Below are 72,089 nucleotides of genomic sequence, written 5' to 3' on the forward strand. Positions count from 1 at the left end.
TAATCCCTGAACAGCAAATCTGACCCTGATTCAAAACCATATGCACCAAACAACCCCCCAGGCCCCACTGATCCATATATTCAAAAGTTTTTACCAAAAAAAAAAAAAAAAAAAAAAAAAAAATCATTCTGCTGCTTATATGCCACAAAACTTTGGTGAATTTTGTGTATTTTTTAGCCACAGCTGAGCCAGACAACACTGGAAGGATCAGAACCAGAACAGTGGGCAGAGATTAAATGTGTAAGCAGGGGGATGGCAGAGCAAGGGGCAGGGGCACATCCACTGTGTGACACCAGGTGGGAGCAGAAATTTGGGAGCTGGGTGCCCCAGAAGTGGAAGATGCTGCTGGGATCACCCTGCCCAGGGGCCAGAGCTGCTTTGGGCAGCAGAAAAAGCCTCAGCTCCACCTCAGGATGGATGAAACCAGGCCATCTGGAGAGGCAGCACACGGGTTTTTAGCAGAAATTGTGATTTTAAATGAGACTCCAAATCTGGGGAGGGCATCTGAGAGCTGATATCCTGCCTGACCAGAACCAGAGGGGCAGACATGGGATTATGTGGCACCTTGGGAGACAGGCTGGCTTTTCCACCCCAGAAATTCATGTGTGTCAAATATGAACCTCATTTTTATCCTCTCCCACTGTCCAGAGATGTCAGAAATCAGTATAATTGCACAGACTGGCAAGACTCCCTGGGAATTATGTGTATTTTCTCTCTTTCTCTCTCATACAGAATCCATCTCTCCTCTGAATAATTACTGCCAGAGCTGAATCAGAGCCTGCCAACATTACAGAAAAGAATCCAACCCTTTTCTACAAACTTTCAAAACAAATATGACTTCACTTTGCTGATTTTTTTTTCTTAATTTTTGTAGATTCACTGTCATTTGGTTCTCTTTGAATAACTTGAATGAGTTTAGGGAAGGCGTGGTGCACAAGGGATCTTTGGGCAGACCCTCAGCTGGAGCACAATTGGCTTCAGAGAAAGCCCTGCTCAGTTACATCCTGAAGATGCCTCCCAGTGAATTTGAAAAGCTCTCTTGGAGATTATTCACCTCATGTGAATGCCACTGCTCCCACCAGCTCTGTCATTTTAGGGATTTCAGCTGTTAAGTCAGAGGGCAGACAATAGGATGGGACAGAGCCCAGGTAATTAACTCTTCACTTGGTTTTATTACTGAATCCTGAGCTGGACTCCCACAGGGAACCTGTTAACACATTAGTCAAAGGAAAAAGGGCAAAACTTTAAATAATTAAAGGTTTGGAAGATGAAATTAAACAGCAGCGCACAGGAACTTGAAGAAAAACCCAACGAAACCAAATAAAACCCAAAAGGACATTAATTGAAACCTTTAATCCCAACAAAGTATTCATCCTGAGGTAATTAGTGCCATAAAAGCCTCTGACACTGACAGGAGAGCTGTCTTCAAAAGCTGCACACGTAAGCAGCCTGGAACTGGGAGAGGAGCTGGCAAGGATGGAATCCTGCAGAGATGTGAAAAGGAGGGAAGATTTTGGAGGGAGCTGAGCCTTGCAGTGTTCAGTCATTTCTCTGTGAAAACATGTTTTCATCCACCAGAGACTGGAAGAGGAAAAGGATGGGGGAGGTTTGCCAGCAGAAAGGCAGTTCCTCCTGTAAGTAAGAAACCAGTGGGTTAAAAAGAAAATTAGCAGCAACAAACTGAACCTTGAAATGGATTTGGGACAAATGTCAGCAATATGAGGTGGTTAAAACTGGAATCACACAATTCCTAACTCATGGTGCATGAAGTGCTGAAATCTAAAAATCTCCTGCTGGTGTTCCTCTGCTATTCCCAATTACAGACTTTTCTGAGATGTACAAAATTAAGGTTTTCTCTGTCCTGCTCATTTTGGCACTTCCCCAAAGATGACAGTGACTCTTGGAGCCCAAAAGGGGGGGTCTCACTTGGATCAGTTCTGCTCCATTTGCACCTTGCAGTTCATTGTTCCATTCCAGCTTTAGCCCCTGCAGTCCCACCCTGCTTGTTTTTCTCTCTGCAGCCCACGGGGTTTGTGCTCCTGGGCTGAGATTTGGGTCATTTGTCCTTGGTGCCCAGCTGGAGCAGGAATTGTTTTGTCTCCCTGCTCTGTGCACAGAGCTCACCATCCCCTCATGTGAGCCCAGACCCACACACTAAAGCAGCACAGAATGGGAAACAGAGAAAAGCCAAACCTGAGACATCATCAGCACAGAAATAAACTGAACCAGACTTGACCACACCAACTTCTGAAGCAAACCCCACCTTTCCAGCATTAGGTGCAACATAAAGCTTTAAATCACACCCATTAATGCCTTGCCAAGCATTTCCTTTTTGCCAAATCAGAACAGATTTCAAGTGAGGTGCGACTTTGTGTTTAATGATGACCTGAGCTCCTGCTTTTATAGGAAAACTGGACACTCTCAGTGCCCTCCTTTCCTTCCCTGTAGCTATTTATAGCTGATGCTCAAATCCATATCTGAGCTCATTCCTGCTCGGTGGTACCGGGGAGCTGCCAATCCTCCAGGACTGAAAACAGGGAAAGAAAACCCCGGTCCCTCTGGCTGAGGCTGTTCCAACCCTCTCCATTCGCTGATCTCTGCTGCCCTCTCCTGCAGCAGCTGCGAACTCCCAGGAATTCAGGGAAATAATTCTGTATTTAAGCTGCTGTGGTGAGGTGTTTAACCTCCACGGGGATGGGGCAGGAGTTTTAGGAGTAGGGAAAATTTAAGCTGAAAAGGGAAAGTGGTCGTGGCAGTGTATTGAGCACAGCAAGGGGCAAAATAATGATAATTATATTAATGCTAAAATGATAATGATAATAGTGATAATAATTGTAATAAAATAATAGGAACAATGGTAATAAATTAAATAAGTTGGAAAACACATCCAAGATTAACAAGTCCACTTTTGACTTAATACCACCATGCCCACCAGTCCAGATTGTCCCCAGGTGCCACATCCACTTGGTTTTTGAGCACTTTCAGGGATGGCGACTCCACCACTTCACTGAGGAGCCTGTTCCAGTGCTTAACCACTCCTTCAGAGAGGAAATCTTTCCTAATATCCAACCTGAACGTGCCCTGGTGTAACTTGGGGCCATTCCCTCTCCTCCTGTTCCCTGGAGCAGAGCCTGTCTGTCTGTCCCCTCCTGGCAGGAGCTGTGCAGAGCCACAAGGTCCCCCCTGATCCCCCTTTTCTCCAGCTGAGCCCCTGCCCAGCTCCCTCATCCTTCCTGGGAATTATGTCCCTGAATTATTTAAGAGGTTATCTGAAAGCGCAGGAGTCTCACAGAAACGCAAACATTTCAAAAGTTGATCAAACATGAAAATGTGGAGGAATGGGAAAGAGAAAAAATGTGCTTTGCAAATAATCCTGTGGCCAAGGAATTTGCCTGCAAAGCAGTCAAAAAGGATAAACAGATGATTTCAGTTCAGTTCAAAGAATGTGCCTTGGCTTTTTGATGAGAAGGTTGTGGCATAAAATAAGAATAAACTCCCTCCACATTGGCTTAGCCCTACTGGGAGAAAGAGCTGCTACCAGAAAACATCACATCCAGGTGATGTCTGACAAATTCCCTCCCTGCTCTCTTTCCATATTAGCCAGGCTGCTTTCCCTTGCATTAATCTGCCTTTCAGCTGCCTTTTAATCAAAGCCAGGCTTAACTCTCCAGTGGAAAAAGAAAGCAGATGCTGAGGTAAACCACAGAGCAGAACTGGAAGAAACAGCCAGAAAGAAAAGGCTCCTTGGCTTGATAAGGATTTAAGAACTAATTTTCTAGAGGGAAGGGAGAAAGAAAATGCTCCATGTTTTTCCCAGCTTGGATAAATGGCTATGCCTGGCTTCTTTTCCCAAATGTAGGAAGCATGGGGTTTGTACAGTATTTTGCATGTGCCAGTTCCTATTTAGTTGTGCAACATAGAAAAAGCAAAAAAATAAATGCTGACAATTTGAAAATCAATCTTCAGATTGTGGAAATGAAATTTCTGTGCTGTCAGCAATTAAGAAACAAGCACTCCAAACAATCCAACAAGTACTCCAAGTCATTCAGCTGCTCTGGGGAGGGATTGTATGCCAACAACCAGAGACTGAGATCCAGTATTGCCATTACTGTAGGTACCAGTTAAAATTCCAGATGCAAGAAATTATTGAAATAGAACATGGCAGGAAAGAAAAGAGTTAGATATTTGAGGGGAGGAGTTTGTGTTTGTTTTTTTGGTTGGTTGTTTGGTTGATTTTTGGTGTTTTGGTTCTTTTTGCCGAGGGGTTTCTTTTGTGTTTGTTGGCATTTTTAAAATTTTATTTTGGTTTTTCTTGTAGGGATCCCCAGCTACCTTTCAGACATTAGATCCATTGCTTTAATAAATGTCCTCCTGTTCCCAAGGCAATTTTCTCCTCAAAAGAAAAGTGGTTGGTGACCAAACCACTGAGGAAAAAGTTCATTTAGGAGCCAGGAAGGTAAGAGCAAAAGCTGGTCTTGAAGAAATTACATCTGCAGCAGCAACCTGGCTGGTTTTTCCTAGCAAAACAAATGCTGGAGCTGAAGCCACACAAAAGAATTACACAGTAAGTCCAGACAAGAGATACAGAGCTCTGGAGAAGCTTAAAACTTTCTGAAATAGCTGGTCCTGCACACTGCATAAAACATCAAATGAACCCACCTTTTATATAAAGAGTTACTTGAGACAGAAACCAAGATGGTAAAAAGAGGTGTGTGTATAAAAGTTCACAAACAATGCTGGAAAAAAAGCATTTCCAAAGGGTCAACAAATTACCCCATTATTCATGAGCCTGTGGTTGGATTCCAAACGCAGGGGGAAAAAATATTGCTCAGTAGGGCCATAAATATGAAACCAGTTTAAAAAAAAAGAAAGAAAAAGAAAGATAACCTTTTTTGCAACTTAAATTTGTTGCCTGTAGCTTTTTTATTAGTTACAGCAAGTGAAATAAAAGCCAGACAAGTCTAATATAACTCTATCATCTCCTGCTACACCAGGGTGAAAAGCAATAACTGCATTTTTAAAAAAGCACCTGTTGGCATCTGTTTTGCCCAGTGGATAACACAATCACTCAATAAAGCCCTGGACAGCAGCCACTGCAGCAGAGCTTGCCAGGGGAACCCTCCTGACCTGCAGCCACTCCTCGTGAAATGAAGCAGCAGTGACAATGACATGGACAATAAAAGCATTTTCAACTTGGGGATCTGATTTCCAGATAGAAAACCTTAAAGCTGGGCCAAGAAAGTCACACTGGAAAGGATTTCACAGCCTTGCCTTCACCGCATGGAGTTTGGTCTGACAGGAGCTTTGGCTTTCCCTGCCCACGAGCTGCTCCCTCCCCACCACCCAAATTCCTCCTTTGGTGCTGCACTTTTGCAGGGGAGGAGGAGAAGACAAGAAAGTGGAGAGGGGAAAGTTTAATCCATGAAAGAGGACCAACAGCTTCAATGAATAGCATAGAAATAAACTTAGTATCACCTAATTGCTGCTCTAAGATTTTCAAGACTGAAATCAACTTGCCACTTACCTTCAGTGGCTGCATTTTAGATGGGCTGCTCCCCTCCTTTGGGGATCCACGCTTTTCCTTTTCTTCCAAATTGTTACAACCAAGTCAGAAAGCCATTCTAAATCTCAAGACAAAAAATAAAAAAACAAAAAACAAAACAAACACCAAACCAAACAAACAAAAACCACAAAAACCCCCCCAAAAAACCGCCCAAAAAAACAACCAAGCAAACAACCAAAAGCCACACTAAGAGCAAAATAAACACAAAGAAATTCTAGAATTTATTAGAAAAAACCCCAACTTTAACAAGTAAATCCTAGATGCTCTATTTCAGCTACATTTGCATGTTTTCTGGTTTTGTTCTGCCAGAGCAGATGGAAGCAGATGGATGAGGTGCCAGCTCTAATCCCTCAAAGTGTGCCTACCATTTCCACCTGGATGTTAAATTTTACCCTTTCCAGTACTTCCCTTTTTAATTGGTGGTTCCACACCCAACTCATTACAGCCTAATTTGTTCAGCTGGGCTGAGGAGGCAAGAGAATAAGGCAGAGTTCCCTGTTACAGGAGCTTGGGAGCCTTCTGATAATCAATTCTATAGAACAGGCTGTATTTATTCAGTTATGTTACTGTTAAAATTTGCAAGAAATCACTTAAATTATCAGTTAAGTTGTGAGGATGCACTTTGTTAGGAGGGCTTAATTCACCACACGTAATAAATATTTGTTAGAAACTATGCACGTTTCAAGAGCTGGATGTTGTCTTCTGATTAAAATATGAGAGGAAGGAAAGCACTTTGCATGTGGGCAGTAAATTCTGACTCCATATTCTGCCAAGCTCTGCCCATCCTTAGGGAAGGCAGGATTCAGATCTGCAAATAAAGTTTGTATTGTCCTTCCACAGAACAGAACTTCAATGAGTCCAAATCCACCAATCTGCATCTGAAAAAATTAATTTTATGTTTTTAGGGTGTTTCTTTTCCCCTGGAATCACCAGGAGTGGACAAGATGCACTTTGCCTGTGAGGTAACTCCACAAAGCAATGACAACACAGCCCTAACTCGGGCAAGGGGGTGTGGAGTTGGAAAAGAATTTGAATCAGCTTGGGAAATGAACAGATATTGACTTTGCAATTCAATCTTTCAGTACTGCAGCCTTTGGAGAGGTGAGAGCACAGCTCTGCTGAGCCCCTCTGTGAATACTCCTGTATTAAAGCTGCCACTTCCAAGCAAAATGCTTTTGCCTTGAGTGTCTGCAAACACATCAGCAGCATCCACCTCCTGGTTTTGTTTTGCAATTCTCTCATTCCTACAGAATCCTTTTAAACACTCCTTCCCCATCCTTATTTTTCCTCATTCTTATCTTTCCATTTCCTTATCTTCAGTGTTTAAGTAGAACCTGAGCAATTTACTATGAGAATTCCAAACTCAAAAATATCAGTGGGTCAGTATCAGCCTCATTAAAGGATTTTATGTCACTGCTTGGATCTGTGGGTATCAGTTTTTTTACCCTGAATTTATTAATGAATGGTTCACATAAACATCAAAGTTGTGATGAATTACTCTAAGAAAGTAATAAATAATTATAAAAAAACCCCAAGCTCTACTCTTTTGTAAGTTATTATTTTTCTCGTTCTCCCCAGCAATTACATTTTTAGTTGAACTTTTAGAATACAATTTTGGGCAGCAAGTGATCGTCCAAACCAAACCCATTTCCTATGAAAGAGTCTGTGACTGTCCTCATTTTCTGTCTCCAGAGTCAGCTGCACCAAAAATGATCTCTCAGATTATTTGCTCAGACACTCAACATCAACACTCTGAGCCAGGTTTCTTGATGTATAATAAATGCCTCTCTCTGGCTGCAGTGTCTCTAAACTGGCAGACTGCATTTTAATGAAAGCAAATGATAAATAATTTGCAATATAGTACTAATAATTTTGACACTGCAATCAAGTATTTTGTGTTGTCGTTTTCCCTAATTATTCCCTCTGAATCTATTCTAGGTATATGTCTGTATATAAACACACCCACACACCATTAAACTGAATTTTTTGAGAAGTACTTCAGAAATTGACCCAAGTTAGGCAATTTTAGACACTGTTGGTCAATGTTTAATTTACAAGCTGCCTTTATTGTGAAGCACATCATGATCCAATTAAAACTCTAATTAGGGCCTGCCTTTACTGAAGCCAAGCTGAAAGAACATTTTCTAGACTTTTCACTGACAGAATAAATAAATCCATTCCCATAGAACTGAAATAATTTGGACTTTTTTGAAGGATCCCATCAGGAACTGGAAAGAAATAAGCCCATTTTTAAAATTCAGCTGTGCCAGGAGAGTCCCATGACAACATTCACCGTGAGCTTCCCTCAGGTTGTACAAGCAGCAGTGGAATGTGAGCACACAGATGGGGACAGAAATGCCTGTGGGACTGACTGAGCCCCAGAGATGTACAAATTTCAGATGCTTCACTGAACTGAAGACAATTCATGCAGCCCTGCAGACTCAATTTTGAGCTTTTTTTGGTTTTTTTGTTTTTGATCATGGAACGCCAAAATTCTTCCTATAAAACAATGAGAGGGGGAACCAGCACTAGTTGTGCTGAAAGATTTTCTCCAATTAGAAGTTCCTCATCTAGACAACCTCAATGCCCAAAAAATTCCTTATTTGCAAAGGTTCTGTCTTTTGCAAAAGTCTTTCAGCAGTTAGGGAATACTCTGCTAATCCAACATCCCAGTTAATTAATACAAGGCTGGTGTTGAAGACAAATGTACAAAGAATCTCTGTATGTTATACAGAATCTCTGTGTATTGACCTGCAAACACAATTTTACCATTTCCTTATTGCTAAGGATGGTCAAACACAGGTTCCAGAGTTATGGCTTCACTGCTGACAGAAGTTTCAAAATGCAAAACTAGGAAAATACAGATTATAAAATTCTGTGGCTGCTTGCAGTATTCACAGGGCTTTGAGGAAGGAATTCTCAAAGGGGTTTAAAGGAGTTAAAATCGTATTTATTTAAAAAATTCATTCAGTTCACTTTCTAGGCTGTGAGAACAGAAAGGGAGGAGGTTTCTTTCATCACTTCTTTCTGTGCTTTGCAAAACTCAGGATGTGCAGACCGTGTCCTGCTCTAATTTAACCCATACACATTTTGTGTTTGCTGCTAAAGCCTGGGAATGAATTCTGCTCAAACACAATGTTTCATTAGAACTAATATGGAAAATGTGACTCAGATGCACAAAGGATAATCACTTCCTCTATTAAAGCAGCCCTGAGCATTGTTCCTGTCCAGAAGGCAAAATGACAACAGTTGCACAAGCAGCACTCAATTCCAATGATGGGTTTGTATTAAATCAAGACATACAGAGATTTTAAAAATATTTTTATTATTGTAATGAGACTGCAATATTATCTAAATAAACTTTTCAATCACTATTACACTCTATTTTCCTCAGGAAGGTTCCAGTTGGGAATGCCACAAAGTATCCTGCAACCTGTACACTTAAAAGTTTATAGAAACATTCAGTATTAAAAGGCCTTTGCAATATGTTGTTGTTTTTGTTTTTTTAACCATCAGAGTTATAAATCCAAGTGTGTACTGAAGTTGATTTATCTCAGAGACCCACTGAGTTAAATTTGACAGCTTCAAGGGCTGTCAAAGAACAAGTTTGGGTGTGCTCACAACTCTGTGTGAGTCTTGTCCACCAGGGTTGCCACAAAAGCAGGAGATGGAGCAGAGCTGTAGCAGTCACTGTGAGCCAGAATTTAAACCACTGCTAATTACAGCTATTTTTGATTAATTCTGTTGCTCACATAACACTTAAGGCAAATTTCCTTGTATACTCATTTTCCCAAGCTAAAGCAACAACATAAGCACAGTTCACAATACACTGAACAAAAGGTATTTTAAGGTAATTTATGTAAGATGTGGCAAGAACAAATACAACACATTGCAGTTTAACTCCTACATTTCTGCTCAGAATAATGAAACTCCCTTTTTCAGTTTGTATTCAAAAAGACTTGAACAATCTACCCTTTCCAATTTTAACAGAAATGTTATTTAAGACTTGAACCAAAAGTTTTTTGGAGCTGGAGATGTCCCAGGGTTGATGGGAGTTCTGAACACATACCCACAAATCCTTGAACAAAAGGAGAATCCAATGCACTGTTACTGCAAGGAGACAGCACAAATGAGAGACATTTTACAGGATTCTTTCCAAGACAACAAACTCAACTTCAGTAGCTCCAACAAGCTGGGAACAAGAAGAATTTAGGCTTTTAGCCTAATGCCACAGTCTTCAGTTTGCAAGGGCAGTGTACCATCAGCAGCCACTCCTCAGCTGTGAAATTCCTCATCAGTAATACACAGAAAAGAGACATCTGACATTAGAAACAATAACACAAACAAGTACTGAAATACTGGCAAAAAATCACAATAGAGGTTTTTGGTGGCCTCCCTGTGTATGTGGACCATCAGGTATGTTAGCAAGAGCAGTATCTCGTGAAAAAGCCACTGTTTGGGCTTTGCACAATGCTGTTTTCACCTTTTGTTAATCAGACATTCAATAACTCAACAGAGACTGGGGACAGCACCAGCAGTGCCCTGACCCTGCTGCTCTGGAGGGAAAACCTTCTCCCACCCTTGGACAGGCAGAATTCAGCCCCCAGGGTGTGCAGGGAGTGCACACTTGAAAATAAAATGGAATATAACACTCCCTTAACTGGAAAAAGTGATGTTCTATGGATTTCTGGAATGTCAGGAGAGCAACATTTGTAAGTGAACCTGTTAAAGATTCCATGCCAGGCAGTTATGGAAATGACAATACAGTGAATTGATTTAAAATAACAGTAATTTTTAACAAGAAATTGGAGTGAAAAAGCCATGATGTTCCAGGAAAGAACTGTGTGCTTTGTGATCTCTATTTATTTTTAAATATATTTATATTTTTACAGTACAGACTAAATCATTTTTACATATAAATACAACAGTATTGAAGTTTTATTAAGATTTGATTTTTAGAAGTAAATGGACCAGACTTTGACACAGGTATGGAAGCCTTTCAGCACATCTTCAAATTTGGTTCCTGCTCCAACTGAAAAAGTGGAAATATTATTGTATAACTTTATCATAAGCTTCTTTCCCCTCCTGTGAAAGTGCAGACAAATTTAACAAAAAGCAACATCACAGCTCTTAATCCTGACTTCCAACACATTTAACAGTATTTGCTCCAATCCCACAGATCAGCTATGACAGTGATTCAAGAGAAAAGTGAATTTTCACCCAGTGGAATCCCAGTCTGCCAGACAACCTCTGAACCACAGAACTCTCACTCCTGTGTCACCTCCTCCTTTGGCTGCTTGAGTTCACTCAGAAGCTCCTTCCCACTTTCTCCTGCTTTTGAGGCAAAGAGAGCAGCTCCCTCCTTAAAGCCCAGGAGCTTCAAGCTTCTGGCATAATCTGCATACACAGCATGGATCAATTTATGTAAATGAGGCATTAAGGAAAATACAAATTAATAGCAAAACAAAAAAAAAAATTCAGAATCCCTTTTTTTCCCCTTCTTACTCCTTACCTCTCCCAAGGTGAAAATGCTGAACATTGCTACCCATTGTGCTAATCCATTATTTTTCAGCACAAGTAAGAAAAAAAAAAGTTGCTTTAAATTCTCCTTTTGAACTCATATTAGTATTTATAAAGCAACAGGCAGAATGCTGCAAACTAAACCAGACAGATTTCAGATATGCTTACGTACCTACCATGATACAAAGGCATAAATTGCAACAGAAATCTTAATGACATAAAGATTTTTTCATTAATCAGACTTGAGCATATCTACATGACTTATTAGTGGCATTTTTTATTTACAGGCTGATGACTCCATAGGTATTATTTACATATGCATTATTATTTATAGTATATAACACAAAAGTTTGTGCAACTGCTCAGCTTCCCAGAACACCAGGTCAGATGTGAAGATTTAGCAATCAAAGACAGGATTTCAGAAAAAGGATATTTGTATCATCATTAACTTCAAATGCCCCATACTTCAGACAAGCTTCTACAAATAAAGCTGCTCTGTCAAAGTACCTCATACTGTAAAATGGAAAAAAAAAAGAGAATAATTTGTTAGGATACAAACCAGAAAAGTATTCCAGGACATCACACCAAAACATTTGCAGAGAGGCTTTCCAAAACTCTTTTATATCTCCCCTTCCTCCTTGCACTCATGAACTGACACTTGCTATAAATTTTCCTGAAAGATCAGGGCTGAAGTTACTCAGAAAAAATCATAGAGACTATAAATCATTGCTGCTGGGTCCATGGGAGCTGACAATCTGAAAGCCTGCAGTAAAATGAAATGCCAGTCAGAGCCCACAGGTTAAAACTAATTAAAGACTAACATGCTTGTGGGAAATGGATTTGTAGAGAATTCTCAAAGTTTGACAGAAACTTCACACAGTATGTATTTGTATGTAAACTCTGAGATAAGAAATACTGACTTAGAAATGCTATGGAATGGGACAGATATTGTTACGAGAGAAATGGAACTAGGAACAAGTTTTAAAGGATGGTTTTGTAAATAAGATTATATACTTTAGAGAAATATAAGAAATGCTTTTAATGTATTGTAATTAGGAAATAGTTGGCTTCTGATTGTGATAACCTGAATTATAACTATTGTCTGTATTGTCTCACCCTTCACATGAGACTGAAAATGGAATAAAAGTTTGTAAAAACTCCTGTCAGCTGCCCCATCTCTGGGTCAGAAAAGGGCTTAGTCCAACACATGTGAAAATAGAAACAGATATCAGAAATAAGTGTGGACAAGAGAAAGCACAGGTTGTGCTGCTCCACCTTTACCTGTGTAACATCTCTGCAACTTTTGTGAAGCAGCCAAGAGACAAGAGGACCAGAATGGCCTTGGATTTCTGGTTGACCTGCGGGGAGCAGAGGTGATCGACCCAGCGGCGCAGCACGTCCGCGCACTCCTCCGAGCTCAGGCGCACCTGGGGACACAGCAGAGCCTCAGGCAGCTGCCACACACCCTCACCCCGCTGCATTCCCCTCAGGCAGCACCCTGGGCAGAAGCAAAAGCATCTGAAAACATCAGTATTTCATAAAAAGCATATTGCTTGAGTTAACAGGGCATTAAGGAAAATCAGAGACATCTCGGTATAAAATACGTCACTTGGGTTGCTGTGGAGAGCCTGGTTCAAGCATGGCTTAAAGAAAGAGGCCATGAAGGTATACAGCTGATGGGAAAGTAAGGGGTAGCTGTGGAGCAGCATTTCCCAGGCTTGATTCTGTAAATAACTAGGTTCTCAGGCACCTTTTCTATAAACAGCAGGATTCTCAGACAGTCTTCTCATAACAGTCCTTGGCTGCTCTGGGAACAGATATGAAGGTTTTGAGAACTTTTCATATCACAGTGAGAACACTAATTTTGGTTTCAATAAACAACCACGGGTATTGTAAACAAAAGGAGGGGTTAGAATTTTCTCTGTAACCTATCGTGAGCTCGGATTTTGCAATATGCATGAAGTTAATTAACACTATTATAAAGGGTGACTGATTTGATCAATAAATCGGAGTCGATGCTGATTAACAACAAGATGGATCGTCTCCCTTCACTTTCAACAGGTTGCTGCATTTTTACCTGTGATTAACATAATTTTTACCCCAAGCTGTTCTAAACTTTTTCTAAATCAAGAAGTTACTTTACTGAAGACTTAAAAAAAAATCTTAATTTTTCTGAAAAGCAGAATTTCACTTAGAAAATATAAGTACTAACTTTTCCATTCTTTCTTCAGGAAACAAAACAGAAACTTTACTTAAGAGATGCTGAAAAATATTTACTAATTCCTGCCCATTTATAATGTGGAGAATTAATGCTGTGCCTGGGTAGTTTTGCTGTAATTTGCTGTAACAGAAGGTGATGCCAGTTTATGTGGGTGGTGGTAGTTGTGAAATCAGCTCACACACTGCACAGAGCTCAGCACGAAGTCACTGCTCAGTTAATTATCCACATCCAGGAGTGGGGTTTTGTAGTTTATTATCAGTTTATACTGCTGCAGCTATGTGGACCCTCCCAAACTGCTGAAAAATTAGGAAACTGAATATTCCAAGCCTTTTTTAGGCCCCAGTCCTGTAATGTGGACAATGACAGCAGACCTGTGTGGTCAGAATGCTGAACAATCTGCCAGTCCTGATTGAATGGCTTGGCTTCTCATAGCTGTATGGTATTTCTAATTGATGTTTCAGTGATTCAGGGAACTCCAGCACCCAGCTCAGCCTTCCTAAGCACAGATGCTGAGCAGGTGGTTGGTGCTGTCAGCCTGGGGAGTGAGGAATTCTCACCTTGGCCAGCCAGGCTGCTCGGTTCCACTCGCCGTAGGTCTGCAGGTAGCGACAGGCGTCTGCAGCCTTGTCAATGAGACACAGCAGCTGCACCCCCTCTGCAAAGAAACAGGCACTCCTCTCAGGAAACAATCCAGGGAAAAAGGGCTGCTGGGTGTGGAAAAGGATCCCCACACCCTCAGCACATGAAGATGTTGAGGCTGCTCTCCATATAACCTGGGTGCCAGTTATTGCATCTTCGCTCTGGGCTACAGAGGCCACACAAAGCTCTCATTGATCTTTGTTCTGAACACAAATTTAGGGGTTCACAGGATTTCTTATCATGGAGACATAATGATCTTTGTAAATTAAATAAACAGATTTCATGGGTAGTTCTTTATTTTAATTTAATGTTGTCCACAGGGCAATTATTAACAGTCTACAGAGTGGAAAGTAGTTTTTTCCAGGCAAGTACACACTTTTAACTTTCTCAGCATGTTTGAGTATTTCAGCTGTATGGTTATAACTGAAGTAGTTATGTTTCAGCTCTTGCATTGAGCAAAATTAACCTGTACTTGTAAGAAAACACATATTATGAAAAAAGTTCTGAACTGAAAAGGAGACTAAATCCATATTTCACATTTTGTAATAGGAACACCGAATTTTAGTTAATCCTTTAATTAGAAAAGTGGAAAATACATATTATGTTCTCAGCTTCTTTTTGTGCCAACAACTGCTAAAAGATTTACTCCAGAAGTGACTTTTCCAGTGAAAATAAATCAAGACAAGCTGGATTTTATAACTCAGTTACTGATCATTTTTGTGTTAACTACTCTGTGTAGTGTCTACTAGAGTACATCCATCACAGCAGGATTCACTCCTATTTCACTGGCATCCTTAAAAATAATGAGAATTATCACTTTACAAGCAAAGAGAAAGATATTTTACCTGCAAGCTTTCCATTGGCTATCATGTTGGTTGCTACCAGTTTAATGGTGCTTTGAGATGGCCCTGATGAGGTGACAGTTGTGACCAGGCAAGCTTTGAGTGAATCACAGTAATAATGTGCATTCTCTGAACTGGTTTCCAGCAGCAGTTGCACTGCTCTGTCAGTCTGGCAAGAGAAAAAAAATACAATTTTGACCACAATATATTAATTTTGTTTAAAAGCCTTTCTATTTTTACCCTTTTTAAGACATGGAACAAATAACAATGGAAGTTATTCTAAAACAGGCTACAAAAATATCTCGCTGTCTATTAATGACTAAGATTCTACTTTAATAGGACATTGTCAGTAAGAACAGCATTGAAAATTCGTCATGAATTCAACATAAGAATGCAAAAACTCTGTACTGAGTTCATATAAGTAGGAAATAAAAAATAAAGTTAGAAAAAGCTTTCCTTGAATAGGCTAAGTACACAAAACAGACAGGGAAGAAGAATAAAAAATTCAAATATTACCCACAAACCTGGCCCAAGAGAAGAAGTTGATCAGCACATTTCCTGGTATGATCATATGTTGATCTCTTCACTTCCTGGAGATTTACCCTTTCCAGCTGGAATTTCTGGACAAAGAAGGAAAAATATTTTAAATGTAAGCCTACCATAAGAAATAAAACCAGGCTTTTAAAAGATATTTACATATCTTGCCAGTTTTTGGACCAGCCTCTATTTTTAAGTACAAGGAATGTTTTAACCCAGACTGGTATGTTCCTAATAAAAGTGAAATATGTACAGGGAGCTGAGTGTTTATTGTACTGATGACATTCCTTTAAATTTGGTTTTGAACTCTTTGACATACCTGGAAGTAAGAATTTTCACAGAGCACATCATAGCATATATCCAGAGGATTACCCAGCTGCTCCTGGAGGACAGCTGTGTCTGGTTTGGCAGGCTTTTCCTGGCATAAGCTGTGCAAATAGTGGGCAGCAATAGTCCAGAAGTGCAGCTCAGATTCATCCCCATACAGTCTGAGAAGATACAAAGCAGGACATCATAATCACATAAAAATATGATATATTTCATTTTCTCAAGGACTGTGCATTCCTGTGGATAACACAAATACTTTGCTTTATCAGTGGGACAAACTGTGAGAGAGGATTATGGAATGATATTCATTACAACAGCAATTAAACCCCAGAAATATTTAGTACAGAAATACGTGGAAATTGATATTTATTATTATTTTGCACTTAAGTCACTGATATCCTCTTTCAACCACAAGTTGAAAGTTTGAAAACCATCTCTGAGCACAGACAGACTAAAATTAGCTCAGTTTATGCAGAGGAACCACACAGAACAATGACACTTGAAATAAACCCCAGGCCCTGCCCTGTTTGTACAGAGCTGTTGTGAAGTTCTAAATGAAATTTTGGGGCATGATCAACAAAATGTAATGTGGCTGCCAGAGCTGCAGTTATAAAAGTGCCACCAAGACTGAGGGAATTTCCTTGTATCCAACAAGCAAATAAAACTGTGTCAGTGAGGTAAAATTTCCATTTTGGTCCTAAACCCACTCTACTCAATGAGTAACAAAGTAGTTTAGGGACTGTGCTAAGGACAACTGGGAGAGTTCCTAAACCTCAGCTCATTCCTGTGCATTAATAGCATCAAGATTTTCCTAGCAAACATTTCCTGTATTCATCTGAATCTCTTCTACCTGGCAACCAGGAGACATCTCTGCAGGAGAGTAAAATCTGGATCAAGCAGAAGTTTCTTTATGTCACTGCAAAAGAGAAAGTTCAACTGTAAAATGCTGGGCAGGACTTTTTGTTTGGTTGGATCCATCACATACAAACTGAAAAGATCAACCCCAAAAATACAGAATTTCTTTTCTGAAATGAAAAAATGCATCTGTTAAAACAACTGCAACAGGAATGATATATAATTTGAAATATAGCTGATCTCCAGGGGTAAATGCAGGGAGTTCATCAGGAACTCTTTATCCTTGCAATATAGGGAATCACCACCAGGGTGTATGCAAAGCTGCCAATTAGTCTGCAGTAATTCTACTAATTACAACATTAATTCAGCTACGAATAACCTTGCAGCTATGTAGAGTCACAGCAGAAGGGATGCACATGCAGGAATTTAGCCTTTCCACAGGTGTTTCAGACTGGATAAAAACAGGCTGTTACCTTTGCCATCCTACTAAATGAAAGGAAAAAGGAAAATGGACAATTTATTGTATATTTATTAGCTTTAACTATAATTTTCAAGGTTTAAGTGGAATGTCAAAATCTGTTTTCTCTGTAAATAGAGCAATGTGAATCAACATAACTCTGGAATTATATCTTCAGCAAAGGATTTTTGGAATCATCTTTTTTTCCTCACAAACAAACCTTGGAGTATTTAGGTAGCAGTGTGCAATGCAGTCTGGATCAGCATAAAGAACCCCTAAACCCCTGAGAAGCACTGCTTAAAATATTCCAAATGCTCACAGGTCACTTGCAAATCATGTACTGACCCTATCAGTACCTTTAAAGCACCAAGTTAAAAATTAAATAAAATTTACATTAAAAATCCTTTTTTAAAAATAAAACCTGTCATTACTCAGGCACATCTTTAGAGAAGAGAATTCTTTCTTCATTAACTGTGAATTGCCACAAACTTCAGATATTTTGCCTTCTCAGAATTCCATAGCTCACACAAGTAATAATAGAAAAAATCTTACTTGGACAATGAATTCAACTGCTCTTGAAGAAGGCTTTTAATATTTTCATTCTCTGGATAATCACTGGAATAAAAAAAAAAATAGAGGTTTCCTGTGTTACAAAAAGGACAGAATTACCTGAAAAGAGCACTACTTGTAGGAGAAAAACACAGGTTAACAATTGTTACACATTAACAATGTTTCACATTCTTTGGGTAAGCCATTCATGCAGGATTCTTTATCCAGTTATGAGTTCCAAAATAGCAGTGAAAGATTTGGTTTGCTTCCATTGAGTCTCAGAGTAAATGCCAGTCTTTCTTTTCCCATTTTTCTTTTTTTCATTAATCATAAAATGAATAAAAATGGCAATGACCATGAGCACAGTCCAGGACACAGAAATGTGCTCCTCTGGTGATGTGGATGTGGCTCCCCAGGAGTACAGACAGGTCTATGAGGATATCAGAATATCACTTTCATTTACACTTTAGGAACAACTCTGATGGCTGCATTAACTTCTAGAACAAAGAGAACACAGTTTTTCTCAAAAGTAATACAATGCCATAAAAATATTGCCAGGACTGAAAGCAGACTGCAGTTTTTAACAGCCAAGTGCTACTGAAAGCCAGAAGAAATACCTGACCTTAGAGCCTTACCTATATTACTTTCAATAATAAACAGTGAACTAATTATAATTTTGACTGTCCCCAAGAGTGAGGAAACTTATACATCCAACAGTTATTTGCACAGAAAGACTAATAAAAGATATAGGCTTTAAAAAATAATAATATGTTTTATATAGATCTATATTTCTTCTTACATGTCCATGATATCTAGAGAATATTTCTCATCCCAGGGTTGATGCAGCAGGAATGCTTTTAAAGCTAATGAAGCCCTTGGAACAAGCAGGTAGGGACACCAGACAGGTTCTGAAACAAAAGGAAAAGATTCATTGTCCAGGGAGTCATGTGCAATAATGCTGTGTTCATTGATCAGAAAATGTGCCTGCAGAAAATATAGCACAGAAAATGTATTACAGAAAATGCACCACAGAAAATATCTCACCAGAAAATGGGCACAAGAAAATGTATCACAGAAAATGGGCATCAGAAAATGGGCACCAGAAAGTGTATCACAGAAAATGTACCACCAGAAAATGTATCACAGAAAATATCCCACGAGAAAATGGGCACCAGAAAATGTATACATCCAAAAATGTACTTCCAGAAAATGTATCACAGAAAATGTCCCAGCTTGTTTGCAAGCACCAGGAAAATCATACAAAAAAGTCTTTCCACACACCCAGCAGAGGCTGCTAGACATAAAAGCTTATCACTACACTCAACAAAAACATTTCATAGAGGATACAGGGTTATCAACCATGGTCAAATGAGAATTTCAGGATATTCCACAGTGGGTTTAGCCATAGACTCCTGGAATGCATTTTACTGGCTTTGGCAGAGCTGTGTGCAATGATTATTGCTACATGGTACACAAAGCAAGTAAAGCTATACCAAATATATCCTAAAGCATATTTAGTTTTGCTTTGTCCCCCTAATTCTTACAGCACAATACAAGGATTAAACCCCATCATCTGGAAAGGATGGTGGGAAGTTTAATGAGATACAAATGATCCATCAGTGCAATATACAGTATAATACAAGGATTAAACCCTATCATCTGCAAAGAATGGTGGGAAGTTGAATAAGATAAAAATGATCCATCAGTGCTGTCACACAAGTGTAGAAGTCAGGAAGTGTATCCAGTACAAGGTGTGATGACAGGCAGCAAATGCTACCCAGTGACTGAGCAGTAAAACAAGCACCAAAATCAGCTCCATCATTAAACATTCACAGCTCCCTGTGCTTCGTGTGCACTGAGTGTTGCAGGACTCTTGTAAATGTGATTTGGTAATTAAAACATTAGCACAGAAGGACAGCTCAATCACAGCAGCCTTACAGCTGGCACAGCCTCATTTCTGTGTGCTTGCCTTTACATTCATCTTTAGAACTTAATATTGCAGAAAACTCCTTTGGTAGCAAAAATGGCTGTGATAAATTACATGTTTCATCAAACAAACCCACACCACAGCTCCCCACATCACAGTTTATTGCAGATGTCTTAGAATCTACTGGTTTTAAGGAAATTACTTAGGGAAGTTTTATGAGTAAAGGTAGGATTGACTCAAAAGGCAACAACAAGAAGAGTTATTTGGAACACCAGTAATAATAAATACAAAAAAATGTAGTTTAGTTAACTAGTTAAATATTTCAACTCCCTTCTTAGACATATGGCTAAAAAGGCAAAGAGCACTAATATTGCTATTTTAAAGGTCAGTTTGAAGAGCAATGAATCAATCTACAGACACCTGAAACAAAAATCAGGAAATACATTTTACCCATCAACAAATGTTTCTAAATCATGTAATGAGTATCAGTGATGCAGGTACTGATACCTAATTGATGTGCCAATGCTTTTTAAGTCAATTTGCTAGATATCTGTACAAAAAGCTCTTATTTTCTTCATTTATATTTAAATTAAGATATTAAAAAGTATGTGCTATTTGGGATATTAAACTTGTATTCAAAAACCCATGCATATTATTGGATTTTTCTGGGTTTGTATTGAAGGCACTTGAGACAATAGTTCATGCTGGGACTCAGGTGTTTATTATTTCTTATTACTAAAATAGTCTCACTACTGTGAGTTCAGCAGCTTTTCATTAGAAGGCACAAAATGGCCAACAATCTCTTGTTCCAACGTCTTTTCAGACTAAACTGTCCAATTAAGGACTGACACCTGGATTATTTTCCCTTTTTAACCCAATAACTGAACCCACAGAGCCCACAGTGAGGACTTTTCTGCCCAATTACAAAACCAAGAAGAAGAAGGAAGAGGAAGCATGAAGAAGAAACTCAGGACAAAACCCTGTGCCCTCCATCTTGCTTCCATCCACAACATACTAAAAATCCCAAAACCTCAATTCCTCACCAAGTGATACACCTACATTACTCTCTATAATTTATTGCACACTTTTGTGGATTGAAGGAATTGAATCCTAGAAGTCTAGGAAACTTTCTCCGTGAATGAGGGTCAAAGTCAGTGCTCCCCTGGGGGTCAGGACACCCCAGAGCAGACAGAGAAATATTTCTGGTGCTCTGGGTTTCCACACATACGACCTAAGCATTAAAAAATGACCTGTAGCCATGAAAAGCAGTAGAAAGGCACCAATAACTCCACGTGTGACAAGCCCCTGTTCAACAAAGAAACAAAAGTGGACAGCAAGGAAGACAAGACCTACCTATCAAATCCTGCTCATCCATCCTGAAACACGAGGGCTTCATGGACAAGTCCAGCACTCGGATGCATCCATCATCAGATGCCAGCACCACTTTGTCTGACGTGCACCAGTCCACGTCCAGGAGCCGGAAATTCACGTTTCTGCCACTCCTTAAACTGCTCACCATTTGTACCTGCAAAAGTTCAGGTGCTTTTTATTTTTAGCATCTTCTCCATCACCCATTGTGAGGCTGTATCACACACCCAGGAGGCACAGCACAAAATTCACCATCAAAAGTGAAGTTAGCCATAAATCATTTCAATAATGGTCTTTTCTGGAGAGCAGGGAATTTAGAAACCTTGGAGTAGGTCACATGGTTGCCCTGGAACAATACTATTTCCTAATTTAGGGCTGGGAAAAAATCCTTTTGAGCATAGTGTATGTCACAGACACCTTTTATGAAAAATCCTTTTGCTAGGATTTTCCTCCTGAGAAGCTCAGAGGCCTCAGGAACAAAATGTAACCAATGATTATCTGCTGCTGTGGAATGCAACAGGTGCATCTGGGATTGGTCTCATGTGGTTGTTTCTAATTAATGGCCAATCACAGCCCAGCTGTCTTGGACTCTCTGGTCAGTCACAAGATTCTTTTATCATTCCATTTTTTTCCTATTCCTTTCAAGCCTTCTGATGAAACCCTTTCTTCTATTCTTTTAGTATAGTTTTAATCTATAATCTTCTTTTAATATAATATATATAATAAAATAGTAAATCAGCCTTCTGAAACATGGAGTCAGGATTCCCATCTCTTCCCTGGTCCTGGGACCCCTGTGAACACCACCACAAGTGTACAGCTGCCTTTCTGTTATCTTTTCTAACAGGACAGGATTAGATGTATAATAAAACTGAGACTATAAAATATGACTACAGATATTCTGAAAGACTTTTGACTGAAAATGAGAATTTAATTTTAAATGCTTTCATGTAGGAAACTCCTTTATCCTAGAAAAAAAGAGGGAACAGTTACAGTATCTTGTGGCATCAAAACCATTCAAATGTGCTTCAAGGTGAGACTCATTGGGTAATATCCTACTCAACTTATGTAATTCCCAGTAGTTGTTCAAATCTGCTGCTCATTCTTATCATCAGTGGAGTTTCATATTGCACTAACTAAGGGTCTGAGTTTGGAGTTGGTGCTCATTACAAAGGAAACAGGAAAAAAACTAAAATTTCTCTTTCATACCCTGATACCCTGAACTTATCCAGGGGCTAAGGTAAAACAGTTCAATTATATTTCCTTCCCCATGGTACTATAATCCCCTGAGAGACCTAAAGCAAACCCCAGAGGGTTTGTGAACATAACTAGAGAGTTTCTGAGTAAGAAGAGAAACTAGAGAGTGTTAATGAACAGGTGTCTGGCTTTCTGGTATTCCCTAACAAATTAAATCTATTGACCATACACAGAAAACCTGCAGTGAAAGCAATCTCCTGTCCACAGATTAAAGTCTCAGACTGGGGACTCCCCCTTACATTTTCAAGGTATTGAAAAATACTTAGATTTTCAAGGTCTGCCTCAAAACCATCACAAAAGGATGACAAAGAGGATCTCAGACATTGTCAGCTTTAGGAATGGAAGACACTTCTCATTGATGGCAGCTCTAAGATAATTTATAGGGAGTAAAATCTTCTGAAGAAGCCATATGACTTTATCATGCAACTGCCAGTAGAAATCCTGACTCAGTAAAACTTAATCCCTCACTCATCTGATTTTCAGTGATGAGTTGGGCTATGAAGAGAAGTGTCCATCAAACCCACAGCCACTTACCTCTTTTGAATCCCAAATTTCTACCCCATCATTGTACATTGCAAGGAGTTTTTGGTTTCCTTTCCCTGGGGCAAACCGAATTTTTTTCACCCAGCTCCGGTGAGTAGGAATCCCCCTAAGCAAAGACAAGATTAGGATCCATCATTGTACACCCAATTTTGTAGGAAATGGAATCCTTTCCAGGAACTTTGCAGATCCTGGTATTGCACAGACTGAGGAGAACAATCCCTCTATATAGATGCACACACAAATGGATGTCCAGATTATGAATTTATTAAACTAAAATGATGAAATGCTTGGAATAAACACTACAATACTTAATATTTTCCCAGAAGCCATTGCAGATTTAATGTTAAAAAAAGATATCTAGCTGGTTTTAAAACCTTGATTAAATGTTAATTCTTCTGAAAACACAAGAGATTAAATGTAGGGAACTGTGACACAGTAGACATTTTCTGAATTTTTATTTCAAAATATTTGCATTTTTCCCTACAGCAAAGAACAAAAATGAGGAAGGATGAAAACATTCCACATTCTAATACTCATCAATCTCATGTTTGACAGACTTAATTTGCATTCATACCTGGATACTCTAGCTTTCAAATCCCAGAAGTTTAAGTTTCCATCCACATCTCCAAGAACCAGGATATCTCCTTTCCAGGCAATACAAGTAATGCTACCCATACTTCCCTGAAAATATTTAAGAAGCAGAAAAATAACTTGTGATTAACAGACTCAAACATATGAATAAATATTTCAACATTAGTATTCAATTAAAAAAATTATACAACATGATAGACAAAACTACTCAGTTAAAACAGGAAAAATTATTCATAAGACTGTGAAAACAAAACTGCTGTCAGTTTTTATGTTGGAATTAATTTCAGATTTCAAAGTACTACATTACTGACTTGCTGCTACAAAGCTTATCCTTGATTTTTTTCTAGCAATCAAAGCTAAGCAAAAAATTCAAGCATCAGTGATAGAAAACTCACATCTGGAGGAATTCTTGCACTGTCTTTGACTGAGTTTCCCTCCACTGTGAGATGATAAACCTGCCCATCAGCACCTGTAAACACAAAGTGCTCCCTGGCAGAGATGTTCTGGCTCAGCTCTGATTTACTTTCAGCTTCCTGCAACAAACTTTAAAAAGAACATAATGAGACATAATTATTTCTTTCTTGAAATCAGAATTGCAAGACAAATTCTACCTAATGCATAGAAACAATATACACACAAAAAAAGTAAATACCCTTTTAAAGAATTTATATAACAGTTAACTATTTATTACTTCCACTCTTGTGGAAAGGACAAGTAAGAGTTTTACTTGAAGAACCAGGTCACCAATGGACTGCCACAGACACACCTGAGAGTACCAGGTACAGCAAAGTCCCACATGCAAAAACTAAAGGGAGGTCCATAAAGTTCTTTTGCTTGCTGTGTACTCAACAATCAGTTCCAAACTATTCTTTTCATTAGAAGAATGGCACGTGGTGGGAAACCAACAATTGCTGTAGCCCAGGAGTCCCTCAGGAGGGGGATACCTGATCACAGAGGATTCCACACTGCTGACTTCAGTGTCTGGTGCCACTGTCTGCCGGGCCATGGCCTCCCTGGCTGCCAGCTGCTTCTTCCTCAGGCTCTTTAAGTTATGGGAAGGTGACCACTCCTGTGGAAAATAACCCAGGAAAAATGCAAAAGACCAAGGTTTATTCCCTGAATGTACTGGGCTTTATAATGATTTCCAAAGAGATTGCTCTCTGCAGTACCTCCCTCCATCACCCAAGGGGCAGAGCAGATTTCTTCACCAGAACTTCCTTTTTTCCTGCCTCCATTTGGTGAAGATGAAATATTAAAGCACTTCTCTGTATATGCTACAGCTACAGTAACACTTGCTGCAAAATTGTTCAAAGATTTTACACTATTTCAATGTATTACATTTATTAAAATGTAACAGAATTTAGTCCTTACCAGAGCAGTGGCTGAAGGGAAGTTTTTAGACATTTCTCTGAGCAGAGTGCAAGTTCTGACATCCCAGATCTCCAGTGGTTTGTCTTTAAATACCACAGCTAGGTACTGCCTGAAACAAATGAGAATTTACTCCAGCAAGAGTCATTTGAGCATTTTCCTTCACTTGTGTTGTGTTCCTTCACTCTGGAGACCCTGAAAAACTAAAAGCTAGCAGAGCAAATCAAATCCCCCTCTGAAGCTTGTGATTCCCTTGAGTTACTGAGGAGCAAAAGAATGTCTGAAACACAGTTCTCCTCAAAGCTAACAGAATTATAAATTTCTGCCAGGTGCTTCTGCACAATTACTGTGGAGGAGACAAGGGGAATAATTCAGAGAGAGCAGCAGCACATCTGAGCTCACCATGTTCAGCCTGAGTTGATGGCACAAAATACCAGAAAAACACACAAAACTGCAGGCTGGACAGAGATTTTTCCCTCCTGCAGATGCATGCCAGTTCCCAATCCCAGGATAAATGAGCACAAAATCATCCCACACTAAACCACTTTTCAGCCATATCTTCAGACTGCTCATCTGTGGAGCTGGGTGAGTGTAAACACCTTTAATCCACCACTTTTCACATTTAACTTGAAAACACAGAGGCCAGGCAGCAATTTGTCCTCTCAGGCACTGCATTCATCTCCCTGCAAGTGAACCTCCTTTCCTGTCTCACTCAACACTCTCCAGCCTCTTCATCTAAGCCCAAGGCTGCTCTTAATTTTTAATGCATTATTAAGAACATTATATTGGCTGAACTCTTCCAGATTCTCTGGAACTCCTACACACAAAAATACTCCTGTGCAAGATAGAGTATTATTATTTTTTTTCCTCCACTGTAAAGAAGAAGCTTTTAAGATTTAGAGACCATGCTCTATTAAAATCAATACTATTTTAATTTCATTTATAAAAGAAAGTGAAGTAATTTTCTAGAGTACTACAATTATTATTTTTGATACAATGAAGATCAGGACCTCCTGTCACAGGCCTGAGCTCAAAATTATGAAGACTTGAAAGGAAACAATTTGGTCATTTATTAGCTGACTTTTCCAACAACTGTATCTCACATCTGGTCCTCCAGCAGACAATTATTGCAAAGGTGTGAAATATTTACAAAAGCTAAATAGATATGAATAATTTTTAATGCCAAACTTCCTTGTTTTAAGTAAGGCTTAAGTTATAGAAAAGCGAATTAACTCATAACAGAATCATAGTTGAAAAACACTTATTCTCCTTAATATTATCAAAAAGCCTGTTCAGTAAACACAATACCTGTAAGAAATAAAATATTAATTACTGATTTTGCAACGTGATTGGATCCTGAAGTGACAAAGTCAACCACAGAAACAATCACAGCTTTTTCACTTGGAATTAATATTCTGAATAATTTTCCTCTTGATGCTGTTGAATATTTTCCTATACACTCTGGAGTGCTTTTATTCTTGGAATGTCTATGATCTTCTGAGGATTTTCATGCAGCACAGTGAAATTTATAAACCTCCCAAGGCTGAGGCACTTACTTCAAATGAGACACCTTGATCATTTCGATGGCTGGCTCATCATTGCCTCGCTCCCCCCGGAACGCAACGCTCCTGCCTGCAGCACAGAGCAGGGGAGAAAGCAACAGCCAATAAACTGAACAGAAACTGGGAAATTTCAATAGAAACTGCTCTGGTTCTAAACAGAACCAGCTTACTAACCAAGCCACAACATCTCCAAATCACCTGTCATCTCTAAAGTTACTCTTGTCATTGTCAGAGTTTTACTGCGTTTCATATTACTGAAGAGTTCATCATTAAAATCTCCAAGTTTACATTAAATGTATTGTAAACTCTATTGTAAAATCTTTACATTAAATTTATTGTAAACTTTGCTCCTAAATCTTTACAATAAATTTATTGTAAACTCTCCTCCCAAATTTTTACAATAAATTTATTGTAAACTCTCCTCCCAAATCTTGACATTAAAATTACTGTAAAATCTACTCCCAAATCTTTACATTAAATATACTGCAAATTCTGCTATCAAATCTTTACATTAAATATATAGTAACCTCTGCTCCCAAATCTTTACATTAAATTTTTTGTAAACTCTGCTGTCAAATCTTTACAATAAATTTATTGTAAACTCTCCTCCCAAATCTTTACATTAAAATTACTATAAACTCTACTCCCAAATCTTTACATTAAATATACTGCAAATTCTGCTATCAAATCTTTACATTAAATATATAGTAACCTCTGCTCCCAAATCTTTACATTAAATTTTTTGTAAACTCTGCTGTCAAATCTTTACAATAAATTTATTGTAAACTCTCCTCCCAAATCTTTACATTAAAATTACTATAAACTCTACTCCCAAATCTTTACATTAAATATACTGCAAATTCTGCTATCAAATCTTTACATTAAATATATAGTAACCTCTGCTCCCAAATCTTTACATTAAATTTTTTGTAAACTCTGCTGTCAAATCTTTACAATAAATTTATTGTAAACTCTCCTCCCAAATCTTGACATTAAAATTACTGTAAACTCTACTCCCAAATCTTTACATTAAATATACTGCAAATTCTGCTATCAAATCTTTACATTAAATATATAGTAACCTCTGCTCCCAAATCTTTACATTAAATTTTTTGTAAACTCTGCTGTCAAATCTTTACAATAAATTTATTGTAAACTCTCCTCCCAAATCTTTACATTAAAATTACTGTAAAATCTACTCCCAAATCTTTACATTAAATATACTGCAAATTCTGCTATCAAATCTTTACATTAAATATATAGTAACCTCTGCTCCCAAATCTTTACATTAAATTTTTTGTAAACTCTGCTGTCAAATCTTTACAATAAATTTATTGTAAACTCTCCTCCCAAATCTTTACATTAAAATTACTATAAACTCTACTCCCAAATCTTTACATTAAATATACTGCAAATTCTGCTATCAAATCTTTACATTAAATATATAGTAACCTCTGCTCCCAAATCTTTACATTAAATTTTTTGTAAACTCTGCTGTCAAATCTTTACAATAAATTTATTGTAAACTCTCCTCCCAAATCTTGACATTAAAATTACTGTAAACTCTACTCCCAAATCTTTACATTAAATATATTGTAAACTCTGCTCCTAAATCTTTACAATAAATTTATTGTAAACTCTCCTCCCAAATCTTTACATTAAATTTACTGTAAACTCTACTCCCAAATCTTTATATTAAATACACTGTAAATTCTGCTATCAAATCTTTACATTAAATATATAGTAACCTCTGCTCCTAAATCTTTACATTAAATACATTGTAAACTCTGCTGTCAAATCTTTACAATAAATTTATTGCAAACTCTCTTCCCAAATCTTTACATTAAATTTACTGTAAACTCTACTCCCAAATCTTTACATTAAATATACTGTAAATTCTGCTATCAAATCTTTACATTAAATATTTTGTAAACTCTGCTCCCAAATCTTTACATTAAATATATTGTAAACTCTGCTGTCAAATCTTTACATTAAATTTATTGTAAACTCTCTTCCCAAATCTTTACATTAAAATTACTGTAAACTCTACTCCCAAATCTTTACATTAAATATACTATAAACTCTGCTCCCAAATCTTTAAATTAAATTTATTGTAAACTCTGCTGTCAAATCTTTACATTAAATATTTTGTAAACACTGCTCCCAAATCTTTACATTAAATTTATTGTAAACTCTGCTCCCAAATCTTTACATTAAATATATTGTAAACTCTGCTGTCAAGTCTAACTCCTGACTCACTTCCAGAGCACAGCAACTCAAAAGGATGCATCAGAATTACATAAATATAGAGAGTTCCAAGAGTTATTATTTTCCACTCAAAGTCAATGAGAGATTCTCTCCATTCCCCGAAGAGGAAATTCATTAATAGATTTCAATTTTGATAAGAGCAATTAACTGTGCCATGAACTGTGAGAGAATTTCATGGTGAGCTACACTCTACACTTATCACAACCATTCTCTCTTCCTTTCCAGCTAAAATAGTAAATCTTAAGAATCTATAATTTCAGCCCCAAGAAAATTTTCATCCACTTGCAGGAAATGTTGCAGAATTATAGGTGTTAGAGATATATTTATCAAAATAATGACCTACAAGCAGCATCTTCTATGCAAGTTTCATTCTCCTTAGCTTCAAGGAAAATTCAAGCTATAAACTTTAGCTCCTCTTGTAGCTCACAGCTAAATCACTTAAGCCAGCTGCATGAATAAATCTAGTTATAAGAACATGAGTTAGAGCTCTCCTGTCAGAGGGTACTGGAATTCTTTCTTCTCTGTTTTCAACATCTTAGCAATTTTCTTTCATATTTTTGTTCAGAAATGTACATGGGAGTTTTGTCAAAGTAAGTCTGAATCAGCAGAGGTTTCCTGGGCCTAAATGAGGAAGTTGGGCTCCTAAGTGAGGGAAGAAGCAAAAATCAAAAAGTTAAATTGAAGTGCCTTTCCTGAAAGACTTAAAAGAGGAAATGTACTATTTTTAAGCAAACAAAATGCTAAAGTCTCATGTATTAATATTTATTCAAAACTTGGTTGCCTGCAGAAATTCTGAACCTTTGAGGACTTCTGCCTATAAATGTTCCATACTGATTTACAAGCTGAGTGAAAAATCAGATTCCCATTTTAAATTAGATTAATTTCCCAGTGCAGGTATCTTTTCTGCTTTGATTTTAAACAGATGAACAAAAGACATTATATAAAAAAACTTTACAATAATATCATGCTACAAGAACAACCTCTCTGTGCAGCACCCTGGAAATACAACAACCGAGGTTTTTCCATAAGTTTAAAAAAGAAAACAATTAAAAAGTCACTTGTACAAACCAATTCAGAATTAGCCATGTGCTACAAGATTCAGGCTCTTCAATTAGAATTTAAGTGGCTCCAGGTTTTCATATTCAAAAATAATGTAAAATTATTGAAGTGCTTCCTGTTCTGGGCTGTGTAATCTCCCCAGTTATATCTCTTCTTGTGCAAATACTGAGTTCATTACAAATGTATTTATCAGCCACTATGAGGCCAAAATAGTTGTAAACTCTTAATTTTGCTATCAACAGTGTCTTTTAACAGTTATTTACTTTTTAACCTTTCCAATTCTTCATAAAAGTATCAGTTTGTTTATTGTTTTAAATCTCTTTTACACTTATTCACACTCAAATCCTGACCATGTGCAACACAGCAAATGGTTTGACACTATTTCAGGGGCACACGAAACAGTGGGTGGAGACTTTGACAAAACACATTTGGAAATATGGAAATTTGAGCAGTTTGTGAACAAAATCCACCACTAATACCCCATGTGGCTTCTCCTAAACCCCCTGCTGACACTTCTAGTTGTTTTGATAAGTCCAAGATGTTTTTGCAAAGGTGCTGGTTTAAGTCTGTCTGCAGAGCACCAGACAAACCACAACTTGTGGCTTCACAACGAAGAGCAGGAACAGTTAAAGCTCCTTTATTATTTTATTTTGTCAGGACAACAGAAAGAATAATAAAAAAAATAGTAGTCAGAACTTGTCACTCCCCAGCAAATCTGTCAGCTCCTGGAGCAGATTTCCCAGGGAACACAAACCTGTTGGAAGGTCCACCAGCTGCAGCTCATTCCTGACCAGTCCCAGATTGTTGGGTGTTGATGTGGCAAAGGAAATGAAGCCAGTCAAGCTGATCCACTCAATTCCCCTGTGATCAGGAGGAAATACATGGAGCATATCAACTAAAATATTTGAATTGTTAGAAACCTGAACTGAAGTATTTTTTTTTTCACATATATTCTTAAAAACCCAGCACAGATGTAATTTTATACATTTTCTGGAAACATCATATTTAAGCATAAAAGGAAGCTACACATTAACAACTATGGTGTGAATATAAGTTACTGAATTAAATTTAAGAGCAGCTTTCTTTTCAGACTGCATTAACTCTACTTTGGTTAAATAAAAAATTCAGGTATAAACACTGTTAACTTCTGCAAAAAGCCCTCACAGATACTCAGCACTAGAGTGGATTAAAAGCCCTGCTGTGATCAAATCAAGAGTTACTATCAAACAACTCCAAATTCCCAGCACACAGGAAAATACTCAAGTGGGTGGCAGTGTGGGTTGCCTTATTTCTTTCAGTCCAGAGAGAGGAGAAATAAAGATGATATAAAAAGAGAGGCCCTGAAGAGATTTCATAAAAAACCAAAAACCTGGCTTTGGTTTTGGTTTTTTTTCTTTTAGATCACACCAAAGCAGCTCCCAAGCAAATCACGTTGCAGTGCTGAAAGGATGTAAAGTGCTTTAATAAATAAATTTAAACTCAACAGAACATATTGGCAGCACAGATGGACTCTCAGCCAATTCCTGAAACACACCACAGGCAAAAGAGACAGAAAGTGGCACTGGGTGGGACTGTCCCTAAATAAGACCCTTCTCCAGCCCTTTTCCAACACACACTTGGTGCCTGCAAAAATTGCTTTATCTGTGAAATAAATCAGGGAACTCTTCTAAAGAAAATTGAACTTAAATACACACCTGTGCCCAACTTCATTTTAACACAGATAAAAGGATTTAAGGTTTCCTCAAAGCCTTCAAACACAGATTATTTAAGAACTGTTCCCAGGCCAAGTATTCTGGTTCCTCAACTGCCTGCTTTGGAAGAATGTGTGTGCAGCATGAGAAAAATAAATAACAATATTTAAGATTTACTGTCAGTAAATCCAACTCACACTGCATTAAGTAGAAGTTTCCTAAATACAATGTTCATGGGTGAAATCAAAAAGCACTCCCAAAATATTCTGCACTTACAATTTACAGCCATTTTTATATTATTTTAGTTCAAGCTTTAAAAACATGGGAAGCTTTATTCCTAAATCCTCAAGAAAAGGTAAAAATTTAGGACCCAGTCTTTTTCCCAGCAGGACCTATGAAAGTTCAACCATTAATTTCAATCAAAATGAGAAGTATTCAATTATTAATTGAAACATTTCAGGCATGATTGAATAGAAATCTGGAAGTGCAGTAATGGGTGACACTGTAAGTCTCCAAAGGGTCATAAATCCAGGGAGCTTTCTGAAATGGAAGAAATGTGAATTCTGACACTTTTCCACTTATCTCAGCTATGATTTTTGGAAAAAGTCCACTCCTAATGCATTGTTATTGCTGGTAGTTATTCTCCATTCTCCTGCAAAGACCTGAAGCATTTTGCACACTTCTTTCATCAGCTCAGATTGAACAGGGCAAGTCCTTTTCTCTGCTGCTGCCTGGCCATCTGTCAATAGCAATAAAAATCCACAGAAACCCAAGACACTCGAAATCAAGAGGAAACCTTAGCTCAGCTAACTGCTTGCACCTAAAACAACATAATTTTGTCACTGTCATACATAGAAATTGAAAATCTGAAGACAGTGGTACAAATTTTAATGATGGAAACAAGTAAAGGCTTCCCTATTGAAACAGCAAACATTTCCTAATAAAATCATATTTGCCTACCAGAATTAAGGGTTACATTCAGCTGTCAACCACTTCTCAGAATGAATCCACTCTTTTAAAATGCAATATTTAGAGTTTCTATACATTCAACTTGTCTCAGTTACTTCAGGAGTGAGACTCAAGTTGTTTTGATTAATGTTTCCAATGCAAACAAATCACAAAGTGCACTGGAGTGGATAAAAACACAAATTACATTTCTAGTTGGGAATAGATTGTTGTGACTTTATGACATGGCAGCTGCTAGTTAAATTTAGGGATTCTAAGAAAAAGAGAAAGGCAAAATGGGAAATTAAACCATATGTGCTCCCAAAGTGGTGGTAGATATTTTTCATTCTAATTTCTCTATTCAAGGAAAGTTTTTTTAAAGAGGTGATGAATGTTTGCAAAGCAGTTTCCCAAAGAGCAGGCAGCTGAAATTCAAATGCTAAACCAGCTTCAATTGAACAGCTAAAATTTGGATGTAATGTAGCAATTTCCAAGTTGTGCCTGCAGGCCATAGACATTCTTGTTACAGTCATTGAGATTTTAATTTTAAAAATAAAAGCTGTTGCAGCCTTGAACTTGCTGAGCTTCAGTGACAAAGAATGAGCAGCTCTGCTCCAGTCTCAGCTATTTCAGTACCAAATAAGCAAAAGCAGCACTGAGAGTGCAAATGTGCCACTGAACTGAAAGCTGCACTGCAGGATTTTTATTTGCATGTCTCAAAAATAATCTTCTCTGCACTGAAGGTGTTTTATTATCTCCTGTATTCCCTACTGTCCCCAGGTATCAAACTTGGTTATTTCTTCATTTCCCCCCTCACTTACACTCCTGGCAGTGGCCTGGTTGATTTTCCCTCTTTGTGTGCTTTAAGCATTTCTGCTGCTTCTTACCTCCATCTCCTTATAAAAATAAAATTAAACTCAACAGAAAAGTATTTACTTCCATAATTCTAAACAAATAGAGAAAGCTAAGTAATAATCATAAATAAAATTAAAATTCAAGGTTACCCACAAGTATGAAATATCTTAAAAGTAAGGACAGCAAGGAAATTCTTCCCCCTTCTAGTCACAAGACAAAGTTTAAATAAAAACAAACAAAAAAACGACCAAACAAAAAAATCAGCAAAAATAGTTACAAAATAAATCAGTATGTGACTACACATGTAGAACACTTTAATCTCAAAAAGAAAAAAAAAATCATAATAACAAACACCCAAACAACTCAGAGGCCATTAATTCAGAACACTTGTTTTGTAAAGGGAAATTGCCTTATTTTTATTACATTCTCTTCCTAAATAAAGAGCACTGAGGACTCTGCTGGCCTTGAGTTACAATTTCAGGCTATTCTCAATTACCTGCTAAAATAATGATGGTCCCTGAAGGTGTTCTTTCAGATAAAATGGAAACAGAGGCATTATTCAATCCATCCACATTTTAGAGGTAAAGTAACAATTCCCAGTGAAAGAAGAACTTTTGCACTCCATGAAAATTAATTTAAAAAAAAGAATCTCCATGCCTTCATCTAAATTGCTTGAAGCATTCCCTTGAACTTGTAAAAATTATGTAGAAAATCATTCAGATAATTGAGGAAACGAACAAATATTTAAAAGATTTACCCTGATAACAGCTTAAGGGTAAATAAAATTCACAAACATTTTATAGAATTTTAAAAAGACCGGTTGAGGGCATTTACTAGAAAGGAAATATATTATTTAAGTTTCTCAAAAGCTGCAAACCCTTTACAAAACTGAAAAACCCAAACTAACAACACTTCCAGTAATGCACAAAGCTTTTTTTTTCTAAATTGTGTTTATTTCCTCCTCCCTCTCCATTTTAATTTCTTTTTTGACATGTGAAATGCAAGGTTTTCATTTTGAGTTCTATAATCACTGTCATAAAAAAGGACTCTCCTCTTGTGCTGCATAACAGAAAGTAAAATTAAAATAATTTCATGTGTAGTTAACGGTATGAAACCAAGAGGTTTAAATGGTTTAGAAGAGAAAGAGCCAAGTAATCACACCACAAACATAAAGAAAATTTCTTCATTTTGGTGGTAGATTCCAAGCAGGTTTCCACAATGAACTCTCAGAGCTGCCTATTCTCAGCACCCTGCACTTTCCTTAACTTTCTGCAGAATGCACAGTAAAGTGCAGACTTTAACCAGATGAAGGCTTCACAACAGAATTCTAATACAATTTTTATTAATATTTGTACTAGAAATTAGTATTTTATTTTCATGCTTAAATCTGCCTGGAAATATTTATCCAGCAAGCAGCACCTTGAATATCTGTGCCATCAGTTATCCAAAAATTCTGCCATTGTGTGCACAGAAACACACAGCAGGAAACCTTTAAAACTTACTCTGCTCCTTCACTGGATGGATAAATACTGATTCCTACATTCAGTCTTTAAAAATTATTTTTACTTCCCTTGAGATTAAAACTCTCAACAGCAATTTCAGCCCCAAGGACATAAAGTAAATAAAGCCTGACATACCAACCAGCGTTATTTCAAAGGACTCAATCCCAATAGTTATAGAATAAATAAAGTTTCTTGTCCTAAAAAGACTTGTTTGTCCTGCAGTGCAGTGGAGAGGCTGGAAGTAGTTGATATCCATCCCAGATCAGCAGGCACAGATGCAATTCCAATATTTCTTTCAGTGTAATTTTCATTACAGCTTTGTCAGGGTGCTACAGCTCTCACACAGCAAAGGCAGGGTAGATAAATCTACCCTGATTTCATGAACAATTTTCCTGATTTCATTGACAGCAAGGCAAGACACCCACACTGCTGGGTAACATCACTCAGCTGTTTCAGCATTGTTTCCTAGAAGGATTAGAGCAGGGATTAAAATGAAACTCACTTGACTTCACAGGAATGGATGCTTAGCTCTTTGTGGAGGAGTCCACTTGTGAGGTGAAACACCAGGACAGAGCCATTGCTTGTACCTATAAAAATTGATAAAATAATATAGGCACACATATTATCCTTTTCTTCCATGCTTTAGTGAAAATACAGGATTAACAGCTATTTCTCTCTCTCTTATTTTTAGATACCTGTAACTAATAATATCTTACAATTTTACAAAAAAACTATGTGAATTTCTACCACTTAAATCCCAAATATTAAACCCTCTGCAGCCACTGATACCCCCTTGGATCAAGACATTTTCCCAAACCTTTTTGCAGAGCCTGCTGAAAATCTGATTATTTTCCTCACATTTCCACAACACACCCATCCAGCTGAAGAAGAAAGGAATGTTCTTTTTGCTTCGATTACAGGAGATGAGTAAATGCATCAAGGAAATGTTTTAACTGTTATCCCCCAATAATGCCAGGGGAGAAGCTTGTGTAGATTTTATGGAATCATTAAAGCAATTCTGCTTTCTCACCCTGAAATAATGACTTCTTCCAAATTAGAAATCAGTAATCTAGTAGCTTTGAGCTTCAATTACATCAAAAACCCTCTGAAACACTGAAACTTACAATTTTCCATTAGACACTTCATTATATTCATATCAACCCCATGAAATACAACAATGGATACCTAAAGAGCCATTCAGGTATGTTAAGAGAAAAGACCTTGCTGTAAATGCCTTTATACCTGTTTTCTAATCTTTATGTTTCAACTTTTTTAACAGTTGCAGCTCATGGGAAACCACAAGTTACATTTTAGCAGCATCACATCATGACATGATGGACTGCCTATGGTTTAGAGCTCTGAAAGAAGATGCCAGAAAAATCAGCTTTAAATAGGAAAAATTCTGAGTTAATACATCAGGTGCTCACTGGCAACTATTCTAATAGCTAGATGAGTTTAACTACATTTGTGGTAAGACAGAATAGATTCATTCAGAAAAAATAATGTGCTGCAAGTGTAATTTTAGAAATTCATATCAGAGCAAAAATTAAATCTCTGTGAAGTTCATTTGCTTGCTGTAGGAATGCAGGGCTGCAGAAGTCCCTGTTTCCTGACATTCAGGATAAAGTGGGAGCAACACATAAAATGCTGAGTGTAACAGCAGACCAATATCAGGATAAATAAAAACTTGCTACTACATTGCATTTTTCAGGTAGCATTGTTGAAACCCAGGGCAAGAAAAAAGAACCCAAGGACTCACAGGACCAAACCAATACACGGGTCAGTATTGGCAATAAATTACACAGCATCAACTGATACTTTTTTTTTTCTGTACCAACAACTATATTTGAATTTAATACAGGATCTATTACTTCAGAATTCTGCTGAAGGCACTCACCAACAGCAAGGATGGGCTCATACTGTTTGATGTTTTTGGTGGTGAGGGGCGGGCACATGCGGATGGCGAAGGGAGGCAGAGGCAGCCCTGACAGAAGTCCTGTCAGCAGGAATTTGAGGTGCACTTCCTGCAGGAATGAATTCCTCAGCTCTTCTCCAGGGCTTGCACTCTGCCCTGCTTAAAAGTGAAAGCTCTTGTTAGCATGAAGTTTTAGTTGGAGATGTTATAGAAAGTTTTCAGACTGAAATTTGTATTAAAAAAATTTACAAAGAATGTATAAGACACATTTCTTCCTCTTGAGCTTGGCATGATGAAACTTTTCTGAAGACTGGTTGCTCTTTAGAGTTCACAAAGAGGGGATGTGTCAGATAAATTGGCTTCTAAGATTAATAACAGAAAATCAAAATTCCAAATTGTCCAAATTCCATTTCAAAATACTTTTTATCTTCAAAGAAAATGAACTTTGGAACATTGATCCTCAACATAAAATCCTCAAGAGGATTCATTTGATGATTTCTTTAGCAAACAGGAATTCTTCCTTTTCAGAACTACTATTAGAGAATAATTCTAAAAAATACCTTAAGTTTTTAAGTAAGGCAAGATGTGCAATGATTCAAAACCATGAGAAATTAGTAGCAGTGGGATCAATGAAATAAATTCTTACCAATCATGTTGTCTAATGAGAGGTCTGGAAGTTTATTTTGGAACGCTCCCACAGGGATTCCACAGAAGGAGACTGGGGAATACAGAGGTGAAGCACTGGAACTGCTGCAAGAGAAATGGGAACAGGTTCCTCCTGCAGGCACCATCTCCATCCCCAAGGGACTCAAAGTGCCCCTTTATTTTGGGCAGCCTTGGCAGCTGTGTCCTGCTGGGCTGGAGCAGGTCTGTGTCACCAGCTAAGAGCACAGACTTAACTGCCTCTTATAATATTATATTTTTCCAGACAAAGATCAATGTTTTAGAAATAACCCTTAAGAACAAAAGAAGTAAAAACCAATTTAGATTCTAAACAGCTTTCCTGGATATGCAGCACAAGGAATCCATCGAGCACTATTTTTGGGAGCACTCAACATAAAAACACTAAATCTCTGATGAGCAACAAGAGGATCTATGTTGAAAACCTGGTACTACTGACGTTTAAAAGAACATTTCTTTTATGGCAGTAAGTTATTTATTTTATTCCATAGTACTTTGAAGGGTTATTGCAGCAGACCAACCTTAATACATTGACTGTTCCAAGCACTGTATCACTTCCCACAGTATTTTGAGAGACTGCTCCAAATCTAAAATTCTAAAGGCTCTGTGTATAAAACCATTTTTTATACCACCATATTTCAGTCACCTACTGTGCAGCTTCATATTGCTCAGTGTCAACTTCACACAAATCCAGTAGAAAGCCATTCCTCTACTAAAAGTGTAATTCTTACAGACTCATTTTGGTCCTTACATGTGAAAGTGAGGGATTCATTCCTAAGAGAAGTTATATGGTCTGAAAAAGCCAAATGAGAGGAAAATGCTTCCCCAAAATAAAACAAATAGTCATTCTAACTTTTTTTTTAGTCCAGACACTAAGGGTGGAACTGCCTTAAAAAAAAACAAAAAAAGAGTAACTACAGTTCCTGCACTTCCTCAAAGAAAGGGAACTGATCTATCTGGAAGACATAATTTGTTCCTCTTCCTTAACTCACACACATGTACAGCACATGAAGCACTTCCAGGCACAGAATGACCACTCTAAAATACAATGAAACACTGAACCACTTGGAAAAAAAAAAGGAGCTTCGGTAAGAAAAGTAAATGCCATTACCTGTTGCGCACATTTCTGCCCGAAATGCAGGATTTTAACTCCCAGATCATCACCCTGCCATCACTGACTATGAGAGCTGCAGCGTTCTCATTCACTGGGCAGCACACCATGCTGAAGGGTCGCACTGTTTTGGTCACCCTGATGGCATCACACTGACTCCTTAAATCATACACCAGCTCCTGAGCTGGCTCTGCATCTGCAACACCAACCAGGGAGCACAGAGTGAACAACACGGGATGGAGCAATCACAAAGGGAGAAATGTGAACCATGACTGAGCACTCTGACTGAAATCCATGTGCAATCAAAAAGGGAGAAATGTGAACCATGACTGAGCACTCTGACTCAAATCCATGTGCAATCAAAAAGGGAGAAATGTGAACCATGACTGAGCACTCTGACTGAAATCCATGTGCAATCAAAAAGGGAGAAATGTGAACCACGACTGAGCACTCTCTGACTGAAATCCATGTGCAATCAAAAAAAGAGAAATGTGAACCATGACTGAGCACTCTGAAATCCATGTGCAATCAAAAAAAGAGAAATGTGAACCATGACTGAGCACTCTGACTCAAATCCATGTGCAATCAAAAAGGGAGAAATGTGAACCACGACTGAGCACTCTCTGACTGAAATCCATGTGCAATCAAAAAAAGAGAAATGTGAACCATGACTGAGCACTCTGAAATCCATGTGCAATCAAAAAAAGAGAAATGTGAACCATGACTGAGCACTCTGACTGAAATCCATGTACAATCAAAAAAAGAGAAATGTGAACCATGACTGAGCACTCTGACTGAAATCCATGTGCAATCAAAAAAAGAGAAATGTGAACCATGACTGAGCACTCTGACTGAAATCCATGTGCAATCAAAAAAAGAAAAATGTGAACCATGACTGAGCACTCTGACTGAAATCCATGTGCAATCAAAAAAAGAGAAATGTGAACCATGACTGAGCACTCTGACTGAAATCCATGTGCAATCAAAAAAAGAGAAATGTGAACCATGACTGAGCACTCTGACTGAAATCCATGTGCAATCAAAAAAAGAGAAATGTGAACCATGACTGAGCACTCTGACTGAAATCCATGTGCAATCAAAAAGGGAGAAATGTGAACCATGACTGAGCACTCTCTGACTGAAATCCATGTGCAATCAAAAAAAGAGAAATGTGAACCATGACTGAGCACTCTGACTGAAATCCATGTGCAATCAAAAAGGGAGAAATGTGAACCACGACTGAGCACTCTCTGACTGAAATCCATGTGCAATCAAAAAAAGAGAAATGTGAACCATGACTGAGCACTCTGACTGAAATCCATGTGCAATCAAAAAAAGAGAAATGTGAACCATGACTGAGCACTCTGACTGAAATCCATGTGCTTCCTGCGCAACAATCAGGAAAAACAACCAAAAACAACACTCTTGATCTTGCTGTACACAACAAAGCTCTGAAAAGTTCTCAAAAATGTAACTATATACATGTATTCATATGTATATACTTTTTATATTTATATTTACACATACCTATAATTTATATTTATAAAAATATACATAAATTTCAAATATTTGATCTATTATTCCATATTTAATATATTATTCCATATGAATCTTGAAAAATCTAAAACAATAACTGTTTCACAGCTGGGCAGAACCTGCTCTCCACAATCTAAAACTCCAGGTTTATTGGTGAAGTTGGAAACCAGTAATGTAGTTCACTAGAAATCAGCAAACTGCCCAAACCAAAATGAACAAACAGAATTCACTATGTTTTCCCTTTTTTCCAGTCTCCACCATTACATTTAAAAGACCACTCTTAGTAACATTTCATGAGACAAAGGTTTAATAATTCAGATTTTAATCTAAATTTAAGGCCAAATCTTAGGTCTAAAATCAATCTTTCCAATTGATCAAATTACTCCCAAAATCTTTTGTTTGCCTAGAAAACATTTTTTTCTTAAAAATAAGAAGAACACAATAATATTTTATTTAAAACATTATTGTACATGTGCCTATTAAGCCACTTACTAATATAAGTATTATTCAGCAATAAAAGGATATTCAGGATATTAATATATTTAATATAACCTATTTCATACTTAATATCAGGGAATTGAAAAGCTTTTTGAATTTATTTTCAGAATTTGTTGTGGGAAAATACAGCAGAAATTTAAATTTAAATTCAACATATAAGAGACAAAACATAAAAGGGCACTAGATTCACCATCCTGTATGAGGCATGATGGTCATTATTGGTGTTAAATTTTTAATTAAAATGCATCAAAGTTTATTTTTGCCACAAAACTCACCTGGCTCCTCATTTGGAGTTGCAGTGAAGCTGCAGTTGGATCTGCGAACCCTCAGTGTGATACAACCATTTTCATGGAGGCAAAATAACCCATCCCTCTGGAAACAAGGGATTACCTGGGCAAGGAGATGCCTGTTAGATTGCATTTTCAAATTCTTACCCTTTGCAAAGGACACTTTGCAAGGGAGCCCACAATTCCTGATGTTTGAGCAAATCATTAAAAATGTTACTATTAAGGCAACACTTCCATTAATTTCTTCAGCTACAGGATTTGTGACTAAAGAAGTCAATTATTGGAATAAATAACTGAAAAGAATTGAATTCTACCTCACCTGTATGAAAGGCACCCCTGTCCTTTCAATGGCAATCACACCCACTGTCTGATTCACTTCCAAGTCAAGAATCAGAATTTCCCTGGGATACAGTAAGAGCATGTAGTTTCTTTTGGAAGGCAAATATGACAACTGAAGACAGTCATTGAGTGTTACAGATTCAGCACTGTAAAATCAGACAGGAACTTTTATCAGGGTGTGTAATGAACAGATCAAATTCAAAATAAAATTAGAAGTTTCATTTTCCCTGCAACTGCATTTTTTCGTGATCTATATTTTGGGCACAAGGCAAATGCAGATTTCTATTTCTCTGTCAGAGCAGTGCAAAGCACCACTGACTTCCAAAACCACATTCTGTTGACTTTTGTCTAAATAAGATTACAGAGTAATTTTAACAATTGCACTTCATTCAAATGGAACAAGTGTAATTCCTGCACATCTCAAATGCAAAGCAATTCACTTAGGAACAGCACTGGCTGCCCTGACATTTACTGGCATTCATGGGAAATTACCCTCAGCCACTGCTTACCTCAATTTTGTATCTTGTGTATATTTCCTTACAGCCTTTAACCTCAGCACATTGACAGCATCAAGTACACAAAGCAGTAACTGAGAAGAAATATTTGCAACCTACCTTGGTTTTTCATTACTGATTAGGATTTTGACTTTATCAAGGGCCTTTTTGGCCCCTGTAGCAGCAGCCAGCTTGTTGTGAGAAGGGCTGGAATGGGGACTGGAGATGTAAACTTTCTTCCCTGAGCTGGCAGGAGCTTTGGAAGGGGAGAAGTCAGAGATGAACACTATTCCTTCACTGGTGAGCACTGGACCAAGAAAGAAAAATAGCACAGTTCAGGATGCAATTTGATTGTGGCATTCCATTTTAATGAGGAGAATGCTGCTAACTTGACTAATACTGTATCAGACACAAAACTCCTAATTCTACACAACCAGCACTTTCTAACTGAAAGAGCAGCAGATGATCCATTAAAATCAATTAATACCAAAAACCCCTTAATTTTTATATTAAAAACTAAAGTATTTCTTGCAGAAACTCAGTTATTCTCTCTCACCAACTGTTTTTCTTTAAGATTCACAATGCAAATATAAACAGAATACAAACTGACTGTATCACTATTTTTTCTTCTCATGCAGAGCATTGCTCAAATAATCATTAATTCACATTATTTATGTTGCAGCACAAAGCTCATCTGTACAGCTGAAGTGTTTATAGAAGACTGAATGATATGGCAGATAAAAAAAACCCAAATGACAAAGGCTGAAAACTGCACTGTCCCATTACAGGTCAGGAGTGATGAAAATAAATTCAAGAATAAAATGGTGACTCTCCTATTTCTCTCAGTTTCTCTCTGCTAAAATTAATAAATCTGCACTGCATCCCCGTTGATATCTGGATCACTTCTGGTACTGATCTCACACTGAGTCCTCTAAAATCCCTTCTGTTGAAAATAACATTTATTCTTGGTCTACTTATCTCACTGGCTTCTCCCTCAGCACCTATCCCTTTTTAGCCTTTTACATTTCACAGGGCTCTCTATCCTTGGCTTCCTCCAGCTCCCTCTACAACCTTCACATTTCCTTTTGTAAAGTCTCAAAGTTTTCAGATTTTTAACCTCCCCACTCATGCCTGCTTTCCCCCTCCCCACACAGCAGCACCTTCTGCACTAACAATCCACACTGGCCAAAGGCTCCCTGTTTTTGCTTTCTGACTTTTTACTGGCATTTCTGACATTATTCTCTCCCATCCATTACTTTTAATTTCAAATTTACATTCCAGTTTAACAATTTTCCTGCTCACACATATCCAGGCCCCACTGTTTTATACATATAAACTTACAAGCTAAATGTGAGGGATCAAAGGGATCAAATGAAAAAGACAGGATATTTTCAGCATAACTTTTCTTCCAAAGTTTGGTGCCTGTGTCTGCATTCCACAGTACAATATAATTTGGTGGGTGAACTGCAAGCAGCAAATCTCTGGAAGCATCTTGATTCCACAGCCACTGCATGTCTGTCAAAAGAAATAGGGAACAAAATTAATATTTGGGATGGTATCAGTTTGGATCTGGTCAGAAATATCTTCTTCACTCTAAAACCTTTTAATCAGTCTTAACTCCAAGAGTAAAATGAAACTGAGTGTAACACTCAGCCCTTTCAGAGGTAGTAAGAGCTTTCCCTGGTTTCACAGAAAATAAAATGGCCCAAAATGCTGCATAAATCCTCAAATGGAATGGTCAGAACTTCTCTGAACCTTCAGTGTATTGGTGTCAGGAGTAAACAAAACCCAATTTATAATGCACACACAAACAAAAAGTAATAAAACTAAAATAAATGATAGTCAATAAACAAATTTTCAGTGGCCCAGTATGAGATTTAAAAAGTTGCATTTTCTTTCACAGGATTTATAAAACAGAATAATTACAAAAACTAAACAACCTAATTTTATAAGAAGACTTTTACATAATAGATTTTAAAAGCCCACCAGGTATAATATAAACATCATCACAAATTTTTTAAATGCTCCAAAAAACCCCAACTGCAGCTGAAGAGCAGGAAGATGTACTTGACATAGTAAATGCTATTATTTCAACCAATAATGTTCATAAAAATAGAATCAAATTTCATTTTTGTCACAAGAAGTTGGAAAACATCACCATAATGAATTAAATCTCACAGCATTCCTCTGGGGAAAAGTAAATCTTCCATTTACAAGCAAACACACAGAGGGCTAGTAATCCCAACAGGAAAATTCCCTGTCAGCACTGAGCAGTTGATAAAAGGCAGGTGATGGATTTGCACACAATGCTCCATAAAACAGCTCCCATTTCACCAGCAGGCACTGTCCTTACCCTGGATGGGCTTTGAGTGCTCCTGGATCTCACAGCGAGCTGCTCCTGTGGCCACATCCCACACTATGATTTTCCCTGTGGCATCAGCAGAAGCCAAACGTAAGGAATATGGAGAGCCAATATTGTGGTGGTAATTCTCCTTAGCCCATTTAACCTGAAAATGCAGATGGGGGTTGGTTAAAGGAGACAAATGGATGGCACAGACACCATAGTTCATGTTTTTCAGATAATGAACTCAATAAAAAAGCACAGTAACAGTGAATGCCAGCAGCACTGTGACATACCTTTAAGCCACCATCACTTGTGTAAATTTAGGGTAGGTCAGCATTGTGCTGCATGGCTGATATTCCCCAATTACATAAATCAACAATACTTCTTCCTGAAGGTAACTACAGCAATCCAGCAATCCAAACATATACATAATGTATATCAAGAATTTACTCAAGTATTTAGAGGAAATCAAATGGCAATGTTTAAGGTTTTGTGGGCACCCACAAACCTAAACCCACTGACTTCCCATCAAATGAAAGCTGACAAATTGTCATTCCATTTTTCTACACATCCTAAAACATGCAATTTTCATAATCTGACAAATGTATTGTGGTATTGGTGAGGAAGGAAGGTTAGTCTTTAATTTATGTGTTGTCTCCTAAGAAAACAAAACCAAGTTATTGCTGACATTTGCTACATTTCTGGTTATTTTCATCCCATTGCCACCATTGATTTCCAGGTACCCCTTTCCAGTTTGGGATTTCAAGCTGCACAGGCTTGTAAACTGGCAATACTTCTGAGAAATCTGGCTCTGAAATCTGAAACACTCTGGCTACAACTCCTCCCAGATTACAAGAGGAGGGATAACACTGACTTCTTCCTTATCTATCCCACATGCTTTTTGCTATCTGCTTTTAAGGTGAACTTCTGCCCCAGGACAGACTGCAGACAGTGGCAGAATAAAGAAACATTACTGCTAAAATTATAGGACTTCACCTGCTACAAAAATTCCACCCTGTGTGCTGTCACTGCCTGTCACAGAAAGGACACAGGACTTTCTGCAGATCCTGAAAATAATGACATTTAAACACTGACACAGCACTTTCATCAGGCACCACTAACTCTGCACCACAAACCAAATTTACAGCAGCATTCAGAGCCCTGCTGGCACCTTTGTGCTGCCCCTCTCAGAGGTGTGAGAAGGATCTGTCTCACAAACCAGCTGAATAAATTAAACAAATGTGACACATGCACAGCACACAATCTCTAACTCTATGAACTCAAAGTATGTTTCTACCAGAATCACAAAGAATTCTTGAGAGACTCTCCTCTACCTACAAATTTCATTTTTGCAATTCCTGCTTCCCTGCTGTTCAAGAAAGAACTACCCCTGGGGATATCTGCAGGTGGCTGTGTAAGTGAAATTGTAAAAACCCACAAAGCTATTTATTTCTCAGATAAATGCATATTACTTCAAAGCAAATTCCAAGTCTGGAAAACATCCTTTCTCAAGGGAGGAGCTGTCACAACAAAGCTCAAAACAAGAAAAAAGGAGATCTTTATATGGCCAGCCCTGAGCAGAGCCCACGTGGTGCTCCCACCCCATGAACCTCTTTCCTCTCTGCAGTCCCACTGATCCAACACAGGATCTGACCACCTGCTAAAAGAAATTATATTCTAGCAGTATTAGTCACTCTCTACTTGGCTTCAAAATACAGCAGAATCAGGAACCAGAGGTGATTTAAAAAAAATTTCATAATTCATACCACCTCATTTATAAAGCTTTATTATCACTGTTTATTAATGCCTCAAAAAGGACAGAAAGGTAATTTCAATCCTCTCATTCTCGTGATGGATTAAAAAACTTCTCCTGTAATTAGATTCTCTTCCATAAAAGCATGCTTTCAATACTCTTTGTAAAGGTAAAATCAGATATAATCCACTCCATCCAACATCTTCAGTTCTGTGAATTCTGTGAATACAAACAGCATTTGGACAGATGGGCAACTAACATGGATCCATTTTCAGGGAAGTTCTTACCTATTCCAGACAAAGTTACAACAGCCAAAGGAGAGGATGCATTTAAAGGAAAATAGCAAAATGGACTGTAAAGAGATTATGAAACAATTGGATTTGCTTTGCTTCATAACAGATGTGGTGTGATTTGAATTTTTCAGAAGTGAGGCACAGGTTTTTGGGGAGAAGATCCCCAGTGCACTGAGTTTGCTGGTGGGAAGCTCTACTCCAAGGAGTTTAAGCCAGACCTACACAGCAGATTTCTTACAGCTTATTTGTGCTCTTAGCATCTACAAACTCTTATAAAATAATCTAGGAATTGAAGAAAATTTCTTAGCAATGTAAAGGTATCTGCAATGATCATGGCCCCATAACCATTTCCTATATAATGCCTATTTCTTCACATAAAGGGAATTTTTTTTCATTATTCCATCTCATTAATTAGCCATTTTCTTACAGTCTATTTCTGTTCATAAAGATTCAGGTAGTGGCTTTGAAAAATTAACTCATAAATTGGACTTCAACACTTCTGTTCCTATTGAAATAATGTAACTTCTCAAAGCCAGTGAATGTAACAAAACTTATTAAAATGCTATCACTGTGTTGATCAAAAACTAATTTTGCTACAATTTGTTACCTAAGGTAAGCAAAAATGTTAAAGCAGAAGACACATTCAACCTTTTTCTTCTATCACAAAAAGATCCCACTAAAAAGCTCCCTACCTAAGACTCTATTATTCTTCATAAATTATTGACAGCCTTCTAATAAATACAGCACCTGTGCAAGGACCATCAAACACATCTGCCAGGCAAACAATCCTCTAAACCCTAAGTGAAATCTGTCATTGTCCACAATCAAAGAAAAGATGAACCAAAGAAATACAACCTGTTCCACACTCACCCAAAGTCAAACTCTGCAATTTCAAGTCAAGGACCTTCAAAGGAAAGTACAGGTACCCTGCACTTAAACTAAAATTTTAGCTATTTTATATCACTAAAATAAATGTACAGTTTTGCCTGCTATTGCTCCTTTTCTATAGGTAAGAAAAGAAGGAAAAGCTTAAAAGTAACTTCCTAGACAAATGGTGCACTTCCACAACAGGGAGGATCAGAAAGGGCAGCAGCAGAGAGCTTCATCTGATATTTTGTAATGTTCCTCTTATGTTAATAACTTTCCTAGAAACATGCTATGTAACACTAGCAAATGTTTCCAGATATTCTATTTTTTATACTCTGTATTTTCCAGAAAGATATACCATCAACCTCAACTCAAATTTCAGCATGCATGATGTGACTTAGCTGCAGAAGAGATCATGTAAAATATCTGTATTTCACATCAGATTTCATGTCAAAATCACATCAATGAACATCATGTCAAGTGATTTGGAAGGATAACATAAACACCAGAACCAAGTGATAGACAAATAAACCAGGAACATCTCACCTTGACAACACTGGCTTTGTGTCTTTCCAAAACCTGCAAGGTCTGAGCAGAGTTGGCATCCACTACGAGCACGAGGGAATGGCATCCATAGGCAATCAAACCCTGCCAGCCCCTAGGAGAGCACAGAGCATCATCAACAAGGAAAACATAACAAAACCTCTTCACATCAGGAATGAGGGGGTTTTTGATAAGTTGAATGCATGCTACTAGACACTCTATTTGATGTTTATCAGATGGTAAATATTATTTAGTAACATAAAAGCTTTATAAAATAATATTGCACTGTCTGCTGGAGCCCTGAGCCACCACAAAGCAACTCTTTGTGTCCATCTCAGAATTTTCTTCTAAGTTAAAAAAATCACATAGGAATTCATGAAGAGCATTCCCAAAACTTAGATGTAAGAACACAGGGAAGAAATATATTTGCATTGATATAAGTAATTGAATAACTTTTTTATTTATTACTTGTTCATAGACGAAAAAGGAGCATGTCAAGAGTTATAGGAACAGTGAAAATCAAGTGAGGCTTGTCTGACTTCAGGAGAAGTTAAGCACAGAATCACAGGATGGTTTGAGTTGGAAGGGATCTTAAAGCCCATCCAGTGTCACCGAGCCATGGCAGGGACACCTTCCACTGTCCCAGGCTGCTCCAAGCCCTGTCCAGCCTGGCCTTGGGCACTGCCAGGGATCCAGGGCAGCCACAGCTGCTCTGGGCACCTGTGCCAGGGCTCAGCACCCTCACAGGGAACAATTCCTTCCTGGTATCTGATCTCAACTACTCCGCTTCAATGGGCACCCGGCAGGGGCTGGGCACGGCTCTGTCTCTGGGCACGGCTCCGTCCCTGCCCCAGGCGGACAGCGGCACTCCCGGCCTCTCCCGGGCGGGATCCATCGCTATCCCGGCCGCGATTCCCGCCGCTCCTCGGGGCTCAGCGGAGGCCGGACCAGAACCGAGCCCGACCCGCGGCTGCGGCCAAGGGACCGCGGGGGGACCCGGCACCCCCCGCCCGCCCGGCGCGGCCCGGCCCGGCCCTCACCAATCCGCCGCGCCCCGGTTGGGCGCGCTCAGGGCGCCCGTCAGGGTCCGCGCCGGCAGCTTGATGTTGACGGTGAAGCGCTGCATGGCTAGGCCGGCGGGGAGCGGAGCCGCCCCAGCCGCGGCCGCCGGTGCCGAGCCCGCGGCCCTGCCGGCACCGCCCCGCAGGAAGCGCCGCCTCGGCGCCGCCGCCGCCGCCGCCCGCTCCGCCGGGGCCCCGCGGCCCGGGAACGGCAGTTCCGCCGCCCTGCCTTGCCCTGCTCTGCCCTGTCCCTGCCGGGCTGGGCGGTGTCCGGGGCCAGACGTGGGTCTCAGAGCGGTTTAGGTCGGCAGGGACCGCTGGAGATCACCCACGGCAGCGGCAGACGGGCAGGTGGCGCAGGACGCGGCCAGGTGGGCCGGAGTGCCCTCAGGGAGGGAAATCCCCGCCCTCCCTGTGCAGCTGTCCCAGGGCTCTGCCGCCTTCAGTGTGAAGAATTCCTCCTCATGCTAAGCTGGAACTTGTTGCGTTTTAGTTTTTGGCCGTCGCTCCCCATCCTGTAGCTATCACTGAAGAGTCTGGCACCATCCTCTGGCACCCCTTAGAGATATTTAAATGCATTGCTGAGATCCACTCTCATTCTGTAGCCCAAACACTCCCTCAGTCTCTCCTCATCAAGAGATGCTCCAGACCCCTCATCAGCTTTGTGGCTGGACCATCTCAGCAAGCCTTGGTGGCTTGCACTGAGGAGCCCAGGAGCTGACACAGAAGGGTTCCCCAGGTCTGCTGACACAGAAGGGTTCCCCAGGTCTGCCCCCCATGGCTGGGGACACAGCGTTGGCCGTGCATCCATGGCTGGGAGGGGAAGGAGCCGAGGGATGCCAGAGCCTCCAGCTCCAGGGATGCTCGTGCTCCTTCTCAGGCTGCAGCCTGGGAACCTCCCTGGGAAAAGGGCTCCCTGTCCCATCTCCAGCTGCTTGGATGCTGCAAGACAACCAGAACATTTTTTTTTTTTTTTTTTTTTCACTGTAGTGATTTCTGCTCCAAAGTACCTCTTCAGGGACAAAACACCGTGACAGACAGAGATCTGTCACACCAGCATACGTTCCACCACAGGGCACCAAACCATCCTCCAGCTGTCCCTAAGGTGTCACTCAGGCCAGGTAAAGCCACCTGGGATGACGCATCCCTGTGCAGGAGCACTGGACATTTGCACTGGAGCACATCAGGCTGCAGAGCATTGAGGTCAGACTCAGTAATCCCAAAGGTCTTTTCCAACCTGATTGTGAAGCTTCTAAACCAAATTTCTGTGCCACAGCATTAATAAGATAACAAGAATTATGTACTTGCAAGCTCATTATTTAACATACATGGCTGTTGGGGTGCATTTTTCTCTTTGGAATAATAATTGTAATTGTTTATTTGTTATATTTTGTGGAGGAAAAGATGCCACTAGATGGCCAGAGATGGCAAGAATGTGATGCCAGCTACCCACTCTTACATTGCTGCAGTGTCACTTTGTCACAGAAGATGCAGTAATAATGATCCTCTTTTCCCCTCTTTCCATTCTAATCACAATTGAATTTGTGCAAGTGGGAACTCAAGAAACAACCTGCAGCTGATGCCTTTTTCCATTGTAAAGAATTCTGCTCTTGAAGCACAGAACATCACTCGCTGCCACTTCCAGGGCACCGTGCCATTGGAACTTTTTTCTTGAAACTGTCTCATCCCAAAAGATTTCTCTCTACTTTTAAAACTGAAAAATACCTTTTTGGAGAAGTAAGGAGGTTTTTTGTTCCCTTTTCTTTGTCATTATTTGAGGACTACATGCTTTGCACCTCTGGCGATCAATTTTGTAAGAGCCTGAGCAGCTACTAGCTTCATTAATTTTAGTTATTTTTGCTAATGGTGTGTTTTTCCTCTGTGTCCTTGGGCAACGTTCTTCTGCTCATGTTTTTGGTTTATTTTCTTGCTTTGTTGGATTTGTGAGAAGGGTCTTTTGCAACTTTCATTGCACAATAGAAACAGAAGCTTTTCTTGACAGTTTTCTATCCATTTTCTTGACATCAGAAAACCAAGCAATGAGTGAAATTCCTGAAGGAAATAGATACTTCAAGAAAGTTGAAGATAAGGACAGATACCAGAAAAAGGGAAGCAAAAGAGGAAATGAAGGCTGTGTCACCAATTGATTGGGAAAAAAAAGAATCTGAGTGGTTTTGAGAGTCAGATAATGTGAAAATCAGGGTGCATGAGGCAGGTGAATACATACTGAAGATTCATGAGGGGGATAGGGAGGAGATGAGGGAAATGTTTGTGAACAATGATAAGGATCATTGGAAGAGCTGAACGGAATAGAAATGTGCACTGGATGAACTGATTCCACTTCTCATCCACAGCTACTCACCAACACTGAGTTCTCAAACTGATGCACAGCAAATGGGTGTGAACTAAAGATGTTCAGAGATGTTAAATTCTTTTTTTGGTGTGCTTAACTGGATGTCCTCTTTCACATCTTATTGTTAATTTAAACCACTGCCAAGCAAAAATGCAAAATACATGCAATGTTCTCTCACTCTTCTGTATATATAATGATAGACTTTTGGCTGCTGTAGAAAAAGCAAATCCAAGCTCTCAGCTGTTTCACTGCAGAGTCAGTAATGCCATTAAACCCACTAAAACCTCTCAAGTACCCAAAATGTGATACCCAGCGGGAGAAACTACATTCCAATAGTCAGCTCCAATAGCCCTCACTAAGGACATGTGGAGAATAAAGTTCTGGGTGATCATAAAACCATTTTAATAAATTAATGATTAAATAAATAATGAGAAGTACGATTCTACTTAGCTTTTGGCTCATGACTGTAAATGATTTTTCTGTGAGTTTGAACAAGAGAAAGTGGGACTGAAGTAGAGATGTGTGCAGTCTCCCTTTTAGGCTTCTCCTTTACACAGTAATTATTGCAGGAATATTCCTGTGATAGCTTCTGGGACCTCTTTGATTTCCATGGCCTTAAGTTAGAGCTGCAGGAGCTCCTGGGATCCACTGGTGAACTTTGGATCCATTCCCTTATACAAACCCCAGTCTGGCTGGGGGTGTGTGACAACCCCCACATGGGGCAGGGTTCAGTTTGCGTTCCAAATCACACTGCTCTTGCCTTGGTGGTGTCATTTCTGCTCTCTGCATTTAAACCCCCTTGAGTTTTTTGCTGGTTAAGTCTCCCTACTTGAAGAGGGGCTGACTAAAAACTGATGCCATCCTCTCTTACCAGAGGTTTTGCACAGAGCAGGAGATTTGCACAGTTGAGTTTTGCCTCACACTTTGGGTTTTTTCCTTTTTTTTTTTTTTTTTTTTTTTGCAGAAGGAATATATTTAAAGTCAAGATTCGTTTAATCACAGTCTAACTTCATAATCCCAGTAGAGATCTTTTTATTTCATGTTGTATTTTCAGAAGAAGATTAAATAAAAAGTATTGATGAAGGAGATTCTATTTCTGGTGTGTCAGAGTTCTGCTAAATTTAACACAAAAATAAAACCAATATATGAATTTCAGAGTGTGGAATATTTAGCTTCTAGAACTCTATCAGCTTGATGCAAAACCAGATGGCTTTAATCAAAGACTCAAACACTTGTCTCCCTTTCCAAATGCTTTCAACTTCAAAGTTTAAAATTATGCAGAAACTTCCTTCCAAGTGAGCATGGTCTAATCCAGTTCCACTGAACCTGCTGGAGATGTAAATTTAAATTCTCAAAGGTGAACTATGAAAATACTCTAATGACTGCCTGCAGTCTCATTTTGTTTTGACCAAGTTTCACCAAAGGAAACATTTCTCAAATGCTGTTGTGGTTTTTTTCTGAAAATACTTTTCCTTCCCCTTATATATTTCTCTTTTTCTAAGGATCCAAAAAGATGATGAAGTGTAGAATTATTTAATTCACATATTAAAGTACGTGAATTGAATAATAGAGCCAGTTTTGGGCCATTTCTTTCTAATTTCATCCATGACTGCTGTAACACAATCACTGAGGAGTCCGGGCCCTCACATTTTTTTTCTGGTCCTTTTTTTGAATATTCCTGCAGATGAACATTTACAGACCACCTCCCTGAAATACATTAACTGAGTGAAAAATCTCTGGAGAAATAGTGCAGAAAAAAGAATAGAGATCTGGAAGAGGTGTGATCCCTCATGGACACAGAGAGGGAACAAGCATGCCAATCCCAGATATCAGCACCCAGACCAATTTGACTGAATTGGACCTCAAAGATTGGGGATTTTCCTATGAGAAATCAGAATTTCCACTAGCAGAACCCTGAGGTTTTTTAGTGCTGAGTATTCCTGGAGTTCAGACTCTGGCTCTTGCTTTAGGAAAGCACAGAGGGGTGCCAGCAACTGTGATCAAACAAATGGGTTAAAGGGGAGACTTTTTGAAGTATTTCAGAGCTTTGGAACCATCCTAGCTACCTGATAGAGAACATTTGGTTATTATTTTATTAGGTAGCAAGTAAGGACTTTGCTTTTTTCTATTTTTTGTAGCTATGAAGTTTTTTTGGTAGCTATTAAGTAATTTCTCAGCATCAGTGCATTGTGCTGTGAGATATACTGGAAGATGTCTGATCCCTCATGGACACAGAGAGGGAACAAGGATGCCAATCCCAGATATCAGCATCCAGGACCAATTTGATTGAATTGGACCTCAAAGATTGGGGATTTTCCTATGAGAAATCAGAATTTCCACTAGCAGAACCCTGAGGTTTTTTAGTGCTGAGTATTCCTGGAGTTCAGACTCTGGCTCTTGCTTTAGGAAAGCACAGAGGGGTGCCAGCAACTGTGATCAAACAAATGGGTTAAAGGGGAGACTTTTTGAAGTATTTCAGAGCTTTGGAACCATCCTAGCTACCTGATAGAGAACATTTGGTTATTATTTTATTAGGTACCAAGTAAGGACTTTGTTTTTTCCTATTTTTTGTAGCTATGAAGTTTTTTTTGTAGCTATTAAGTAATTTAGCAGCATCAGTGCATTGTGCTGTAAGATACAGGATGAGAGCAGCAGTGGTGTGAAATTGGGATTTGAAATCTGTGTGAAAAAATGCAGGATACTCCACACTGATGAATCAATCAGTGCTCCTGACAACATGAGGTTCCATGACATAAATTTTTAAAGAGAAAGAAGTGTCTAAGAAGGCAGACTTCCTGAAAAAATAATGGAAAATGAAGTAAAAACTGATTTTAAGAGCCATCAGCAACTCCATGACTACAGCTAATGAAAATGTGAACACAGTAATTTACTGAGTTTGATAAAGTGCATATTGAGAAATAGAAGTGTCCTCATGTATATTGCATATTAAACAGATGGAAAAAGTTTTAATCCATGTTATTAATGTTTTGGGTTGTGTAGGGTTTTATAAACTAAATTAAAAAATTCAAATGTCCAGAAACCATGGTAACCATGTAGATCCAGTAAAGTGTTATTAATTACTGCATGTTATATAACCTACACATTAATATTTAAGGTTGGATGCAGCCCAGAAATAATTCTTATGAGAGCATAAACCTTAATTATTTCATGATGTAAAATATTTTCATTAAATGGTTTTCACATTCTTTGGGAAAATCCATATTAGGACTTGTTTATATCCAATATCCAATGGAGTTTGGGAGTCAAAGTGTGGCCCTGCTTCAAAGCTCAGGATGGAAGGCACACATGGAAAATAAATGTGTAGAATTCAGCATGCAGCAGCACAATCTGCATGTGGGCAGTAAAAATCCAACCTGGCACATTTGCCACTTGAACCACAACAATTCCTTCACCAGCGCCTCTCTCCACAAAAAGGAGGGAATTCTGTGCTCTGTGGTTTATGAGGCAGTGAAACTTTGAGTCTCTGATAAGCTCGATGGACACTGAAGAGAATTAAATCCTGGCTTGATAAAACAGTATAAAGCATCAAATAAAATGCTGGGATGACCTGTGAAAGACAAAACCCCTCTGTAAATAGAAGGAGCATTAGCAGGGTGACAGTGACACTAAAACAAGGTTTTGCTCACCATATTTGCTGTTCCTTGGCTGCCCAGGTGATGGATGCATTCCCACAGTCCCTCTGAGAGGCAGCAGCTGCTTCAGGTGTCTGTTTCTGAGAAGGCATCACATATTCAGTGATTAAACAAGCTTTATAACCACATTTTTCCCTAATGAAATATATTTAAAGAGCGTTGCACAATGTTTTTGCTGTGGGATTGGAGTTCTTTGGTGGAATTTATTGCTCTTTTTTGTAAAACACCCTGAAAAATGCTCTGATATCTTTGATATACTTACATATATTAGGTGGAGGGCCTGAGTCTGGCAGGTGAACAGCAGCAAAAAGTAGAAATTCCAGGAAAATTCCATAATTATGATGCAAAAAACTTGCTTTCCACCTCAGCACAGTGATGAACTGTGACTTCCCTCTAGCTGTGCATTTCTTTTTCCTCTGGAGTAATTATAAATTGATCACAGGCAGGAAGAAAAGATGCAGGTTTTGGAACACAATTCCCAGACAACTTCATTTGGGATTTTCCACTTTTCCAGCTTAAATAAGAGAAGGAATGATCACCAAGAGTCTTTAAGAAGCAGAATATCATGCTGCAGTCTGGCAGAACAAAATTATCATCTAGTGCAATCTGTGTGGTGGCAGCAGAAAAAAAATACACAGATTTGTGTCAGAGAGCAATTCCACACAGCTGCTGGAGTCAAGATATTAAATAAAAGTACTTTAAAAATCAGCTTATGGACCTGGTTCACTGATGATGTTGTGGCTGTTGTTGACAGCAATTAAAGTTTGGGAACTACAGGAAAGAGAAAAAATCACTGCATTGAAGGTAGAACACAGGAGCTGCTTCTTCAAGGCTGTTCCTGCCAGTGCTGCTTTTCACACTTTAAACGTTCTCAGGGGCCATTGAGTTACAGAAAGGAATCAAATGAGTCTTAATACTCTATCAGATTTCAGGTTTTAAAGAGCTTATGTAAATATTTCCCATAAGTACAATAAATATTTGATCTGACTTTGAAATAGTGCTGAAAAAGCAAGTTTTTATGATCACTGATAAAGGCAATGTAGAGGTAAAAATCCTCATAAGGCCCATCACTTTTGACATATTAAGTGTCCTGTCCTTAGAAGTGTCTGCAGGGTAGGAAATGACTTGGCTGAAATACTGAATCTATTAAGAGACAAATACAATTTATCCATATATATGAAAATCTTCCTCAGAAGAGTCCATTTAAAAAAAAAATAGATCTTCCAGTAAAGATCAGAACCCTGCCTCACCAACCATGAATAAAATGTATTTCTTTACAGCCCTGTCTGAGCTGTAAATGTTGGTTTATGTTCTGTGGCATTAGCAGTATCCATCTGTTTTTTCCCTTCAGTGAAAGTGGTGGAGAGAGAGGTTATGGCTTTGCTTTACTGGTGATTTTCTGCAATGTTCACATCCTCTTCTTTAAGGATGATTCCTTAAAATGTGAAATTGTTCTTCCAGCATGCAGTGAGTGTCAGAAAAATCATAATATCTGCTGGTTTAGTTCATCCTCATATGTCAAAGAGAGATTTTGATTGGCTTCAGTGGTGATAAATTGCTTTTAAGGCCCTTCACACTGTGGCAATGTTCCTATACTCGATTTTATGTCTTTTTATTTACCTTTCCAGTTCTGACTTTTCTCTCTTTAGCACAAGAAAAGCAAAGGCAATTAAAAACAAAAAATACCAAAACCACTCACAGACATAGGTACAAATCCCACCAAAACCCAAACAGGCCTTCAGGAGTTGGCCTTGAAAGTCTTTTTAGGAACTTGATCAGTGGAAGACATTTCATGCCTGAGAAATGTGAGGTCAAGTGGCAATTATGGTGAAATGCAGGAAACAAAAGCATCCCTGAAATCCAGGACTTCTACAGTGCTCTTCCAAAGCTCATTAAGCTTGCCTAAAATCAGCAAGTGTTGAAAAAATTCAGAAACAATAAAGAATTTTTCATAACTTCAGTCGTTGTGGGGTCATAAAGTACTTTTGTTGTTGTTAATAATGAAGGATTATTAACAGAATTATTTTTAGGTTAAGAATTATTAATTACTTAGATTATTTTTCGGTTAAAAATTATTTATTACTTAGATAAACATTAGTTTTAGAGGTTGTGAGATTTATGAGAGTAAGTAGCTGGCTATAGTTTAAGAGTAGTTACAAGATTTTATGTTATAAGGTAATATATACCTTTCTAACTTAATAGACAGATGTTAGAAGGTTTATTTTGTTTTTTTAACTTATCACTTTTACTTAATTTTGTTCTATTGCAGATATTTTTGTTTGATGGATTTCAGTTACACATATATGTTTCTATTATAACTTCTAAACTCTCAGTTTACTCTGTACAATCACAGCCTTACATTATAAACTCTTTACTACCTTATTAATACAGTTTTTTACTTACTTAACGTAAGAAACAAACATTCTTAACTATAGAAATATAAGTTTATGATTATTCTGTTTAATATTTGTGTCTTGTCATTTTACATCAAACTAAGCTTTTTCTAAGGCTGCAAATTAAACTCTTCAGTGTCTGTGGAAGTTTCTGGTTTTCTGATTCTCACAATAAAGCAGAGCTGTAAGAAATGCATCTGTGAACTTCAGCTTACAACAGGCAGTTTGTGAAGGAATACACAGATGTGGTGGTTTTTTAATACAAATAATATTTGGAAGCCTCTGACAACAGCTTTGCAATGACAAACTTACATAGAAATAACTTTTAAAAGCACCACTGTATGAGGTAATTTAAGAAATTAGATTTTTCCAGAGTGCAGTTTGGCTGGGGAATTTAAAATCTGTGTTAGATTTTCTTAGGTAAGGAGATGCACCTCTGTCTCTTTCTTTCTGAGCATTTTCAGGTTGTTGCCTTGAAGCTCAGCCCTGAAGGATTGGCTGCATTCCTGTGCTGCAAATACTGGGTATGGTTTCAGTATTTCATTTTTTCTGCTCTCCAGGGCAGGACTCCTGGGAGGGCAGGAAGGGTGAAATGTATTCAGTTGGAAGCCAGTTCACTCAGGATGTGTTTAATACAATAAATTTAATATAATGAATTCTCATGACTGGCATTCTTAATGGGACATAAATTGTGAGAATACTCCCAAATATTGTCATATCTAACCGCACCCCATTTCTCTTCCTACAAAACAATAAAACAAATTTCACTCTAATCCAGATCTTCAATTCTGACAAAAATGCTGATTTCCATCAAACTACCGCTGAACTTTTGCCTCTGAGCTGATGATTTCTGTACTTCCATCCCAGAGGAAATGCTCTTTGTGCTGCACACTTGGGCTGAGCTCCCTACCATGAATCCTGCCCACCCAAACTTACAGGTTTTTTTCCTAAATTATGCCATGCTGACAGTAGGTTGAATAAAACCCAAACCTGTTTGTCTTCCTCTGTGGAGCAAGGGGACATTTTCTCTGCTTCAACAAATGCAGAGTTCTCTTTGTGATGTATTTGTCTGCAAACTTTACCAGACTTGGAAAGTTTACATATGATATTTCTGTTCCTCATTATGCTAAAACCCTCCAGATCCCTGAGGATAGGATTTCCACAATATCTCCTGTAATGGGGAGCAAGAATATTCTCTTACTGGGGACATGACATAAATTCATCTTCCCTTGAGAATGAATTAATTGAAAAAACTTTCTACTCTGAAATTTGCATGATGCAAGGACTATTTATTCTTGAATTCTGAATGGATATAATATAATTATATATAATTATATATAATTATATATATGCTAATATAATATAATATAATATGTATATTGTAATAATATAATAAGTGTATATTGATCACCATGTGGTTTCAGTAAACTTAAGACTTTCAGAATTGGAGAAAACACTTTGCTAAGGCTGTCAGTCCTTGTGATGGATGCTGGGAGAAGAATATTTCTCAAACTCTCTTTGGGGAAAAAAAGGACTGGTTTTCAAGGTTTAAATATCAGTATTAAAATCACAGGATCTGCTGTCACCAAAGTTCCCATCTTCAAAATTTCAGCAGGTGAAAGCAGGTGGCTGCTTATGGCAGCAATGGAGAGAATTTGGAGAGATGAGGGAGCACAAGAGAATAATGAAATCCCCATGAACCTCTGAGCACAGCTCAGAGCTCAGCTGCTGCCAGGCAGGACAAACAGTCTGTGATAAACACAATTTTTAAAGTATTCAGCTATACTTTAAAGGCTTCCTCCCTTTTATTTCCCATTGCCCTACAAACTGTTTCTTCCAGCAGTTCTGGAAGTTTTGCTCTGAGAAGGAGCTGATATTCAGTTTTAATACAAATTAAAGAGCCACTTCTTGACTGACAAGGGCAACAGATCTAAAATGGTGAGCCCAAAGCACCTTCCCCCTGCTTAGCAATTCTGTTCCATCTTCATCCTTTTATTTTCATGTTCCTTCTCTTTGTCTCTCTTTGCTGCATTTTGCCCTTTGCTAGAGTGGATTATTGTAGATGAGTTTTCCATAATAAAACAGTTCTCAAGCTTTCTATTCTCCACAGAATTTCAAATAAAATATCCCTGATTTGAAGACAGAATGATCAATCTGAATCAGATCCCAGACACGAAAACTTCAGAGCAGAGAACCTAAAAAAGTAATTAAATATTTAGCATGAGTTATATAATATTAAAACCAAAGGGGACTCAGAGTCAGAGGAATGATATTTACAAAGCATTCTTGATTTTGACAGAAGGAAAATGTTTAACCTATTAACAAAAATATTCCTCAAATAAAACCACAAGTTCCTAGACCTAACTTCCCAAGTTCTTATAAATGTAGCTTTAAAATACTAATACATACTACTTAAAACTTCTGACTTGCACTTTTAATAACAAAACTTTTTTAAACCAAGTAAAACATGTGACAGCCCTTGCAGGGCTGTTTCCAGCCTGGTGGGAGCCCTGGTCCTTCTGTGTCCAACAATTTCCTCCTCTCCAGGAAAGGAGGAGAAACCTTCCAGAAACAGAGAATGCAATTCATCAATTAATCCTGAATATAAGAACTTCCGTACACCCTACAAATGTCAAATTGGTGAGCACACAAAGTGACCTGTAGAAATTAGACATAAATCCATAAGGTTTTTCTATTTGGCAAAATTCTTTTCCAGAGGATTTAAAGTTCCCTAAATTTCCAGGGATTAGAGATGCTGATTGGCCTGGAAAAGTCAACAAATTGGATAGGTGCAGGTGAGTTACCTGGCCAACAGTCATTATTTCTTGCATATTTTTAGGGAAAAAAGACAGTTTTGGAGTGTAATCTTGTAGTTCATAATACATTATAGTTCTTTGTAAAGTAATTTAAACACAAGTCATCCCAAGGGCTTGTTTTTTGTAGGATATTGACAAACATGACTAATTCATTGCGCCACAATTTACTGAGGGGTAAGTGCTTCTTTACAGAGATTTAAAAAAAGCCAAACAAACTCAAAACAACAACATCAAAACACCAAAAAAATTTAGTACTTTTTCCCCTTTAAAAGATAATACCTTTCTTCAATTTTTGTTTTATTTTCCATGTTTTAAGACTTCTGAAAGACAAGTTATGGGACTTTCAGGAAAGTATTTTTGCAACAGGTGAGACTAATTGCTCCTGTGAATATTTGCACTGTTCTAGCCCTCTTCATATTCTTATTTATGCATTGATTGTTGGGCAGTAATTTAAAAATTACTGTAGCAAGATTAGAAATTACACAAGGAAAGTGGCAGAGAGGAATGAGAAGAGCATCAAATAGAAACCTGATTACTTCAGGTATTACCACTGGGATCATTTAATTAAGTGCATTCCTCACTTCATTACAAAATTCAGTGAGAACTATAACTGCATTATTTTTCAGTCAGCAACCTTTTATTTTAAAATTTCAATTTCCATATTGATTTCCCCAGCCCTCAAAAAGGTTTTGGGGCAAAATGAGTTCTTGCATTTTTGATTAGGTTGAAAACAATCGGATTTGTGATTTTTCCACATTTCTTCAGTTCAGTGAATCACTGTGTGAGACACTTTCATGCACAAAGATTCAGCAATGGGCAGCACTGCTGGGTTGCAGATATCACAAAATCCTGGTAAATTTGGAGGGATGGGAAATGATGGGTTTGTTCATAAGCAGTCCTGAAGTAGGAATAGATAAAAAGTGCTAACCAAACAATTTGCTTTTCACTTACATAAAGAAATCCTTACCTGGTCCAAACTCAGTGGTACCCTAAATGCCAAGAAGTTTTTCTTCTGATTAATGGAGATTCCCCACAAGATATGACTGCAGAGGTAATTAATCCTGTTAAATGTTTGCTGCTGATAGCCATCAGCATTAATGGCCTGCAAAGGCATTCACAGCAAGGGATCAACCATGGACAGCTGCTTTGAAAAGGAAAAGTTTACCTTGTAATAACTGAAATAACAATGCTTTGGTGTTGTAGGGCACTGAACATTCTCGCCCATGCAATATCTCAAAGAAAAAATGTTTATTTTGCTGTAGGAAAAACTGTGTTAGAGGAAGATAAAGAAACTCATCCAGGTCACTCAACACAGCTAGGAAAAATGTGAGTTTGTTATGTCCCAGTCTGATGCCCTGTGATCCTCAAATGAAAGGATTCACAAACAGCAACAGGCTTCATAGCAAAACCTCCTCATTAACTGAGACATTGTGGATCTCACATCAGTCCTTTGAAAATCAGTGTTTAGCTGTGAGTAACCAGTGTTTCCCATGAAAGTGCTTGTAACACTGAAACCACTTACAGCTATTGGGATACAAAGCACATCTGTCAAAAGAAAATCCTCATTAATAAAGGATGAGAATTCTGGCTCTTCTACAAAGCCTTAATGTGGCACCAAAACTTTCTTGCTGCTGTGATAATTTTGCCTTTGAGAAGAATGAAGATTTCTAACGTGGGCTCACATCAGTGCAGTTTCTGCAAGGAGGAATTTGGTCCCTCTTTTTCTCTCTTAACAGCAGTGAAGAAAACAGGTGCAGTGAGAAGAAATAGTGGCAAAAGGCCCTTGAAAGCAGAGCAGCTGCTCCAGATGTGCTGCTGTTTGCACATCTGGTGGGAGAGGCTCTGATGCTCTGCACAGACTGGGACATGGATGCTCTGCCCATCCCTCTCTCAGTGTGATGCCTCAGGTTTCAGCTTTTCTATTTTTCCCATTCTGTGCTGCTTTAGTGTGTGGGTCTGAGCTCCATATCCGGGGATGCTGAGCTCTGTGCACAGAGCAGGGAGACAAAACAATTCCTGCTCCAGCTGGGCACCAAGGACAAATGATCCAAATCTCAGCCCAGGAGCACAAACCCCGTGGGCTGCAGAGAGAAAAACAAGCAGGGTGGGACTGCAGGGGCTAAAGATGGAATGGGACAATGAACTGCAAGGTGCAAATGGAGCAGAAATGATCCCAGGGACAGAGCCCGTGCCCCTCGTGCATTTTGGGGCCATTTTGGTTCATCTTGGGTGCAGCCCTGGCTGGGCTCTGGTGCTGCCCACGGTGTGTCCATTGAGACCTCCTAATAAATCCCTACTTTATTCTTTAGCTCTGTCCAGTCTCTTCTAGGGCAGCCTTCACAAGGCATCAAGGGAAAAGGATGGTTCCTGGAAGCAGCATTTGATTTATTTGTTCCTGGCTCACCAAAACACAGCCTACATGTTAATATTTATCATGTTAATTAACATCAGATTTATACTCTGCTACAAATGTAGAACAGCAGAAGATCAATTATTTTTGTGAAAAATTGTTGCCTTTTCAGACAAATCTTCCAAAATTTCACAACAGCCACTGGTGTAAAACTTGAGGCATTTGCATTTTTAATTTCCCCTTGCCATGACTGGTTTTAATTAACAAAAATTACAGTGGCAATGATTGGCATGGATAGATGCTGAAACTAATTACTAAGATGGCATCAGTAAAGATTTAAAATGTAGATTTAATTTTGGACAAGAACAAAATAAATAAAAATCAGCTCTAGAGCCCTTACAAAGATTACAGATGGCGCCAGTGGGCTGACCTGTCCCTTACAGGGAAGGGGATTTTGTCAGTGCATTTGCATGCAGTGCAAATCTGCCATATTTACTGAAGCCTTTCCCAAAGGCAGCTTCTCATACATTTGTTATTCCTCTCCATCTCTTTGATTAAACAATTGAGCCCCCTTGTAGCTTTTCTATTTTTACATTTTTTCATCCATTTGGTCACTGTAGGGATGTGTTTTCAAAGCTGTCTCGAATCGTGCAAAGGCTTTGGATTCTATCTCCTGCAGTCCTCAAAGGCAATGACATCTCATAATTAACAAACAGCTCTGAGTATATTAAAAATGTATTCCCACAATTTCATGGTTGAGGGAAAAAAAAAGATTTAGAAATTAGCTTGACTTGGGTTTTGTCATGTTTTATTGCTCTTGGGTTTTTATATGGTAGGTCTTCTAAAAGTCAAAGAATAATGAAAGAAATATCAGAAACTGGGAGCAAAGCAGAAAAGGAAAGCAAAAGAAGACAGAAAGGACTAGAGAATGAAATTTCAGCCCCATCTATTAGTGAGAAATCAAAGGTTTCTAAAACCCTAGGGTGAATATGTCTTGTTTTTCCCTGCTCTATTTTACATTTCATGTCAGCAAGTGGTTGACCATTTTTCTGTGTAATTGGTGGAAATTATTTGGGTAAAAAAATCCTTTTTTTTGAACTACAAAATGTGTAGTTTCACAAATGTGTAACTATTTCTTAATATCTTAGAGCTGAAACTTTTGGTTACTAGAGGTGTCTTCCTTTTGTTGGGTTTCAGTCCATGCTCTGCTTCTATATTTCACAACACATGCTTCACAAATTAATTTTATATTAATGAGTTTTAATTTATTGTCTCTGTTCTGTAGGTAACATTTTTTTTGGTAAAGTTCCTTTTAACTTAGGCTATAAAATAGCTGCTTTTTAAAAAGGCAAGCAGCAGCTTCACCAAGTTCCTCCCACAGGTTGGAAGTCCAAGAGGAATGATGGGATCTGCTCTGTCTCCTTCTCCAGTCACAGGGACTCGGTTCCTTCAGGCTGGAGATCAAATAGGCTCAAGTCAGAAAAATGGAGACTCCAGATTTCATTTTGAATGCAAACTGAACATCTCTCAGGAAATCAGAAGAAAATTTTCTTTGAAATGATGGATAGGTCGCCAGCATGGGCTTAAGGGCATTAATTATTTCAGGCAGTCTCATTCTAATATTCTCCAAAGCACCTAATTCCACAGGCCCTAAACTGTGCAAGAAATAAAATTGCATGGAGAAAGGCATGTCCTCTCACCAAAATGATCAGGCAGAGGAAAAAAACAGCAGCTCACTGTGGCAGTACCCTGCAAGATCTTTATTAATATTATTATTGTAATAATAATGCAATAATGGCTGTTTTCAGCCATCCTCAGAGAGGATTTGATGAGCTGATGCTTACACAGTGTAAAATGATGCTCCTCTGCTGGAATGAGTGCAGCTCTGCTAAGTCCTGTGAGGTGTAAATTGGCTGATTGTTGTGAAAGTGGAGAAGAGAAATGATGGTGGCATTTCAGCAGAGAGAATTTGCTCAGATTTTAGGGATGCCAGGTTGAAGATTCCAGTATGGGCAAAAAAGTGAAACCTTTATGGTAAAGTTTCTTTTAACTTAGGCTTTTAAAGAGCTGCTTTTTTCAGCCTTTCCTAATGACAGCCCCTTTGTGGACTGGGCTGATAAACTTCCCACACTTGATAAACCCCATTAAACTTTGAAGGAGGAAGCAGAGGGAAAGGTGCTGCCCCAGACTCCAACACTCTTTACAATGTATTTCCCCAGCACATTTTGATTTCAGAAAAGGGCTGCAATGCCTCATTTGCCAGGCAAACAGCACTTTTGGGATGGAGACAGTCCTTAAGTAGGGGTGTTTTTAGCCTTCTCTGTTAGGAGCCTTCTCAGTTACTCTGCTTAGGCACCACTGGAGGACTGCAAGGAATCCTGAGCTTCCTAAGCTTGTCTATCCTCAAGAACACATGTATTTTTACCTGGAAAGCAAACCCCTTTCAAGGGCATTTGCTCAATGAGACATTTTCTCCCCTGGATCCTCTCCTCTGCAGGCAGAGCTCAGGGTGCTACTGAAGATTACAGCCACCCCTGTGACCTCCTTTAAATAAAAACCTGAATTTCCCAGTGTTCTGAGACACAGAGAGACCATTCACCCCTTGACTGGACCAGAATAAAAACTCTCCTTTTGTTTTCCAAGTGTTCCCAAACATCCTTATTTCCCTAGAAGAATCCCCTGAGCGCTCATTATGGTCTTCTTATTTCTTAGGCACCTGCAATGAGGACATGCATCAGCTGGATTATATTTTTAGATGAGTCTCACTTAAACCACGATGTTTTCTTTAAATTACAGATGAGTTGATTGATTAATTTTCCTTCCTTACTGGCTTTCTTAGGGGTACAGGTGTGCTCACCAGTGCAAGCACTGCCTTTACCTTCACTTACATGGTGTAAAATGTTTAGATTTCACCACAGAGGTGGAAATTGTGTCTGTCTGGCAAATTTAGTTGAAACATCCCAATTTTCTTCCAAGAACCCAGTTCTCTCCTCAGACTGCTGAAATTGGATTACACTGAGGAATAAAGTATAAAATTTGCTAAGAACTGCCAACAGCCAGCACCTAAACCTTACAAGAGTCTTCTCTTACAGATGAAATTCCTCCCAAACAATAAATAAAGCCAGGATTCTTCCTGCAGATTTTTAAACATCTTGGAAAACTGATTCAATTTCAAGATTCCTAGAGGAGTTTTGCACTGCATTTACATTTATTGCTGAGGAGTGCTTGCTCCCAAGTTGCCCTCAATAGAAATCCACTCAGACACATTGTTTGGTAGAATACAAAATTTTGGTTAAGGAGCTAAGTTGACCTTAATTCCAGTACATTGCTGTACAGCTCACTGAGGTTGTTTTAATTTGCTAGTAGAAATTCAGCTGGTGCACAATGCTGTTGTGATTTTCAAGCAAATTCAGGCATAAAGTTTGTAACAGCATATTAATTTCTAGTCCATGTAATTTTATGAACTTAAAAAGGGGAGGATGGAAGTGTTCAGAACTGCTGCTTTTCCTCCCACCACAGCCTCCTGCAGGGGCAGGACTGTCCAGCTCAGGGCTGTGAGCCCAGACTGGGACTGGAGCCCAAGCAAAGCTGGCAGGTGAGGCTGCCCACGCTCCCACTGATGGCTCTGCTGGCACAGGCTGAGTTTGTTCCTATCTTATCTTTTCCTTTGCTATCAATTCAGAGCAGCCAAGTGCTGGAATCCACACCTGATTCCCCAGTTCAAATGGCCTGATTTTCCCTCCAATTAGAAGATGCCGATTTGCTTAATGCCTTTGGGGACAGACTGTCCTGCCTAAACACACACTCTGGGTATTTATAGGTCTTCAGTACACAAGCCTGGAAAAACTTTGGCTTCCTTCCTTGGCTGAAAACTGGGTTAATGAGGAGAAACATCTGCCAGTCTGGAGAATGAGTAGTCCTGGCCATGTGGCAAGCATCTCAACAAAGAATAAAATCCAACAACTTGAATTAGGAGGAACACTAAGGAACAAAAGTCATTCACTTATAACAAGACTGTTAAGAAACATCCTCTCTTTTTGTTTCTGAGATGAGGTGCTAAAAGTCTCAGGACGTGATTTGTGTCCTGCACTGAGGGCAGGAGACACTGGAAAGGTCCAGGGAACAGTGGCTGCACACAATCCCCTACTCAAGGCCTGTGCAAACAGGGAGCAGAAGAGGGAGAGATGATGCTGATGAATTACTCATGAACAATAATGCACACTCTACACAGGGGTGGGTATATTAGCCTCTCATCTCCATTTCCCCTCCTGCAAACAGCTCAGATAGCAGCTATCTCAACTGATAACTCCAAAACCCCATTTTGTTCTGTATGGGATGAGGAACAATGTCCAAACAGATTTGTTAATTCTCTAGAAATGCTTCATAACCTCCACGGAGAGAACAGCTGTGCATCCCCAAGCAGCACACAGCTCTTTATTAAATTGCTTGGCCGAAGTTTGGCAGTCCCTTCCTTCTGGAAGATGCTGTACTGAGAACCTGGCAGCTCCTGAGGGCTCTGTGCAGTGCCAGGGAGCAGAGCTGGAGCAGATTTGTGCTGGGAGCACTGGCAGGGATGGGAGAAAGCTTCTGCTCAGTCTCAGCCTAAGGACAGCACATACTCAGAGCTTCAGTTTTTAAACGGTGACTCAGACTAATTCACATACAGGGAGTAGGAATTTAAAACCTTTGATTCCATTCCATCATGTCCAGTGGGTCCTGAATGAAAATCCAGGAAATTTATGTACTGAAAACTGTAAATGCTTTTAAAAGGTAGGCTGACCTCTATGTAGGACATCATCCAAAACCATGAATCCAAAATCATGAGCTCCTTTGAAGGGACAACATCAAAACAAAAGACCAGCAGGTGAAAATATAATTCAAAACATTGGCTAAAGCCCTGGGTGATGCACAGTGCCTTGAGTTTGTATCCATTGTGATTTCATCTGAGTTTGAGTATTCAAGAGAAGTCTATTTTGAAAATCAAACAGCAGGTTCTGATTTCTGAAACAATTCAGAGTCAAACTGAGTTGAAACTTTTTTTTAATGCTGATTTTATTTTATTCTACTGGCTAGGCAGAAGTTCTTGAGGAAGGTTTGGAAGTGGGGGGGATTTGCTACAGCTGCCATTGCTTTATAAAATCTGCCTCAGGGCTCTTTGTGGTGCCTGAAATGGTATCAGACATGCAGGAGCTGCTCCAATGCTCAGTGTTTTCCAGGGATGCTGCACCAGTGCCATTCTGTGATGGAATTACAGCTGGAACTACAATTAACCAGTTCATTGGGAGTACCCTTCTCTAAATAATGAAAGGAACTCCTATATCCACTGAAACAGTCCCAAGGAGTGAGTAACTAATTTGTACATCTCCCACTGTGAATCACAACCCTCCTGTAATAAAATGTAATAGGATTGAACTTCGTTCTTTGATAAAAAATGTACAGTATTGTTAGAAAGATGCTAAATCTTCAGTCTGTGGAATTGGTTAGGAGGTTTTTTGGTTTTTTTTTAGTCTGATACAGCTGCTGTTGAAACAAATCATAGTCCCAAAGGGTTTCAAAGTGAAAAAAATAATTAACAATTAGCATAGTGATTTCACTAGAGGGCTCTCATAGTTTGGATGTTTATTCCTTTTCTATTTAATTTCCTCCTTAGATATACACACCTTCCTGAAATATGGAAAGAGAAAGAGGTAACATTGCAAGAACAGTAAATTACTTAAGATAGGAAATTTTCTATTTTGATGCTATGGGTAAAAAAATTAGAGGTAGTGGGAAACAAATACCCATATGTATAAAATTAAAACTATTTTCCACCACCACAAAGCTGCTTACAAAGCTCTGTCACAAGGATGACGACTTTGGCAGCATTTTAATTGCATCTGTTATCTGTGGGCGTGGGCAGCCCAGTGAAACTCATCTGAGAGCTGCATGGATGTGTCTTCATTAACTGATGACATTAAGCTAATGATAAAATAATGATCTGTGCAGGACTAATGTTTTTACTGTAATGTAATAACCCATGGAGAGTGTGTTTTGGATTGTTTTGGCATAAATCCTTTAAATAATTGCTAAAAGTGATTTTTCGAGGCTGTTTTCTTCTCCCAGGATGTCCAACAAAAGGAAACACCAGGGCAGGTAGCCTTTGCAGTATGCAGTCAAATGTGCTTTGATAAAGAGCTGTCTGTGATGACATTTTTGGTTGTAAACCTCATCCATTTTTCAGGCTTGAAAGGACCTTCCCACACCAAAGCCTGTGCTTGGACAAGCTGCAGTGGATCTGCACCCTGTGAGAAGCTGAGTGTCAGCAATTCCATCAGGGATGAGCACCAGGGTGGCACAAAGATTTGGATAGTTGTGGAGAAATCAGAGTGCACTCCAGAAACATGAGAAAGTCACACTGTTAAACCTCCCAAGTTTGCCCAACACTCCCAAAGGCTAAAACTGAAGTCTTTCCTGACTCCCTCTGCAGGAAAGGAGGGCCAAGCAGTGAGGCAAAATGCAAGGACTGAGCTAAAACCTTCACCTGCAGCTGGGCGGGGAGCAACCCCCTCATTTTCGGGGTCTGCACATCTCCCAACCACCAAGGTCTTAATGCTTCTTCTCTGCCAAAGCTTTTCTGATCTTCCTAATCCAACAGCCCCCATCTCTTCCTTATCTAACTACACAAAATGTTCTGTCACTGCACTCCCTTCCATCATTTTCTCACCCCACTTAGCAGACCAGTCTGGCCCAGGCTGAATCTTTTCACACACCCAAGCCTGACTTGCTGCAGGCTCAGCTCATTGCAGGGTAATTTTCTATAAAATACTTCATTTACTATCTGAGGTGGAGCTCCTTCCCTTGGATGCCCTGACTGTGAGATGCAGGAAAGGGTTAATTATTAGAGCTGGACAGAATAAAAAAAATAAAATGCTTTCTGTGATTGAAGGCACAGAAAATAGTGAATTGTTCATATACTTTCACAAGACTCCCAACACACTGCACATATAAAAATAATTAAAAATAAAAACCACTTAAAAGCAGTAGCTGCATTTTTAGGTAGCCTGAGTCCTTTGCATGTATTCACTGTTGGAAAAGAATCATTGATTGCATGAATTAATCTACATTTTCAAAAGTAACTGAGTGATTCAGATGTGAAAATCCTGGGATGGTTCAATGTCACCATCGTATTTTCTGAAAAATCCCCTTGCCCAGGATTCTTCTCCTGGGAAGTTGAGAAGCCTCAGAGAAAAATGAAAACAATAATTATCTGATTGCTTCTCCTGTGTTTTGCTGCTTTGGAATATGGTTTGGAGATTGTTTATCCAACAGGTGATTGTTTCATTGGTTTCATGTGAATTGTTTTAACTTAATGACCAATCACAGCCAGCTGTGTCAGGACTCTGGACAGTCATGAGACTTTCATCATCATTCTTGTTAAGCCTTCTGTAAGTATCCTTTCTCTATTCTTTAGTATATTTTTAGTATAGTATTCTTTTATATAATATAATAACAAAATAATAAATTAGCCTTCCAAGAACATGGAGTCAGATTCTCAATTCCTCCTTCATCCTGGGGACCCAGCAAATTGCACAGTTCAACAAGGCAACAAACAAATGGTTTAGAACATCCAGAGGCATTCGAGCAATCCAAGGCTGGTTCAGCCTCACCCAGGTTCTGCTGCCTCAGTGAGCCAGAGGATGCTCTCAGCTGCCACATGGAAGGGTTTTTAGACCCTACACTTCCAGCAGAGTACAACAGGTTGTAGCCATCCACTCCTAAGAGTAGTTTTTTCTAATTACATGCCAGAGAAAGGTGTAACAATGACACAGAATTTGGTAGCAGATATTTATTCCTGTTCCTTAACTTCTAGCAAATCTAAGTTCAGGAGGAAGAGTTTCCATACAGTAAAAGGCTCCATATTGGTATTTTCATATGCTCATTATCTAAGCACACTGTTTGCAAATGTGATTTATTGCAGGCCAGCATTTCCTTATTCTTGCTATTTGTGGTGGGATTTGTTATTAGGCACACTTAAGTGAAACATCTGCTCACACCACTCTGCTACAGAAACAAAAACTTTTCCAGGCACAGCCAGAGCATGTTAGAAATGGGATCTCACTCCCTTTGCTTCAAATCACTGGGGTGATGAGGGACATGAACTGTTTTACATTTTGTCTCAAGAGAGTTATAAAAAATGAACCCTCTAGCATAGGGTCACTGAATGTCACACATTTCAGTTTTCACCTACAGGATGATGGCAAACCCCAATTTTTATCCTATATATTCTCTCTCTCACCACCATCAGAAAGTCACTTTTTGCCTTAATAATTGCAATCATCCTTCCACACATAATTCAGCTTTTTTCACAGAGATTTTCCTCCATGGTTTGGTTGTGACTGACTGGATATTCAGGGCCTTTTTCCTCAAGACTTCTTGTTAATCCCTAAAGGCATTCTCTAGTTTCCTTTCATCTTCTACTACTTCTTTGAAGTTGGGGGCTCTTTTCTTTATCTCTCTCGGAGCTTCCAGGCCAAATTTTCAGAATTAAAGCTGAAACTGCAAAGAGCAGAATGGAATAAAGATATATATTGTTCACTTGGACCATGCTGGAGCATAAAATAAAATAAAACATCACAGCCAAGAAAAAGTGCACTGCAGAACAGGAGGACAGAAAATAACCTAAGCAGCTGAAATCAGACATTGCTCTAAACTCTGAGTTTTCTTGTCTGTGAGCTACACAAAGTATGAACTGCCTTCAATGCTCTTTTAAAATAGCTCCTCTATAGTGTAATACAGCTAAAGGAAAGGTATACACTCCTTGTTATTGACAGAAGGAAAGGAAAGGAAAGGAAAGGAAAGGAAAGGAAAGGAAAGGAAAGGAAAGGAAAGGAAAGGAAAGGAAAGGAAAGGAAAGGAAAGGAAAGGAAAGGAAAGGAAAGGAAAGGAAAGGAAAGGAAAGGAAAGGAAAGGAAAGGAAAGGAAAGGAAAGGAAAGGAAAGGAAAGGAAAGGAAAGGAAGGAAGGAAGGAAGGAAGGAAGGAAGGAAGGAAGGAAGGAAGGAAGGAAGGAAGGAAGGAAGGAAGAAAGAAAGAAAGAAAGAAAGAAAGAAAGAAAGAAAGAAAGAAAGAAAGAAAGAAAGAAAGAAAGAAAGAAAGAAAGAAAGAAAGAAAGAAAGAAAGAAAGAAAGAAAGAAAGAAAGAAAGAAAGAAAGAAAGAAAGAAAGAAAGAAAGAAAGAAAGAAAGAAAGAAAGAAAGACACACAGGAGGGTGCAGAAAAGCCAGGAGGACTCTGTGGAGCAGCTGTAGGAGGCACCTCCTGATGTTTGTCCTTCACTCCTCATGTTCTCAAATGTTCCCAAAAAGTCTCCTTTTTGTACAGCCTGGAAATCTGTATTTATAGCTGCTCTCAGAGCAGCTGATTACTTCTCAGACTCCATGATAAATTGCCTGAGTTAATATCTTTTTTCACAAGAATTACAGTCTTCAATTTAATGGAGTATAAAAGCATAACTTGAATTCTCCTGATTTCATTGTGAAGCAGGGAGATTTGGAAGGATTTAATAACTGATAATCTGCTTGGCACAAAGAATGTGAGTGTTCATCAGATGTGTATTTCTGAGCATGCATGGACTGCAAAACAGCATTATAAAAACATTGAAAAGAATGATAAACTAGACAAAGACAATAAAAAATATAGGTTATGGGATTCTGATAAGCACAGTATTACATTTTGTAATATGATGATCATCCTAAAATGAGATGCTATAACAAAATCAATGCTCACTGCTCTGTTTGCAGGGGTTTAATAAGGAGAAATAAAATCCATGAAGATCCTGACCAGCCCTTAGCAACATCCCCGTGATTGTAATAAATTACATAAAGGCATTCAGGCAGTAAATTACTCAGAGATTGTTACAGATCCAACTTCTCCAGAATGTCCCTTGCATTAACATGTGACCTCACACAGGTATCTCTAATAGAATGCACTGGACTCTGAGTTTTACCTTCCTAGGTCTGGCTTTCTCAAGGCCTGGCTTTATTTTCTGCAGTTTTACAGGGCTGGCACCAGCACAATCCTCTCTATCCATACTGATCCCTTTCCTCTCTCAGGCTAATTATTCAAATCATTAATTGTTAGCACTTAATGAAATGTCTTGGTTCCCAACATGTCAGAAGTCAATATTGTTTGTCAGCCAGGTGAGCTCTCAATGCATTCTCCAATTTCCAAAAGCCATTTCAGTGATACCTCTGCAATTCTGGTTTTAGCTCAAGCTCAGCCTATGAGTGCTCACAGACATTATTTTGTACAGAAAAATGTTTTATTCAAGAAACAGCTTTCACTGGAAACTGCTCTTTACATGCAGCCCAACAAGGGACTTGT

At 38.7% G+C, this 72,089-nt stretch overlaps 1 protein-coding gene and 1 long non-coding RNA gene across 2 annotated transcripts; both read right to left on the reverse strand.

The window, feature by feature from the left end:
* Positions 1 to 1,337: 1,337 nt before the first annotated feature.
* On the reverse strand, positions 1,338 to 5,661 carry LOC132075909 (uncharacterized). Its single transcript, XR_009418854.1, has 2 exons — positions 5,525 to 5,661; positions 1,338 to 1,632 (listed from the first exon to the last, which is right to left on the reverse strand). It is a non-coding gene; the product is annotated as an uncharacterized LOC132075909 (long non-coding RNA).
* Positions 5,662 to 8,882: 3,221 nt separating this feature from the next.
* Positions 8,883 to 48,251, reverse strand: WDR11 (WD repeat domain 11). Its single transcript, XM_059477317.1, has 29 exons — positions 48,145 to 48,251; positions 47,108 to 47,219; positions 43,658 to 43,811; positions 42,646 to 42,819; positions 41,425 to 41,611; positions 40,791 to 40,956; positions 40,460 to 40,574; positions 38,151 to 38,346; positions 37,005 to 37,108; positions 36,341 to 36,514; positions 34,946 to 35,030; positions 30,205 to 30,311; positions 26,118 to 26,193; positions 24,565 to 24,673; positions 24,138 to 24,262; positions 23,589 to 23,736; positions 23,177 to 23,283; positions 22,594 to 22,708; positions 20,791 to 20,962; positions 18,310 to 18,418; positions 17,514 to 17,576; positions 16,500 to 16,565; positions 15,642 to 15,810; positions 15,310 to 15,405; positions 14,789 to 14,954; positions 13,862 to 13,959; positions 12,365 to 12,510; positions 11,514 to 11,596; positions 8,883 to 10,984 (listed from the first exon to the last, which is right to left on the reverse strand). The coding sequence occupies exons 1-29, from the start codon at positions 48,228 to 48,230 to the stop codon at positions 10,830 to 10,832; spliced, it is 3,663 nt and encodes a 1,220-aa protein (XP_059333300.1). The 5' UTR covers positions 48,231 to 48,251; the 3' UTR covers positions 8,883 to 10,829.
* Positions 48,252 to 72,089: the final 23,838 nt, after the last annotated feature.

Source organism: Ammospiza nelsoni, chromosome 8, assembly GCF_027579445.1.
Source record: "Ammospiza nelsoni isolate bAmmNel1 chromosome 8, bAmmNel1.pri, whole genome shotgun sequence".
NCBI lineage: Eukaryota > Metazoa > Chordata > Aves > Passeriformes > Passerellidae > Ammospiza > Ammospiza nelsoni.

Excerpts from the sequence above, each read along its gene's own strand:
- WDR11 (XM_059477317.1), bottom strand. The coding sequence starts at position 48,230 with ATGCAGCGCTTCACCGTCAACATCAAGCTGCCGGCGCGGACCCTGACG. Across the intron at positions 36,515-37,004 it reads CTCATTAGACAACATGATTG|GGCAGAGTGCAAGCCCTGGA; the intron begins GTAAGAATTTAT and ends ACTTTTAAGCAG. Across the intron at positions 22,709-23,176 it reads TTGAAAGCTAGAGTATCCAG|GGGGATTCCTACTCACCGGA; the intron begins GTATGAATGCAA and ends GTCTTTGCTTAG.